The 72,089-nt window shown below is 36.7% G+C and overlaps 1 protein-coding gene across 1 annotated transcript; it reads left to right on the top strand.

Moving 5' to 3' along the window:
• Positions 1-43,485: 43,485 nt before the first annotated feature.
• On the top strand, positions 43,486-67,817 carry Zc3h15 (zinc finger CCCH-type containing 15). The gene is made up of 10 exons (XM_042688344.1): positions 43,486-43,750; positions 52,341-52,442; positions 55,807-55,918; positions 56,369-56,521; positions 56,941-57,032; positions 59,759-59,941; positions 64,414-64,560; positions 64,666-64,767; positions 65,285-65,408; positions 66,998-67,817. Exons 1-10 carry the CDS (start codon positions 43,676-43,678, stop codon positions 67,186-67,188), a joined length of 1,281 nt encoding a protein of 426 aa, XP_042544278.1. The 5' UTR covers positions 43,486-43,675; the 3' UTR covers positions 67,189-67,817.
• The last annotated feature ends 4,272 nt before the right edge of the window (positions 67,818-72,089 follow it).

Below are 72,089 nucleotides of genomic sequence, written 5' to 3'. Positions count from 1 at the left end.
ATTCATTCCTACCTCAGGGTAATATGATTTCACAGGTAATAAATTTATTTGGCCAGCCAATCAACAAATAAGCATGGAGTTCCTTACTTTGAGATAAATTGTTCTAAATGCTGGTAACAGTGCCAGAAAGAACATAAGATGAAAGCCCCTCTCCTCTAAGAACTATAATTCTTGCTTAAAATAACTGAAATTACAAATAAGTCAATGTAAGGCACTTTTTAAAGAAAAATTAAATAGAACAAAAAATTGCATTTGTTGAATAAAAAAGAAAGAAGTGTGTGTGTGTGTGTGTGTGTGTGTGTTTGGTTGGTTGGTTGGTTTTTGAGCCAATGTCTCACAATATAGTCAAAGCTACCCTGAAACTCCCTTTGTTGCATGGGCTGGTCTCAACTCTGTGATTCCAAATGTTGAGATAAGTATCATTTTATATGGTTATATGTATGTAGCTATTGAGCTATTTTGATCCTCAGTTAACTATCCTAAACATATACTAATTATTACAAATGAGGGAAACCATGGAGCCTGTGTTTCTTTAGGTATGACTTATTTCACTTAATATGATTTTTCCAAGTCTTTCCATTTCCTTACAAATGGGACAGTTATTCTTTCTGATGGAAGCATCAAATTCTATTGTGTGTATATTCCACATTTTCTTGATCCATTCATCTACTGAGGGGCATCTGGGTGGATTCCATATCTTAGCTATAGTAAATTATGTTGCAATGGACATAGTTGTACTGGTGGCACTAGTGTGGCCTTGTTTGTGTTCATTTGGGTAAATGCCTAGGGGTGAGATTGCTGGATCATAGGGTATATGCCAATATTCAACTGCTCCAGTCTTTTCTAAGAGTTCTAGACTTACTTGTCAAACTTTTCCAACATTTTCATTTGAGTTTCAAATAGACAAATTTTGTCTCAAGTGGAAACCCTTCATCTCAACCTTTTATTCCCAAAGTTCTCCTACCTCAGTAGTAGATTCACAATTATTGAAATTGAAAGAACATGAGATTCTGCTCTTGACTAGTTTGTAGGATATATTTTAGATCATGCACTCTTCCTCTGGCCTTACTATGTTGAGTACATTGATCTTCTTAACTATTTGTTAACATGCCAGACACACTCCTACCTGAAGGCCTTTGCACTTGCTTTCCCCATTCTCTTAGATGCGTTTCCTCAGACACATGACTCACCTTTCACTTCATCTAGGTCTTCAGAAAAGCATTTATGAGCTAGGCACAAAGGCACAAATCCCAACCCTTGGGAGAAAGAAGGAAGGAAGGAAGGAAGGAAAGCAGGCAGGCAAGCAGGCAGGCAGGCTTTGAAATAATACAATGCAAATCAAAGTCCTAGCACTGGACCAAATGACCTGGGGAATTAATGCAATTAGAGACGTAATATAGGAAATAAAGCTGCTACCAACAGGAATTTAAGCAAAGAAGACTGGGAAACTTTGAACAGAGGAAAAGGGAGAAGAGAAACAGGCAACAGGAGCCTAAGTCAAAGAAAGAGATTAATAATCAAAATATGATAATAACTTGAGTAAGGAAAAATAGGACAGAGAGTTGGATGCTGGTTTTGGAAGTTTCAAAGCAGTTAATTATCCCAACCAGAGTGATTCCAAAGTCATTGAAAGGAAAATCGCTTCGCAGTATATTTAATGGAAAGTCAAAGTGAGAAGTTGAAAGTGAGTAGATTCAGCCCCTCTTATAAGAAGTTACAGAGAAGTAAAAGCTGGGCATGTTTTCAATGTATTTGATTCTGGTGCCCTGCATCTTGTATATACATTTTTCTAATTTGGGGAGGGGAAGGGAAACATCAAAATGCTGAAATAAGGATTCAGGTTGACCCATTTTAGCAATGACATGTACAAGACACTATGTTGAAAACAAACTTTATAACTTCAGGCGTGGGAGGAGGAGTTGGGGAGGTAGGGAGGAAAGGGATGGTAGCGGAGAAACAAAGGAGGGGGTAACAATGCTTGATAGGAAATGGACTCATTACCTTGCTCATGTAACTGTAACTCCTCTGTACAGTATCTTTACAATAAAAATATATTTAATAATAAAATAAAATAAAAATGAAACAGATGGCAAGAAACAGATAGCCTGGTATATAGATAGGCCTGCCTCTAAAACTTTTAAATAATAATAAAGAAGACAAAGACAAAGGAGAAATAGATTAAGATAAAGAGGACAATCAAAATGAGAATGATTCCTAGAGATCTTTTGCCTGTGCAGATGTCATTTCTACCCATTACAACATTCATTGATTCTTCATTCTGCTAAATAGAGCCCACTCCCAAATCTTCTGGAAAGCCATACCTAAATATCTTGACCTGTGGTTCTCAAACTTCAGCATATAGCAGAATCACTTGGCCTGAATCTCATCCACAGAAACTTTCCTGGTCCTGGATAAATCTGGGGAAAGAGATTTTTAGCAACTCCCCAAGGATTTTAACATGTGTTCACAGTGGAGAACTACTTCCCTAAAGGATATGAAGGCTTGGGCTGGGAAGGTGGCTCAGTGGTAGAGCTCTTGCCTTGCATGCCAGAGGCCCTGGGTTCGATTCCTCAGCACCACATAAGCAAAAAGAAAAAAGCCGGAAGTGGCGCTGTGGCTCAAGTGGTAGAGCGCTAGCCTTGAGCTGAAGAGCTGAAGGACAGCACCCAGGCCCAGAGTTCAGGCCCCATGACCGGACCCAAAAAAAAAAAAAAAGGATATGAAGGCTCTTCTGTAACTCATTTCATTTCATTCATCATAATCAAAACTCCCTACATTGCACATTTAGTTATCTCAGGACCATTTTCTATTGGACTTTGCATCCTAGTGCAATAGAGGAAATCCCAGAAAATAGAAGACCATTCAACACAGTTTCAAGTGAATGAAGAAATAAAATTGTTCCTGTTTATAAATAAATGTTGTTGATGCTTAATAGGAAAGCCTGAAGCATCTTGAAAATATCACATAAATGGAGAAGAAAGGAAATAATATCTTTGGAGTTGGTCACAATGGCAATGGTGTAATATTTGAATCCAGGAAAAACTTGGAATGCTTCCTATGTTATGCACATATGGCCACTACCAAAAACTATCAGCAAATGTTTTACAAAAGTAATAAAACACAATCATCACAGTAACAGTTTTTTCCCCACTGTCCTCTGGTACCTGCTGTTCTTAACTGATAATTGGATAAGGTCACAGCACTTTTTACTTTACCTTTCCTGTTTAATCTCCAATCATGAAGATTTTGTTAAGTTGCCAAGATGTCCTTTATATTATTGATGCATTGGGACTCTACTCATGTTATTATCGAGATTTCATCTCCTCACTCAATTATAGGCAAACATAGAACAATAGAAGAAATAAACAAATATAATAAAAGAGCATAAGAAAGCTTGGTGATTCCTAAGAGGATGGATATAATACCCATATCACCAGGACACCCTGATAGGTAGCAGATAGGCTTCACTGACAAGAATACCCGAAGAAAAGTTAGAATGGAAAATTTTTCAAAGTCTTTATTCCTGGAGAATAAAAATACTTTCTTGTTCCAACACAAGATTTCATAGATCTTGTAATGAGTAGATAAGAATAAAGGAAAGTCAGAAGTAAAAAATGAATAGTTACTGGGTGCTAAAGTTTGCATATAATCTATGCTAGAATTATACATTAGTTCACTTAATCCTCACAATAAAGTTACAAAGTATATTTTATTAGCTTGAAGCCTACAGGATGGAACTGGAATCAATATATTAAGTAACTTACTCAGAACACCATTAATAAAGAATGTATTTAGAACTAGAAAACAGGTTTCCCTCTCTTCATCCAAAACCAGAGTTTGAGGCTTAAAGCCCAAACTCCTGGGATTCCACATGTCAGGTCTGATCACTTGTCCAGTACACCATATAAAAAGACAGTGACAATGACAAATATAGAGGAATTTTGTGTATCTATCTTCAGCCATCTTCAAGGTACCGACATGGGTTTTAGGTTTAAACAGATAACTTGGTTTAAATACATAACTTGGTTTAAATAGAACTTGAGTAAGAGGTGAAAGGTACGCATAGTAAAAGAGTTCTAGTTACAGATCTGGACTGATTGGTTATGGTGAAATTGGTTATTACTTCAATTCTGGTTCTCCTGGGTTCCAGTAGATCATTCCCATGAAATGATTACTCCTGCTTCAGGGTTCAGCTTCATCATTGTAGGTAATTCTTTTACTCTGAAGGATGGTCTTCCTTCAAGGCTCTGCTATTCCTTGGTGGTAGTTCCAGTCCCCTGTTATAAAGATGGTATTGGCTAAGCCTGTCCTTTTAGATTCAGAGTTTACTGAAAAGTGAGTGTCTTAGGACAACAAATACAAAAGTGGAGATGGTGATGCCAAGTTTTTCTTCTATTTTCTGTTAATTTGTGAGCTTAAGAGAGGATTCAATGCTCTTTAGCAAAAGCACTTTAAATACTTTTAGATATCCAGACTCTTTTTATATCTTAAACAAATCTGTCCTTAATGAGCAATTGTAATTTTCATGGTGATATTTGCATTTATTGAAAAGGTCCACACGTATACTCTGAACTTCACTGGACAGAAAAGCCCTCACTGGCATGGCATTACTTAATAATTACTTTGTAAAAACACAGAAGAGTGAAAGAATTCTACAGTATGTCAATAAAGTCCATTTTCAACTGCATTAAGAGAAAGCAAGCCAACTTTACTTTTTAAAAGTGCAAGATAATTTTACTGACGCAAATATCACAATTATACTTTCTTCTGGAAAATAACTAAGAGCAACATTTGGCATCACAGAACACTCAGTCATAAGAAATTTGCATTAAAACATTATTCTGGACAAGCAGAATTCGTCAATCACATCCAAATATCAAACATAGGAATAATCCTCAAATCAGTTAAATGCTACTGGCTTAAAAATAATCACACTATAGTGCCAATTCATAATAAGATCCCAGCATCATGGCAATTATGTCTGAAAGCATCTGGAAAACTCCCACTTCAATGTGGCTAAAAGCCTATTAATATTTTTATTACAGGATGGCATGACCCCAATCATTCAGTTAGCTTTATATGCAACTGTTGTGAAATGTCTCTAGAACAGCAGTTGGATTTCACACTTGCAAATAAATATATTTCAAATTTCTTTTATCATTTCTTTCTTACAATGACTCAATGTCCAAGAGATCTTCTGAAACAAGAATTTAGGAGCATGGAGGAGAAAATGATCTTCAAACAACTTTAACTAAATCTGTACCTTGAGGAAACAAAAGAAAAGGGAAAACTACAACACTTTCACCTGGATTTTTAAGTCAAAACCCCCTGCAAAATGAGTAGTTCAAATGCTTAAAACACATTCTTAAATGCATACACACTAAAAAGCCTACAATGATATTCTTAGCCAGCTCTTTGTCATGGGAATTTAGTCTTTGCACCAACTCAGACACTTAACCCAAAAGTATAATGGAGAAGTATCTCAAGCAAAAGATCAGAATAGCATGTATTTTTCCTTTTGGAAATGCCTGATATTTGGACAACACCTAAAATGAATATCTCTGTCATTGCCTTTTCCACTTTTGGCTAGGACTAGTAAGCTTTGCAGCAGTAACTGCAGCCAATCCCATTTTCCTTATTTACAAGTCCAGACAATTGCTGAATTAACTGTACCTTTCTCACTTGCTAGAAGTTCAAAAAGCATTTGTTACATGTGTGAGAATAAGCCAGTGAATTAAGAGTATTTGCTATTGTGAGGAGCAATTCCTATCTTTATGATAGAACCACAAAACTGACTCGTGAAGAAATAGAATGTCATTTTCACAATAAAGACATGGAATCAGGTTACATGATGGCCCCAATGACCCTTACTGCTGAAATTAACACCTCTATATATTCCACTGAACCATGGCATGAATATGGTAGAGAGCAAAGATGTGACTTCTGAGGGCTGGTCACATAAGTCTTCTTTCTCTCACATCACTTACTCTGGGGGAGCAAGCGTTTTACTCTGGGGAGCAAGTATTTTGGAGGAAACTCAGATAATCCTATGAAAAAGTTCTTATGAAGAGCTGAAGCCTCTGCTAGTTTCTGAGCCAATTTATCTGTTAAAAAAGGAACCACCGTAGTAGAGGATTCTTTAGTGCCAATCAAGTCATCAAATGACAGCAACCCTGGTTGAAACACAACTGCAACCTCAAGAGAAAACCCAAGTCAAACCCAACAGCTGAGTGGTTATTGAATTTCTTCCCCATAGAAAATTCATGGGGAAATAATGGATGGCTGTTTCATAAACGATTAAAGTTACAGTTGTTTATCCAGCAGTAGGTTACTACTTTCAATTGACTCAGATCTCAGGTCTTCTTCATTTCCCTATCATTTCGTGTTCCACCACCTAGCCTATACTATGGAATAATCTTCCTATTCTGCCTATTTTCCAGTCAAAATGTGAATTTGATCTAGTAATTCCTCTTTTTAGATATCTCTAATGATTATCAGTACCATAATAGATAAAATAAAACACTTTTTACAAAAGTTATCACATCCTACTCACAATAGCTTTTAAGTTTTTATTCCCTCAATGTATTATTTAAGTTCACTCATAGTACATTATTTCCTCTTTCATAATCATGACTCCCTTCCATACCTTTTACTTGTCTGTGTTAGATCCATTCCTCCAACTGTACTACATTCACCACACATCTCTCCCTGGAAAGATCATTTTTTAATTCTAGGGAGAAATGTTACATCTTCTTTGGAGTCTTCACAGATGCTTTCCTCAGTATAATTAGTTTTTCACTCATCTGTCTTTCCTCAGTACATTAAATACACCAGAGGTAGAGTATTAAACTATAATGTATTACATTGTGTTATAGTTAATTGAATGTGTTTTTACCTCCTCTATCAAACTGTGACCTTCCTAGGGAAAGGAATCTGGTCTTAGTCATCTTTTATTCTGAAAGTGTTGGCAAGCTAAATGAGATATAGTAGGAACTCAATGTTTTCTAAACCAATTGATTAAAATTTTAATGCCTCATCTCTTCTCTTTCTTATTCCTTTCCTCAACACTGAATAGAGGGAATTTATAGGTCTCAAGGTCCTGTTTATTTTTGTACCAAGGACCTATTTATTTTACTGTCAAGTTGTCTCCTAAAGCCATTCTTCCGCTCTCCCTCAACTTCTGTCCTTTTGCTTAAGCCCTGGGTACAAAGGAACACAAAACTGTACAATGATGTAATGGGAACAAGACATTCGAGATTGCCTACTATTAAATGAGAGGAAGCTGCTTGATGCCTTAGCACTGCTTCTCAGGTAGATTGAATACTGATTTGTCCAAACTATATGAAATTCATAAAATAATCGTTAGAATCTAAGACAGTATATTTCCATATAATAATCATACATATGTATGGTACAGTGTGATATCAATAAATGTGCACAATACATAATTATCAACTCAGAGTTTATTGTTTCTTTTTGTTAGGAAACTTAGAACTCCTCTCTTCAAGCTCTTCATAAAATACATTCGAATTACCATGAACTCCATGCAGCATCGTCCTGTGTCACAGGTTTATTCCTCTCCATAATTCTATTTTAGTACTTGTTATCCAGTTTCCTCATTTCCCCATCCTTCCTAACCTTTCCTGACCATTATTCTGCTATGCACTTCTGTGAAATCAACTGTCTTGTCTTAGCTCCTCCCAGTGACTAAAGGGAATAACTTATGGCCCAAAGTAAGTCTAGATTTTCTAAGAACTTGAAAAACAAGTATAGCTAATATTTCATCATCATTCTAATACATTAAAACTATCACGTCCTTAAAGAAGATTTAGAATCTTTGAAGTTTTAAATCAAACTTCAAATCAAGCAATTGATTTTCTACTTTAGACAACATATGCTTACATATGTTTATACAGCTGTGTGTCTCAAATGTATTATGTAATAATAGAAAATGAAATCATAAATAAGCAGGAGTAAATCCCAATAAACTACTGTTTAAAATTACAAAATTTTAAGTGATACATAAGAATGTCTAGTTTCATGGCGTCAAGCAATTGGATTATTCCTGTTGTAAGTCAGACAATTTTTTTCCAAGTACAGATTGTCTTATAAATATTGAAATTGATACATTTCTTAAATAATGGCTTGAATTCATGAGTGGTAAACAGAAGGAAAAGAAGAACATCTATGAAAAACAGATTTAAAATAGACTTTTAGTCAAAATATTGTGCTCATATCCAAAGATTTTAAAACAAGAAATACCTAAATTGAATTAATCAGTTGTGAATTTTAAAAAGAAACTATTCAATTGATTTAGTTTATCCAAATTATCAGCAAAATAAAACAAACCCTCGCTATGCAAAATAGTATTCATTTACCCTACCAAAAATTCCTTTTTGTATGTGTGCCAGTCCTGAGTCTTGAATTCAGGGCCCAGGAACCATCCCTGAAGAGTTTTTTTACTCAAAGCTAACACTTTACTACTTGACCCATGCTCCACTTCTGGCTTTTTAGTAGTTATTGGTGATAAGAGTCTCAAAGACTTTCCTGCCCAGGCTAATTTCAGGCCACGGTCCTCAGATATCAGTCTCCTGAGTAGCTAGGCTTACAGAAGTACCACCAGCACCCAGTTCATTTAATTTTTAAAAAAATATAAATAGTATTCTGTCTAGAATAGCATCTCCTATTTATATAATATTATATCCATATCATTCTAATCTCTATTTCTATATATAATGTACTATGAGGGCATTCACACTTCCCATATCATATTCTAAATCTGGAGTATAATTCTAGGTAAATTTCTAAGTAGAATTTGATTGCACTGATTTCTCATAACACTAGGTTAACAAAACTGCTATAAACAACTTTTAAACTAGACAAAACACAGCCCGCCGCTGCTGGCTCACACCTGTAGTCCTAGCTACTCAGATGCCTGAGATACAAGCAACATGGTTCGAAGCCAGTCTAGGCAAAAAAGCCCAAGAGATTCTGATTAACCAACTAAAAGCAAGAAGTGGAACTCTGACTCACCTGATAAAGCATTAGACTTGAGCTTAAAAGTTCAGGGACAGTGACCAAGCATTCAATTCAAACGCCAGGACTGGAACAAAAAAAAAAAAAAACCTCGACAAAGAATAGATGAAGTATCGAATGTTATATATTTGACAAGTAATCCAGAACTGAAATCCATGAAAGAATGGAAGCCTATAAGTGAATGCCACATCACCTGTGTGCTGATACAGAGACACCTGTCAAAGTGCTGCAGAAAGATATGAGGCCCAAGCAGATCACAGATATCTCCTTTTTATAAAAACTGATAAAGCACTTTGTATAATCTATATGAAAATGACGGAGGCTCAGGACACTAAAAATCTTGTAAAATAAGGACAAATTCGAGCATACACATTATTTAATTTCAAAATCTGTAAACATTACAACAATCACTGCATGCCAGTGGTTCATGCCTGAAATCCTAGCTACTCAGGAGGCTGAGATATGAGGATTGCAGTTCGAAGCCAGCCCAGGCAGAAAAGTCCATGAGACTATTATCTGCAATTAACCACCAGAAAGCCAGAAGTGGCACTGTGGCTTAAAGCCACAGTGAGCTTTTCGCTTAAGGCTAGTAACCAGACCCTGAGTTCAAACCCCACGACCAACCCCCCCCCCAAAAAGTTACAACAATCAAGACACTGTAGTTGTCTTGAAGAGAGTAAAACAGATCAATGGAATAAAATTGAAAATACAGAAATAGATACAGTTATGTGGCCAATTTTGACAGAGACACAAGTAATTCAATGGAGAAAGAAAAGCAATTCAACAAAAGTCATTGGAACAGCTGGACTTCCATGTGGGAATAAAGCCCAACTTGAAATATGTCCCTAACAATACTCAAAAATTAATTTTGAAAAGTATTATACACCTATACAGAAAATTGCTATTATAGTTTTAGGAATTCTTCAGATAATCGTATAAAGTCTTTGTATGAGTGTTATTTTGTTATGAGTTATATGTTCCACATCTATTTTTTCAAGTCTATGAATTTCCTTGAAAGGTCTTTTTGTGGAGGTTAATTTCTAATTTTATTTTTATATGAAAAATCATGTCTTTTTGATAAGCAGTTTTCAATTTCTGAGTTTAACTTGTTGCCACCTCCTTTCGAGTCTTTCTTTCTTCTTCTCCCTTCCTTCTTCTTCAGTCTTCTCCTTTTTCTTCCTTCCTCCTTCTTCCTTCTTCCACCTCCCTCCCCTCCCTCTCTCTATTCTCCCCCTCCTTCTCCTCCTCCTATGTTAGCATTCTCCTAGGCTGAATTCAAGGCCCATGATTGTGATCTCATGTGGCTATCTTGCTCACACTAGTGCTCTACAGAGGGTCCACTTGAGTCCAGAATTTAGGTGGTTTACATGCCTGGCCTGACTTTGAACCTCAATAATCAACTTTCAACCTCCTGAGTAGACAAAATTACTCAAATATAGAAATTTGCACGTAAGTGCCTTTTGTAGTAAATCACATTTTAAAATAAAGAACTTATGACAGGCTACTGAGAATGTTTAATCCATTTTTAGATCACAGTATATATGGAGGGGAACAAAAGGTCAATATAAAAAATTTAGCTACAAAAATGTCCATTTTTATGTTTTAAATTCTGACCCTTAAGATTGATCCAGAGGGCAAAATAATCCATGCCATGTCTTGTTCAGTTTCCTTATATATCATGAAAATAAGCAATATAGAATATAGAATAAAATAGCCTATTCCACACCTCATATTTACAGCTTCATTTTTGTAGTTCCAAAAGTACTAAGTTGATAATTTTTTTAAATCTGTAAATTTTAAATTATGCACCATTCTAAGTAGCATGATGAAATTTCACACCATCCTGCTCTGCCCTGCCAAGAACATGAATCATCATTTTCTTCTTGTTGAATATACTACCAATCCATTAGTCAGTCACCACATTGACTGTCCTGGTATCACAGGCTTTATGGTCAAGTTACCTTCATTTAATAATGGCACCAAGGTGTAAAAAATGGTGATGTTGACAGTTCAGATACATCAAAGAAAAGATGTAAAAAGCTTTTTTAAGTTTTTTTTAAGAAGAAACTCTCAAATTAAAAAGGAAAACACTATACTGAGATTGCCAAAATCTATACTAAGATATTTGAGAGAGATCACAATCACTTAACTTTTATTACAATATATTGTTATTAATATTTTTATTATTAATTTTTAATACAATTTTCTGGGTTTTTTTAATTTCTATTATTGCTAATCTCTTATTGTGCCTAATTCATGATTTAGATTTTACCATACGTATTACAAAGGGAAATATATATATATGTATATATATATATACACGGATCAGTGTTATCCTTGGATTCAAGCATGTGCTGGACAATGAGGATTTTTTTGGTCAGTCTTGGGGCTTGAACTCAGAGACTGGTCACTGTCCCTGAGCTCTTTTGCTCAAATCTAGCAATACCAACTGTAGGAGTATGAGTGGCTTAAAATCAGATGATTCAGTCTGTACTCAGGGAGTATGTGATCATACTCAAAAGAATCACATAAAATTTCATGATAAATGAAAAGACTTTTTTCCAAAGTAGAGAGACGAGCCAAGAGAGAAAAATAATTCTCCTTCAAATATTTAGAATTGCATGGGATCCTAGGAACACCTAGACATTAATTATACTTTAGAGGCAAATGACACAGGTTTAAAAGTGATCTGAGTTTGAGTAACAGTTAAAACAGCTGAGATTGCTGTGGAAAGCAATTTGGATGGAAGTAGATATAAAATTGAAAGTACAAGGAGAAAGGACCTATAGAAAAATAAGAGAAATTGCCAGTACAGTATAGAAAATAAACTAGAAAAGAATAGTATTGAAGAAGCTATGAAAACTTACCACAAAATCAAATCAAACAGATTTGGCAAGAAATCGGAGGCCTAAATCATTGTCTGGGATAAACAATACAAAAGTATTCTCAGTGGTATAATTTAGACAAAGCCTGGCTGAAGCAGGTTGGAAGTTAGAAGTTTAGCCAACAAGGGGAGAAGAGACCAAGGAAAGTGCTAGAAAAATGCTTACATAAATGTAAATGTCTATGTTATGAATTCCATGACAATTTTTCATACCATTCATTAACCCACGTATAAACTCAAATTCATAGAACCACTATAAATACTAATATTAGTTAATCCTATTTTTATTCAACATTTCTAAGACTTATTTATTTAAAAGAACTGTTTTCTCTTGATTTATTGATTTCTATCTGGCTGGTCATTCTAAACAAATGACTTTACCCATTGGAAATATCAAATACAAGTGTGTGCTTCCTTCTATATGTTAATCATTTAGTTTCTATGCTACTTCCATGCTGAAAATGAGAAGGCTTTTAATACAACTAGCTTCCTTCTGGAAGCTGAGAAATGCCTTTATTAATTTAGAATCTGTCAGGGTGTTACTGGTGGCTGCATGTGGATAAGTCACACTGGTATTAGTAGGATTACAGTAATGCAACAGAATAAGGGTTTATAGCCTTTTATTTTTAACCCAGTTCATAGCTCATAGCATACACTGCTTAAAATGGGAATTTAGAGAACTGTGTGCTAAGAGCAGCAGAAGCAGCATTTTCCCTGACCCATATTAGTATTTACATCAGCAGGGCTATCTAAGCACTCCAGAGCTCTATCCTCAACAACCAGGCAATGCCCTATGCTCAACTTCGAGACACAACCGTCAGGAAGATAAGCTGTTGTGCAATTTTTTTCAAACCACATCTTGAGAACAACTACAGATTTTTTCAGTCAATACCTTTTTTTTTTTTTTTTTTTTTTTTTGCCGGTCATGGGGTCTGAACTCTGGATCTGGGCGCTGTCCCTCAGCTCTTCAGCTCAAGGCTAGTGCTCTACCACTTGAGCCACAGCGCCACTTCCAGCTTTTTCTGTTTATGTGGTGCTGAGGAATCGAACCCAGGGCCTCATGCTTGCAAGGCATGAACTCTACCACTGAGCCACCTTCCTAGCCCCCAGTCAATACCTTTTAAAGATAGCAATATCTCTAAAGAAATGGAATAGGGAAGGAGTGGGTGGAAGGGGACGAATGTTCAAGAGATGACACCAATCAAGATGCATTCTATACATAAATTGCTTCATTAAGTGGCAAAAAAAATCAATACATAACCTAAAATTAAGAGAAGTGAGGGAAGGAGTGGGTAGCCTGGGTGGAGTGGGTAAGAATATTAGAAGGGGAAATGATCAAGAAGCACTATACTCATGAACTGCGCTGTTGAATGGCAATTCCTGTTGTACAACTACAAAAGAAAATAAAATTTAAAATACTCATACTCATCAAGAAAGAAAAAAGAAATGGAGTGAAATAAAGTACATTGCCTATAATAAATAAAATATTGCTTAGTGAAATTAAATTTTGTCTTATGCAAAACCCAAATGAACTCACGTATCATGGATTATATAGTCTATGCCGAGTTTAAAGAGTTTTAAAGTTACACTAGACTATTTCAGTCCAGGGTAGTAGTTGGTGAAGGTCAAGTGGAAGTGTTTGGTGATAGATGCACAGAGAACAATTCAAATTAATAACACAAGTAGTGTGAAAAAAGGATCTGAGTTGTGTAGAAGCTAAAATAAAAGCATTTAATCCAGCATGAAAAGACATAGGAAACCTGAAGAAAAAATGCAGATATCTACCTGTTATATATTGTATTGTTCAATAAATAAATTGTTAAAGTAATATGTAGAAATAATTTGGAGTAGTGCTCTTGGAAATATTTTAAGCTTTATAAAATTCTATGAAATAGTACTTAGATATTAAGACTTCACTGGCCAAAGTAACATGACAAAAAATCTCATAAAGGAAAAATTTACATAACTCTATCCTTAAGTTTTGTGTTCGAGAAGTCAGTTTTAATTACAAAAGATGTCTTAAAGAGGAAGATACGTTACTCACACTTGAATAGATTTCTAATTGGCCACTCTACTATTTGAGGCAGATCCACACTAACAAAGAAGAGGTGTAGATGCAAATTGCAACATTCAGATTTGAAACATTTGCATTAAGCCAAACACATGAACACACTTTTTTTTTGTTTGGTCTTGGGGCTTGAACTTAGGGCGTGGGCACTATTCCCTGAGCTGCTTTTGCTTTTGCTTAAGGCTAGCATTCTACCACTTGAGCCACAGCTCTACTTCTGGCTTTTTCTATTTATATGGTACTAAGGAATCAAACCAAGGGCTTCATGCATGCTAGGTAAGCACTCTACCACTAAGCCACATTCCCAGCCCAATACACCATGATTCTAACTTTGATCCTTTTATAGCATCCCGTAAGCCTTTAGGATATAGAATGATTCAGGCTTTAATAATCAAATGATGATTCCCAAGTCCATATTCAACTGTAGACTTGTATTTCCCAATACTGAGCAGCTCATTTTGGATTTACACAATATTTCACATTCAATATTTTCTTTTTTACATGTTTTTTATTGTAAAAATACTGTACAGAGGGGTTACAGTTACCTGAGTAAGGTAACAAGTACATTTCTTGTCAAACATTGTTACCCCTCCTTTGTTTTCTCCTACTATCACTTCTTTCTTTCCTTCTTTCTTTCTTTTTTTCTTTCTTTCTTTTTAACTGAGGGCCTGGGCGCTGTCCCTGAGCTTCTTTTGCTCAAGCCACAACTCCATTTCCAACTTTCTGGTGGTTAACTGGAAAGTCTCACAGACTTCCCTGCACAGGCTGGCTTCAAACTGCTATCTTCAGATCTAAGCTTCCTGAGTAGCTAGGATTACAAACATGAACCACTGGTGCCTGGCAGTTTTCATTTTCAACGGTCCTCAAAAGTTTCCTCCAGCTCTTTAAACACATATGCAAGGAACAATTTACAATATGATTCAGCCAGCCAAGGAGATGACTTAATTAAACTATTCTTTTATTTCTTTTCACCAATACTGAGATTCAGTTCTCTCTGTTATGTTGACTTCATAATATGAAGACTAGTTTCTTTTATTTGGTAAAATAGAAATAAAAAGCACATTGGATACTTGGGTTTTTCCCTAGTGCATATTAGCATATTATACCACCTACTCTAAACAGTAAAACTGTTTTGTTTTTTTACTTTTCCCTGTTCTTCTTACATTTACAGGCCCATATTACTCTTTTTCTTTGCTTTCTTCCATATCTTTGTGTTAGAGTGTATATGTGTCTGTGTGTCTGTGTATGTATACACGCTCCAATCTTGGGGTTTGAACTCAAGGCTTGAACCTTGTCCCTGAGCTTCTTTTTTATCAAGGCTAGCACTCTATCAATTAAGCCACAGCTTCACCCCTGGCTTTTTTGGCGCTTAATTAAAGATAAGAGTTTCACAGATTTTCCTACCTAGGCTGGCTTTGAACCACAATTCTCAGATCTCAGCCTCCTGAGTAGCTAGGATTATAGGCATGAGCCACCAGTACCAAGTCATATCTTTATTTTTTTATACAGAGACTTACATGTCTCCATTCAGTGTTTTATCCACACTGGTTTCTTTCATCATGGCTCTCTATGCATTGTCAGTAGCACACATTGCTCTTCTGCATTTTCTTTCAAACTTCCTGGTCTTTCTGAACATTTGCAGCCACTGTTTCTTGTCTCTTTTGTGCTGGAGTTTTTAAATTTTTCTAAACTCTACCGTATCTGATTATGCTCAACATTCAGAAAAAGTTTCTCTCAAGCTTTACATCAGTTCTACATCATCAATCAATTCTTTCTTTCTTACCTAGAATTAAGCACAGAATAGCAATCCTCCTTAGTCTTTCTTGACCTTTTGAAAAATGAAATTGTGAGCAAAGTGTGGTAGGAATTTATCTGAAAACTGATAAATCAAAAATTCAATTTCTTCTAGCTGTATAGTTGGCTGTGAGTAGTAGATCCAAAATAATTGTGAGATTAGACTCAGGGGCTTTAGCTAGTGCTATACAAAACACTAATTACATGATTTTAAAGAAATTTATTTAGCATAATGATCTTGTTTCCTTGGCATTAACATTAAGCTAAAATTCCTCTGAGAATTTTTATAAGGATCAAATAAAATTGGTATATTAATTTAATTGATATATGCTAGGTAACGCAATAGTGATAATACAAACTATAAAATATTCTGCTGAGTTATTATCAATTTACCCTTCAAATAACACTGATGAACATGGTATGTTACTTAAAGTTATAAAATAACTGAAAGACAAAATACATATTAGGTAGAAGAGAATAAATAGGAAGTGAGGAATGTCACAAGATAAATCTTGATTCTTCATAATAAAAAATCACTTGATAAAATCTAGAGTTGAGGGCCAGGTGCTAGTGGCTTGTGCCTGTGATCCTGGCTACTCAGGAGGCTGAGATCTGAGGATCATGGTTCAAAGCTAGCCTAAGCAAGATAGAACTTAGACTTATCTTCAGTTAAGCACCAAAAAAAGCCAAAAGTGGAGCTTGGCTCAAGTAATAGAACAGAGAACAGTAGCGCAGGAATAGTACTTAGACCTTGAGTCCAAGCCTTAGCATTGGCATAACAACACACACACACACACACACACACATAAAATAAACAAAAAAGTAGAGTTGATAAATGAAGAAATAATAAGATATTAGCATTATTTAGAGATAGAAGGAAAACTATTTTAAAAATAAGTCATTCTTTGTTTTTTCTTTTCTTTCTTTTTTATTATATGTATGTACACTCTAATTTTTAGAGTATAAATGTAAGTTTTTAGAATTTTCCAATACTTCATTCAATGTTTATGTTTACCAAAAGTTAACAAGTGTTTCCAAAATCAAAATGAAAACTAAGATTCAAGATAGCTAAAACCTTACAGTATGAAAAATATGGATTTATGACCATTTTGCAAAAAGTCAGCCATCAAAAAAGCAGTCAGAATAGTTTATGACATTTGTGGTAGCTACAACATATACATATGTGCACTCGCATGCACACACACACACACACACACACACACACACAAAATTACTTCAGTTCCCCAAATCTCCATGTATCCTATACCCATTCCTTTTGCAACATAATGTAACAGCAGTTTTCATCAAGTCAGTTTTCCCTCAACCTACAAAGCTTTGGCCAAATAGTATATGGCAGGTATGGGCAATGTTAACACACCAGTTCCAGACATAGGCTTCCAGAGTTCTTTTGTACTTCCATTCACCTTTTGTAAGCCTGTCTGCTATGAAAACAAGTCAGGACTAGGCTGCTGCAGGTCAACAGACCATGAGAAAGAAAGCTGAGTCATCCCAGACAAGGTCAAACAAAATGAACTAAACCCCATAAGATCTACCACTTACCACAGATCCATGTGTGAACACAGCTAGTATTAAATAGATCAAATCAGCCTATTTATATACTCATAAGCAAAAAAAAAATCAATGCATTTTTTATGTCACAGAGGCTTTGTGGTTGCTTCTTTCACAACTACCATAGTGACAGATAGCTAATTGAGAAATGTTCAGAAAAAAGAAAAACACCTGTGATTGGAGCCAGGTAAGGCATCTCATGACTGTAATTCAAGCCCTTTGGAAGATTATGAGTTCAAGACCAGCCTGGACTATATAGCCAAGTTCAAAGTCAGCTTAAGCTATATAGTAAGTCCCTTACTCCAAAAACCAGGGAATTGGAATGTATCTCAGTTTTAGAGTATTTGTCTTGTGTGCACAAGGTCCTGGCTTCAATCCCCAGTATTAATAAATGTCTCCAGGCATAGTACATTATGATTAGGGTCTTTGTGCCAGTTTGTCAGCCATCTGTACTGAGTTACAGCAATTGGAGAGATGTAGATCGGCATTTTCCTTATCTTGCTCTCCTATTAGAGAGAAGACATAGAAAAGAGAATGAAAGGAATTACATATGAATGTCTAGAAAGAAAATTTGGGCCGTGTGTGTGTCCCTAAGAGACTGGAGTCTGGGACAAGTTATTTTTCTTGGTCAGGTTTCCTCATATCTAGCTATTCCATAAAAGAGCTAGAGAAGTTTTTATGCTCTTCCTGCTGCTGGTCAACAGATCATGAGAAAGAAAGTTGAAATCACTGTAACTACAGTGATTTCAAGCTATGAAGTTTGTTTTCCTTTTTTGTACATCATCATAAAACTAACTTTAATGTAATAAGCTGTGTGCTTAAATTTTAGAATTCAATGTAGCCAAGTTTCCTAGATCCATTAAATTTATAATATGAATTGTTAGATTTTGTCGTTGTAAGGAAGCATTAAGATTAATAACTTCAGTGCGATTTGTTTTGACCCACCATTTCATAGGGTTCAATAAATAGTCACTTGGCCCCATTGCTTTGGGCCTCTGGTAATGAAGAAAGCAGAGATGGAACAAAGAAGCTCACCTCATGATGGTCACCAAAGAGACAGAGGAGAAGAGTAGGAGGGGAGGAAGAAGTGGTAAGGAGGGGAAGGAAGAAAAGGGAAAGAGGGAGAGAGGGAAAGAGAAGCCAAGAGTCCTATATCTCTATCAAATGTACTCCTGATGACCTAACTTTCTCCCACAGGTCCTATCCACTAATGGTTCTACCTCTTCCCAGCATTCTTTCTATCCATGACTTTTAAAACCCAAACTATAGCAATGGCTTAAAATAAGCTCCTCTTAATGAGTTTCTTTATCCTTTAATATTCCATACAAAGCAAATACATCTTATACAGAGTAATATATTCAGAGATTGATCATTCTCACCCTAAAGATGACCTGCTTTCAGTCTATTGAAAGTGTATTTCTTTCTTAATAAACTTCATTTTCACTTACCATTTATTCTACAAAAATAATATACTCAGAGGTTAAGATGTACCCTTATGACAAACCCATTAATAAGATTTTTACTCTGTTTAATATTCTTTTCTTCCACTGTGAAGAATCTCTTCTACTTGTCATAAAAGTGAATAATTTTTATTATAAGTCTAAGAAACAATAATAAAGCACAGTATTCAAAAATTCTCATCTTTCAGTTTTGGCATGCTTTCTAAATGATGTGTTCAATTTTTAATACCTCTAAAATATTCATTAATGCACAATTTATTTTTTAGCCCTATAGTTTCATAGGTAATTCTGTGTTCTTATTTTGGCAGAAATCACTGCTCCCAAGGCAGGAACTAAAAGGAAAAGAGAGAAACCTATTCAGTTTACTTGTAAAGTACTCTGAGCAACCTCTTTAAGATACTTATACAGAAACAGCCACATTTAGAATTTCACCAATTTTCATTCTTTTAATGATTGCTTCTGTGCTGTTGTTATTAAAATGAAGAAATCATCTAGAAGAATTACCATGATAAGGTAGCAGTGTAACTTGTTTTACAAAGGGTATTGGCTGCCATCTCTTGGACTGTTTGAGCATTGTGCTTTTTAAGAAGAACAAACAAATAAGACCTTCAAGCTATTCATTACTAAAATTTCTTCACAGAAAATAATAGGAAAAGTAGAAAATATTTGAGTAATAAGAGATACTATTTGCCTGTACTTCATTATTTCATGAGATATTTAGCATATGAAAAATTCATACATTATGTCTACATTTTCTTGGATGTATTAGGGAGAAAAAGGTTTAAGAAAGTAGAAGACAAAGAAAAAAAATATATATATATATATATATATTACCCTAATTTGAAACATCATGCTTTTATTTAAAATATTTGCATGTCTTTGCATAGTGATTCTTCTCTCTTCCTGTGTAATTATGTCTATGACAGTGGTCATTTCTTTCCTTAATGTATAAGTTCAAGCATTAACCACATTGTAGCTCTACTGAAGTTGATTTAGCAATTCATATGAATTCTTGAGAAATATTTATGATGTCTCATTAAAATCAAGTTTCATTTTATCTTGTGGACATCATGTATTAAAACTATTAGAACAAGCTGGGAGCTGATGGTTTGCACCTGCAATCCTAGCTACTCAGGAGGTTGAAATCTCAGGATCATAGTTCAAAACCTGCTCAGGCAAGAAAGTCTGAAACTCTTATCTCCAATTAACCACCATAGAACCAGGAATGGAACTGTGGTAGTAGAGCACTAGCCTTGAGAAGAAATGCTCAGACAGTGCCCAGGTCCTGAGTTCAAGCCCCACAACTGACAAAAAGTATTTTTTTTAAAAACCTAGTAGAACAAAAAGAAGACTTACAGGCTGGGAAGGTGGCTCAGTGGTAGAGTGCTTGCCTTGCATGCATGAGGCCTTGGGTTCGATTCTTCAGCACCACATAAGCAAAAAGAAAAAAGCCGGAAGTGGCGCTGTGGCTCAAGTGGTAGAGCACTAGCCTTGAGCTGAAGAGCTGAGGGACAGTGCCCAGGCCCAGAGTTCAGGCCCCACAACCAGACCCTCAAAAAAAAAAAAAAGAAGGCTTACTTGCTGGTGTAAAACTATGCTCAGATAAAACATACTCATTTTATGGAAGTTAATAAAACATTTAGATCTTCTCATTCATAATTGCTTTTACATATCATCTGTACATATTTTCTTACGATTTAGAAATTAGTGAAAGTATCTGAGAAAACCTAGTTCAAATATGAACATTTAGTTTTACTAGGAATTATTAAAGGCAAAATTTAAATCTTTACAAAAGCAGTTTCTCTCTCATTTAAAAAGGAATCTTTTAACAACCTGCAAATATAATGAAAATTCTTACATAATTCTGCTTTTCAAAGTAATAATAAGTGTGAACAAGCCCAAACATCATAATCCCATTGGGACTCACAGTGTATGTAAGTAGAAAGCTCTCTATTGCCAATTAGTAACTACAGTAATGTTAGGCAATTCTAGAAAAAAACATTTTGTCACTTTTAAGAACTCTGGATTCTATTTTTAATGTTCCATTGAATTATTTGAGAAAGTAAAAAGAACATCATTTAATTGCTTCTGGATGTGAAAATTCCCTGGATATTTGAGATTATATAACTTTAAAATAATTGTTATGTTGTTGAGTATGCCAGTAATTCACAATTATTTGGTCTCTCACCAGGCAGATCATCTAGGATGGAATTATAGAAAATATAAGAAATGATGGGTCTGGCACACAAGTAATTTTGCATTTGAACTTAGTTAAGTAGTAAAATCCACATTGCTGTGTTGCTTAAATAGGCAAAGACTGCAAGTCAAATTCCAAATTCATGAAAAGTAAAAATTATGCGAATACAAAGTAAGTAATTCTTGTTTCCAAGAGAGGTTTGTTGATACTGCTGGCTTAGAGTGGAAACCCCATTGTGACACTGGTGGGGAGTAATGGGAAAAAGCATTATGTTGTCCAAACCCTGTGGCTAAGGAACACAATGTCACTGCTCCAAATGGAAACGTAGTATCCAAAGACGAGGCTTAAAAACATGCATAATACCTCACTAATTATATTCTATATTGATTACCACTGGCATAATGATACTGTAGATAGGTTAGGTAAATAAAACATGTTAATTTCACCTGTTTCTGAAACAGTTTTTCCTACCCATCAAATAAAAATTTTAAAGTTTTATCCATGGTTCATATTCACAGTTTGAGTTATATTTCTATAGAATAATTCTGTGATAGCATCCAAGACTTAAATATTACAAAAGTATTACAAAGGCTCTCAGCTCATTTGTAAACATAAGAAACATACATGCTATTGAAAACTAACACATAATGGACAGATTTTTCTAAATAATTCCCAGTGATCCATACCCTTGCGTGGTCCCCTCCCTGTAAGTGTGGAAGGACCTGTGAAATGTGATGGGACATCAGTCTCCTCCTTCGGGTTAAATTCTATGGCAAAAGTGAAGGAATTTTGCAGGTCTGATTAAGATCTCTGATTAGTTCATGAAGAAGAATAACTTGGATGGAGCTGATCTGAGATCCAGAAGTAACATACACTCTTCTGTCAGCCTAGAGAGAGAGCCATGTGACAAGGAATGGCAGGCTGTCCCGAGAAACTGAAGGCTTCAATCCTTCACCTCTGAAACTCAAATTTGACCAAGTACATTGTAGCTTTATTCAAGAGCTTCACTGATGCCCATGAGACCTTGAGCAGAGACCCAGTGCCTAGACCTGAGAAAAAGCAATTTGTAATAATTTGCTTTATGTCAATAGAAAACTAATATATACAATGCCTTTCAGCATATTATAACTCTCCCTTTCTGTGTCATAATATCACTAATATTCACTGGGACTTATGTCCTTGTTCATAAAAGGCATATACATCCTAAGAAGTCAAAATCAGCAATGAAAACCATTTATGATGGCTATATATTCATATCCTTTTATTGTAGAATGCACTTTATCCTAAAATGTGCAATTTAAATAAAGTTTAGCTGCAGTATTTAATTATAATAGCTCCAACCCACAGCTCTTTTAAGTTTAAAGCAGTGGTGCATCTTTATTTTAAATTCTGATTTAAAATATTGACCTTAAATGCAAAAATAGCACAGAATGAGAAATGAATACAAGCCCTATCTCACACATACAAATATAAGTACATATATATACATATTTATATTTATGTGTGTGTTAAGGGGGTTGAACCAAAGGCCTCATGCATGTTAAGTAAGTGCTCTACCACAGAGCTACACTCCCAGCTCTAAAATCAGCAGACTTCTAATGCAGAAACCAGGGCAAGAAGAGAGATGTAATAAACCCATATTACCCCACAAACTGAATCTCAGCCCTATAAATAAAACTTCCAGAGAGTTCATTGGTATCAGAAACTTTTTACTCAGCTCTCTTGAATTTCCAAAGGTATAAAGTCTTTGCCTACTGTTCCTAAGGTTGAAGATTACTTCAAAGAAAATGGTATACAATGTGCTGTGCCATATTCTGAAAGTTGCTGCTTCTCTGCCTCCTCCAATAGATTTTTGATCAAACTTCTGATAATCTTGCTATGTTCTTGAGGCTTTGTATACGGTTCCTTTGGAAATTTTCCTTTACCAAAAGTTAACTTCTACGCACCTGTTTTCCTTTGTTGGCCTCTAATGTTATCTGGTGAGTTTTCCCAGTGAAAGGGTCCTATTCAATGGTGCTGACTAGGAGAAAAAATATGGTAATACAGTTCAGCAATTTCATCATTTATCTTCATTGGTTTTCCATGAGTCATTAGAGGATTGTAGGATTGTAGTGACTAAAAGCCTCTCAAGTGCACAGTCTCAGATATGTGTATTTATACAATAAGAAACAGAAACAAAACTCCTTCATTGCTTCCGTTGACCACTTCTCCTGGGATTGCATTTGACTTACTCCTAGGTTCCTCTCATCTGCGTAAAATTATAACAGAGGGAGTTCTGTTATGATGCCTCTCTGCTTGTGTTAGGCTGGTGGGAATGATTTTTAACTATCCTTACATTTTTTAAACCCTCTGCTTCTTAATTTCCTATTATTAAGTCTATATATTTTCAAAATACAGTAAGACCTATATCATATTTTCTTATGTTTCTTGTCACAGGCAGTGTTCATTGTTCCTGACTCTATCCATTCTAAGTACGTGGCAGACCTGTATTGCAGGACTTAGAATAACTGTTTCATATTCATCTTGCCATTAAACTGAGAAGAGCAGTCATACCTTATTCACTTCACATCCTAACTCTCTAGGTAATAAAAATAAAAACAAAATATTCTATCTAACTCACCCTAGTTAAAACCACACTGAGCTTAATCAAAACTTTTTAAATAATCTTTACACTACCACCAAGAGTAAACTTCCTCCCCTCTCCTATAAGTTCATTGTTGAGTAGCTGAAGTACTGTACGTCACCATTACAGTCATGAGGTAAGGGAAGAAGGAAAGGAAAGAAGAGTAGAAATATTTTTCTTAACACTGTTAAGTGCTTCAGAAATTAAGAAGCTTCTGAAAATATGAGGTAAATTTGATGTTGTAGATCGTGGAAGTAAAAGGAAGAAGAAGTAAAAACAACAATACAGCTCCTGGGGCAAAAAGAAAGAAAAAAGGAAACCATGTTCCTATTTTCTACACTGAAGGTCACGAATGTCCTTGGGATGTTTTTAATAATTTCATTTCTTACTGGTGATATTTATTTTGATAATTACAACATAGGAAGTTTTCTTAAGTTAATGTTTTCTGACTGAGTCATTATCTCTGTATGAGCTTAGATATTGTCTTAGCCTATCTAAACCAAGTTCATTGGTGATTTGAGTCTATTCGCCAACAATTTAAGCAGCACTCATTTTAAACTAAACTATACCCTGGTGCTCAAACACAGGATCATAAAGCCAAATCAATAGAATCATTCAAACCCCAGGTTAACTCTTATCTTGGAACCAAACACATTCCTAATGATTAAACTTTATTTTTGCCTTATTATGAAATAAAAGGACCTTGAGAGTGCTGTAAGAAAAGCAGCACCATAAATCATCCATTTATGCCTCTTTGAAATGTCAATTAATTCAGATCATTTTTCCCATTTCTTTCCAAGTATAATAAAGTGTGTTTGTACATTAAAATTATTTTTACTAGTGATAGAAGGTCTGCCAAATATCAGTAATTGTGTTTTCTGAAAATATTTGGAAAGCAAGAGAAATGGAAATGAATTAGATATACAGCACATGAAAAGTTATAACAGATTTCTGTAAGATCAGAAAAAAAAATAAAACGTATTTGGGTATTGATGGCTCAGACCGCTAGTCCTGCCTACTTAGGACACTGAGATCTGAGGATCAGTTGAAAGTCAGCCCAAGCATAAAACTCCATGAAACTCTTATCTCCATTTTTAGCCAGCTAAATGCCAAAAATAAAAATGTGGCTCACCTGTTAAGCATGCCAGTCATGAGTAAAAAAGCCGAGAACATAAGGCCCAGACTTCAGGCACCAGTACCTGCACACAAAAAAAATAAAGAAAGAAATGAGGGCTGGGAAGGTGGCTCAGTGGTAGAGCGCTTGCCTTGCATGCATGAGGCCCTGGGTTCAATTCCTCAGCACCACATAAGCAGAAAGAAAAAAGCTCAAGTGATAGAGCACTAGCCTTGAGCTGAAGAGCTGAAGGATAGTGCCCAGGCCCAGACTTCAGGCCCCATGACTGGACCAAAAATAATAATAATAATAATAATAAAATTTAAAAAATAAAGGAATGAATAATAATAAATAGTGTAAATGCTTGTTTCTTAGAATTAATTTGTTTAAGACTTTTTAACTTATAAAAATTACTAGAAAATAGTCAATATTTTATTCTCAAAATTTTGATACCTTTCATATTTTGTGATCACAAAAGGAGATGTACAGGCAATTTTTACTTTTTTATATTAATGGTGCTAGAACTCAGTTTTTCACTCTCCATGCAAACATTTTACTTCGTGAGTCTTGCCACCAATTCTAACAATTTTAAGACTAAAACGACCTTGCTCATGTAACTGTAACCCCTCTGTATGGTATTTTTACAGTAAAAAAAGTATTAAAATAATAAAAGATTCACAGAGGAAAAAATAAACATTTTTCTTGTCACTATTCTCTAAAGAAGGATGTGTATTGGTTGTATGTAGATATTATGCTATTTTACATAAAGGATTTAAGTATCTAAAGATTTTGGTATCCAATATGGCTCTAAAGACAGTCCTCTGGGATACTAAGATATAACTGTTTTCAGCTATGAATAATATACAAGAAATATCAAAATATTTTATTTCTCATAAACCAAATTAATTTCAACTCTAAGTTTCCATCACAAAGATTAGCAGGAAATTCACCTAAGGTCCTTCAGGTCTCAGACATCTTCCTCATCTTTGCAAGGCAAGCGCTCTACCACTGAACCACCTTCCCAGCCCTCCTCCTCATCTTTGACATGATTTCCTTTGACATTTTCTCTAAGACCACTTGGTCCCTTAAGGATAACAATTCTGCTTGCTCCATGACAAACCTGACTACAAGAATTTTGGTCAAAGCTGGGTGTCTTGCTGCCCTGTCTCTCAGAAGAACCACAGAACAAATTCACTCAAATGTCTTGCAATTCTGAGGGTATTGCCTGGAAACAAGTTATGGATGATATTTTGGGTAGTCTCAAGTCTTGGGAGTTTCCCTTCCTTCACTTATTCCCATTGAAGGAATTCAGTCCTCTACCTGGAATATTCTTCAAAAATTAAAAAAGGTGTTTGAAAGCAGTATCTACTTTTATGCAAATTTCTCTTAGGAAAAAAAAAAATGTCAAACTTTCTGATAATACCAGACAAAAGATAAAAATGTAAATATAAACCTCAAATCAAATGTTAAAAATCATCATACTCCTTTTCTGAAGAGGAAAGAAGGATGGCCAATAGACAAATGAAGAAATGCTCAACCTCCCTAGCCATAAAAGAAATGCAAATCAAAACAACATTGAGATACCACCTCACCACAGTTAGAATGGCCATCATCAAGAACTCTAATAACAACAGATGCTGGAGGGGATGTGGACAGAAGGGAACCTTACTGCATTGTTTGTGGGAGTGTAAACTTGTTCAACCACTTTGGAAAGTAGTATGGAGGTTCCTCAAAAGACTCCACATAGAGCTCTCCTATGACCCAGCAATCCCACTTTTGGGCATTAACCCAAATGTTTACAAACAAGACCACACTAAAGCTACCAGCACAACTATGTTTATTGCAGCATTATTTACTATAGCTAAGATCTGGAACCAACCCAGATGCCCCTCAGTAGATGAATGGATCAAGAAAATGTGGTATATATACACAATGGAATTCTATGCCTCCATCAGAAAGAATGACATTGCCCCATTTGTTAGGAAATGGAAAGGCTTGGAAAAAATTACATTAAGTGAAGTAAGCCAGGCCCAAAGAAACATAGGTCCCATTGTTTCCCTTATTTGCAATATCTAGTATATATCTGAGTCAAGCAGAAAAGGTCAGATAAATTGATGTTAGGGAAATGAACCCTAAGATATGTATTCAAATGATTTTTTTCTTTCATGTGATTGTTTCTACACATTTATAAGATTATTTCTTTGTTGCTTTGTATGTCCCTCCCCCACAGTATAACCCCTGCTTTCACTGTATTTGATGTTGGTATAATTTGTGGAGGGGAAGGGGAAAAACAAATCGTTTAAATAGGAATACAGGTGGACCCATTGCAACAGAGATATACAAGTCGTTATATTAAAAACGAACTCTACAACTTTGGTGGGGTGGGGGGGGAAGATTGGGTGAGGGGCGGGGAGAAGTTGGGAAGGGATGGGAAGGGGAAACAAAGGAAGAGGCTACAATGCTTGAGAAGAAATGTACTCATTATCTTGCCCATGTAATTGTAACCCCTCTCTACAGTATTTTCACAATAAAAAAATAAAAAAATCACGTAGTACATTAAAAACCACAAAAAAAAAAAAACACCATACTCTGGCTACAGAGGTTCAAGTGGTAGGGAAACAGACAAGCAAGCAAGCCAAGTGACCAAGACCCTGAGTTCGAACTCCAGTACCAAGAGGGAGGAGAAAAATCAATGTTGTATTGGTAAGTGTAGGCAGCAGAAGGTAAAAGAGCCCAATTTGCTGATTTCCATGTTGGAAATACTTCCATTGTGGTTCATTTCAAGCTCACCAAATAACATCACTGAACACATAGCTGGAAAGAGATGTTTCAAAGCCTATTATACAGTATTGCTACTATACAGATAGAATAGTTACAACCTCATAAACATGTGCTAAATATTTACTATGTTTTGAATAATTGTTTACAGCACTGGGATTTGAAATAAGGGACTTACATTTGCTTGATAGGCACTCAACACTTGAACTACAGTAGCCTTGTCTTTCTCTTTTTTATTTTTCTATCCAGAGCCATACTCAGACTGTATTCCTCCTCATTTCCATGTCTGCTGAGATCATAGATATGTATACCATGCCCAGATTATTTGGTAAGGATGAGTCTCACTAATTTGTTCCGATGCTGGCTGAATTACAGATGTGTATCACCATGCCTGGCCCACAATTTAGCTCTTAAGGATAGTATGTTTAATAACTGAAACACAAAATTTCTGCAAGTTGGTCAATCTACCTTTTGAATCAATAGTAGATGGGATGGATGTGAAAATCAAGTTGTTGCCTGTAGTACACCACCCTCCTGCAATGTGTTCAATGGCCCTTCAAGCCCCAATGAAGGTGGGTATCTTTTTAATATAATTTGAATGTTTGTGTTTCTTCTACCTTCAGGGAAGTGTGTAAGTTAGGATGGCTTCATGCTCATGAATGGAATATAAAAGAGGCTTCAGAAATCTGTATTTCTTAATATCACCATCTTGGCAGTAGAAAAGCATTTAGCTGTCATGAAGCTATGAAGTTCAAATTTCTCAAAATTTTACATTTTTCCCTTGAAAAACTGCATTTTAACAATGTCCATAAAAAAGTGCCAGTGACTGCCATGAAGTAATAATCTTACTAGATTCTTTCTCAACAAAATGCTTGCCAAATGCCAATATGTGAATATCCACCATTGTTCATGTTTTATTCTTTCAAGTAAGAATTCTGAGACAGAGTAATTCAGTTCTCAATTCAAACAGTGCTATGAGGAGTTTTTCTTGAGTCCACTGTTGTATATGGTAGAAGTATTATAAATACCATCTTGTCATAGAGAATGCTGCAGAGACATGAACTCTATGGTCAATTTTAATAAAATTACTGGTGTTTACTACTTTACCCAAGAGATTCTGAGGGAAATTTCACTTTTGTTCTGTGAAGAAAACAATGACACTGGTACTTAGTCCATTTGAGCTACTATAACAGAACACTATTACAGTGATCCCTCATGACTATCCTGGGAGTTACAGTCCAAACACCTCCAGGGATGGGTGAAAATCCACCAAATGGCACTGTTAGATAGTCATCCCTTGCTCTATCCTGCTTCACTTATTGATAATTCACAGATTTTCACCTATCACAGTGGTTTCTGGAACATAACTCCCATCATAGGTAAGGGATCACTATTTACTTTTTATTTTTTAAAAAATTCGTGATACAGTGAAGCCACAATAAGCAAACTGTTATATAGAGAGTATGACTGTATACAGTATGCCAGTCAAAGGATTACACTAAATTCTTTGCATTTTTACTTATGATTAATTGGTAAGAACAAACCACCCCATTGTTTAGTGGAAGGAAATGTGAGGCAGTCCACATATTAGCCTGTGAGCTTACTACATTTAAATTATTGAAGATTATATTATAACTACTTTCTAAGATGATCCTAATAATCTCAGCATTCCTGTCTCAATCTATTTCCCCTATGTGCTCCTCTCTCTTTGTTTTGCTTTTTAGTAAATACAATAATGACCAAAATATCAAGCCATCACTTCCAAGTGACCCTGGCTGTCTTCAAAAAAGGCCTCCATGTCCAACTTATTCTCCTTCTCTGCTGTTCCTGTTTTCTCTTGGATGTCAGTCAGCTGCCATGTGGTGGTTATTGTCTGTTGAGAATCCCACTCCATACTGATTTAAGGTCTCCACCCCAAGCATGTGGGAGATTCATTCATCCCAAATCCAATGATGGCCAGAATTTTATCAATAGCCATGTAGATGAGTTTTGAGTAGATTCCTCCCTTATTTGGGCCTTCAGATAAGATCCCAACACTGGCAATCCCTGGAATGCTACCAGAAGTTCCAGAGAGCAAAGTCCAGATCTCTGACAGAAAGAACTTATGAGATGATATTCCTTGTTTTAAGCTACTTGCTAACACTTGAAGTAATTCATTACATTGCCATTGGGAACTAATACAGAAGGAGAAGTTGCTCAACCTTCATTTATTCATTCAATGAACATTTCTCAAATGTCTTCATGCCAGTCACTCTAACAAGGAGAGAAGTAATGGGATGAGGTCTTGGGCCCCCTCAGCTCAGAATAAATTAGAATAAGGGAGATATATTAGCAAATGGAAGTATATATTATATACAATGGAGAGATAGGAAGATATTTTGTGGGTCTTTAAAAACTGAACTGTAGGAAGGTTTTACTGAGTGCCACTTGTACTATATCATAAAATCTGAGCACATTAAAATCTGGCAAGTGGAACTGATTTGGTCGGTGCTGCCATTTTCATGAATAAAACCAAAGAGTCTGCATATCATTATATAACTACCAACATGTAGCCATGAGAAAAATAAGGTATCTTCAGGGGGGAAAAAGAATATGAAGAAACCACACCAAAGACTCATGTAGGAAAAATATGAGAAGACAGTGTTTAGTTGATATGGTAAACAAATATGGAGTCATAATGTGTTTATCAGAAAGAACTTTAGGAAACAATCAGATAATTGATAAAAAGATTGTGAAGGAAGTAATAATGTTGGAATTGTTTATGTCATGTAATAAAGACATTTGATTCACCCAATTAAGAATGAAAACTCCTGACTGGGTGTTTTGGTACACACATATGATCCTAACATTTAGGAGGTAGAAGCAGAAGTATTACTAGCTCAATTCCAGCCTAGATAACACAGTTAGTTTAAGGCCAGCCCAGACTTCCAAAAAGGAAGTAATAAACAAACAGAGGGAGGCAGGGAGAGAAGGAAGGAGGAAGGGGTGAATGGAGGGATATGAAGGAAGATCTTCCTCAATCTGTTTGTTAAACAGTATATACAGTTTCTACATGGTGATTTTTCAATATTTAATATCTGAAAACAAATAGGCTACCAAATGGATATAGCATATAAAATCACTTTAATAAAAAATAAGCTTGAGGAAAAGACAAATATATAATTTCCTAAATTAAATTGAAACTATTTAAAGAAAAATTGAGTTCTAAATCACTGAAACCTCACTAAGGTAATAAAAGCACACTATCAAAAAACTTCTAAAACTGGTGGTTGAATTGAAAACCAAATACCAGCAAAATCTTCACTGCTGAATAACTTAAGGCTGGTCTTTGAAGTAAGAAGAGTGCCTTGACTTTATCTAATAAATGACTGCACAACAAATGTAAACTTCATTTTTTTCATTTCAAGAGTAGATATTACCCTAATTCCACCTTCAAAAACAGATAGCAGGTGAGGTCATATTACGTAAGAGAAGCAATGACAGCTGAGACCACTGTATAATTCTTGTTGCTATACAAGAAAGGCAGGTCCAACATGATCACTGAAATGTCACTTGGATTACAGCATTTTCAAAACTTCCTTTCCATTTAACTGACAGAAAAATGTAGGTGCCGATTTTCAGCCTTGAACAGCAGCAGCAGAACATAAAAACCTAATTGTATTTACACACATTAGAAAAACATTCATGATGTTTTTAATCATGAATCTGATTGGAGGGTTTATCTCATTTGGGGGATCTATCTCATTTCTATAAGAAATTATAACTTAATTGAAAATATCAGGTTTTCTCACTCTACCTTCTGTTGCACCATGTTTGTACTTCAGCCTTTCAGGTCAGGGTGGGCTACCTCTGCCTCACAGTACAAAAAGAAAATTTATTGGGGATACCATTTGCTGTGTGTAGGAATTGGTCTTATTTACCTGTGACATGTGAATTAATATATCCAAACTCTCCCTCCAATTTATTTGTAAATTTATTTTAAAAGGCTTAAAAAAAATCTTTACAGGGAAGTCAAATAATAAACTGATTTAGTAGGCCATTAATCTTCTGTGATAAATAGGAGTCAGAAAGTTGCATAGACAATTGGGCTGTAGCACTCAGAGTATTCAACAGGGAAGCAACCTGCCACTTCCTCCCTTATCCCATATGCCTCTACGAAGCACTGGGTATTTTCTTTTGCTAATGGAAATTAGGTAGAAAGGAAAATCTCCCCCAAGAAAGTACACTGAAAACAGCAATTGTCCAGCAGTACTTGAAATAGAGCAATCTGGTCTGGACAGTGCCATCTTGGCCACATGGTGGATGGTAGGGTCTGGCATCTTGTCTTCATGGTGGGGGAAGGTGAGGCCCCCACCTCCCACATGATAAGTGTGCCTGAATCCCTAGAGGCAGGGGCAGGTACTTGGATGATAGGTTACTAAACCTGTCAGTCCAATGCCTGTGCATGAGAATTTCCTGTGACCCTGCCCCCTGATCTGACCTTATTTAGGCCCAGACCAGCTCAGGCACTATTATACCATGCCATGTGTCTCTTTGTTGGTGTCCTGGCTCCTGGCTCCTGGCTCTCTCCGGTCACCATGGCATCCCAATTCAGCTCCCCATTGAAGCTGAATTTATGTTTTGTTTTTGTTTTGTTTTTTGTTGATGTTGTTGGGGGGGGGGGAGAGGGTTGGTATTGTTTTTGTTCTTTCTTCCCTGGCCTTCATGGCTCCGTTTCCTAAGTGTATTTGCTGGCTGCTGGTCTTTGAGACAGGAGTCCACCATGCAGTCGAGGGCCTTTTAATAAAGACTCCAAGATTTGACTTCTCAAAATGTAGTGTCTCTGTTTTCTTACCTTACAACATATTCAGTAGTAGATGATTAAGAAAAGTAAAAGGGTTGATGTAGATAAAGGCAGATCAAAAGGGTGCAGAGTGCTTTCTAATGAGGCTCTAAATGGTTTGCCTATCCATTTTGTTACCTTATTTTTAGTAAATTACCATTTGAAAGAGGCTGAGCACAGTGGCTTATACCTATAATCACTGCTCTAAAGATAGAAGCTGGAGAATAGAAGTTGGAGGTGAGCACAAGTAAAAAGTTAGCAAGACTCCTCATCAACAACTAATGCTCGGTGATTACCACATCCATACCTGGAATCCCATTATACAAGAAACACAGGTAGGAGGATTTCAGTCTAGGCGAGCCCAAATGAAAAACCTAACACTGTATCTGAAAAAAATAACAACTAAAGCAAAAGTCCTGGAGATATGGCTCAAGTACTAAAATGTCTGCTTATCAAGAGTAAAGCCCTTCATTCAAATGCTAATACTGCTGACCTCTCCTCCAAGTACCTATATGTGTCCATTCATACTTAATTTATCGGCACCCCTCTGTATGTTGTCTGTCAAATCCTCACTTCAATAATGCACTTTAAACCTATATGTAAGCTGACTTTTCACCTCTCTAAATATATTTAATTGTCTCTATCATTCGGAACATATCTTTCCTTATGACAGTCAGCCCCTCAATGTACTTTTGGTTACAATATCCTTGAGTGTTACTGTTTTTACTTTCTCATTTTCATTTTTTAAATTTAATTTTAAAGGTTATATACAGAAGGGTTACAGTTACATAAGTCAGGTAATGAGTACATTTCTTTTTGAACAATTGTGAAGCCTGAACAAAATATAGCAATTTTAGGTTTGGATTCCATTTTGTCCGGGAAGTGTGTCAGCAACTCCCCTTGATCCCCCTGAACCCAAATTTCAGGAACAACCCCCTTTACGGTAAATTGCACTAACTACAGCTAATCAGCAGATAACAGGAAAAACCCATTGTTCCAGATGTTCCTGCAAGTTAGAGACCACTTGGTTGTGACTCAGACCAACGGCTTTAGCCAATCATTTTGAAGAGAATCAACCCCATGAACCAGCCAATCCCTAGTTCCTGGTCGGTTCCCACCACTGGTTACACTAATCATCTTTTAGAATTATTTTATGATTTTCCCGCGGTGTGATAAGATTTGTTAAAAGTTGCAATGACTCATAGAAGTCCCTAGAAATCCTATAAAAACCCTGGTAGAGGAAGAGTAAGGGCTCTCAATTCTGACCCGATGCATCAGTGACAGTTGTGAGTCCAGGCTCGAGCTTGAAATAAATGACTCTGGTGTGCTTGCATCCAAATCTGCTCCTTGGTGGTCTTTGGGGATCCTTATCTGGGCACAAGACAATGTCCCTGCCTCCCTCATTCTCTCCCAGTTTTTCCCCTCCCAACTTCCCTCCCGGCCAAGTTGTATAGTTCACATGTCTAGTGGGTCACTGCTGAATGATTTACCCTTTCTCTTGACTATTCTACCATTACAATGTGGCCATTGCTACCAACTTGAATCAAATTGATCTTACTCTGCCAATGGATTTCTTGCCTATTTTGCATTCCTCCCAAACTCTTCTTTTTTTTCTTAAACATACTTGTTTTCCTTCTAATTCTCTGTGTTTTGTTCTTTAATTCCTTTGTATTAGATAAGCATTACTGTTTAACAAATTACCCTAAAGCCTAGAGAACTTAAACAGCAACTATTCATTATTTCAAAGTTTCTGTTGTTTATTTCAGAAACATCAGGGTGATCTGGCTCAGGTTTATGAAGTTGCAGTAAGGTATTGGTTAGGTCTAATCATCTGAAGGCTTGAATGGGAATGGGCGATCCATTTCCACAGTGGTTCACACTCAAGCTGTTGCCAGAAAGATGCCAAGTTCCTTCTAGCTTTTCCTTAATGCTTTTATAAATTAGCATATATTAGTTGTGAAAAAAGGAATTACAGTTTGACATTACCATACTTGCATACAATGTACCCTGATCAAATTTACTCCCCTTTGTCACTTTTCTTATCCTCTCTTACTTCTTAAAATAATTCCAATGGGATTTACCTATTTTCATACAGCCAAAAGAGCCTCATATCTAAAATACACTTAGAGCTCCCCAAAACAGAAATCTTTAAAGAAACAACGATCTTATATTAATAAACTGGCTAAAGACAAAGAGAATTCTCAAAAGAAGAAGTAAGAATAGCGAATAGACACATGAAGAAATGTTCATCATCTCTGGCCATAAAAGAAATGCAAATCAAAAAACATTGAGATACCAACTCACCCCAGTTAGAATGGCCACTATTAAGAAAATACCAATAACAAAGCTAGGCATCTATGGCTCACAGCTGTAATCCTAACTACTCAGGAGGCTGAGATCAAATGATCATGGTTCAAAGCCAGCCCCGGCAAGTAGGAAAGTCTGTGAGACTCTCATCTCCAATTAACCACCAGAAAACCAGAAGTAGCACTGTGGCTCAAGTGATAGAGTGCTAGTCTTGAGCTGAACAGCTGAGGGACAGTGCCCAGGCCCAGAGTTCAAGCCTTTAACAAAGAAAAAAGAAAAGAAAAGAAGAGGAGAGGAGAGGAGAGGAGATGAGGAGAAGATAACATACTAGCAGGGATGTAGCCAAAAGGGAACTCTATTGAACTGTTGGTAGGAATGTAAATTCGTTCAACCCCTATAAAAAGCAGTATGGCAGTTCCTCAAAAAACTAAACAATGCTTCCCTATGACCCAGCAATTCCACTCCTGGGCATTTATCCAGTAGACTATAAACAAAGCCACACTGAATCTACCAGCACAACCACGTTCATTGCAGAATTGTTTACCATATCCAAGAGATGGAATCAAACCAGATGCCCCTCACTGAATGAATGGATTAAGAATGGAATTCTACTCATCCATCAGGAAGAATGATATTGTACTATTCATAAAGAAATGGGAAGACTTGAAGAAAAGTAAGCCAGACCCAAAGAAACATATTCTTAGGAGAGGATCACAAAGGCACAATAGCTAAGGGCATATGATCATATAAAATAATATTTATTGAAATGAACTACAAGAAATGGAAACAAGGGTTTTTTTTTCCTTTGTTGCTGTTTTGATTTTCTTTTTGCATTGTTTGTTTGTTTATCTATCTTTAGAAGGGTAGGAGAGGCAAAGAAATGGAGGGACAAAGGGTGAACATAGGAACCAGTAGTACTCAATAGACACTATGTTGAAAATGAATTCTACCACTTATGGGTAGGGACAGATGGGGAAAACTGGGAGACAGTAAGGGAAGCAATGACACTGTTCAAAAAGAAATGTACTCGATACTGGATCTATGTAACTGTACATAAATAAATAAATACATACATACATACATACATTCATTCACACAAATAAATTACTTGGACCATATTCATCTTTATTGACCTTCATTTAGTCCTCCCGCTGGTACCAACCACAACCCTAGGATGTTTTACTTTTAAAAGATAGCTGAGGGGCTGGGAAGGTGGCTCAGTGGAAGAGTGCTTGTGCTTTGCACACATGAAGCCTTGGGTTTGATTCCTCAGCACCACATAAGAAGAAAACGCCAGAAATGGTACTATGGCTCAAGTGGTAGAGCACTAGCTTTGAGCTGAAAAGCTGAGGGACAAAGGCCAGGCCCAGAGTTCAGACCAAAAAAAAAAAAAAAAAAAAAAAGTCTGACAAGCAGAAAAGGTCAAAAGCTATCTACATATGACCATATAAGATGATGTTAAGCAAAATGAACCCCAAGATAGGGACACAAGTGTTTTTTTTTCTTTCTATTGTTTTTTTTTTATTTTATTTTATTTTATTTGAGAACATACTGTACAGAGGGGTTATAATTACATGGGCAGGATAATGCATACATTTCTTACCAAGCATTGCAGCCTCCTCCTTTGTTTACCCTTCACCTCCCTTCCCAGCCTCCCCCCTCCCCCCCACCCAATCATACCCCCCCTCCCCCCCACACCGACATTGTAAAGCTGGTTTTGACATGACATTTTGTACTTCTCATTGTTGCAACAGGTCCACCTGAATCCTTAAACGACTTGTTTGTCCCCATCTCCTCCACATGTTATACTGACATCAAATATAGTGAAAGCGGGGTTACACTGTGGGGGAGGGACATACAAAGCAACAAAGAACCTTATAAATGCGTTAGAAACACATGCATGAAAGAAACAAAAACATTAAAATACATATTTAAGGGTTCATTTTCCTAACATCACATTATCTGACCTTTTCCGCTTGACTCATACCTATACTAGATATTGCAAATAAGGGAAACCATGGGACCTATGTTTCTTTGGGCCTGGCTTACTTCACTTAATATAATTTTTTCCAAGCCTTTCCATTTCCTAACAAATGGGGAAATGTCATTCTTTCTGATGGAGGCATAGAATTCCATTGTGTATATATACCACATTTTCTTGATCCATTCATCTACTGAGGGGCATCTGGGTTGGTTCCATATCTTAGCTATGGTAAATAATGCTGCAATAAACATAGTTGTGCTGGTAGCTTTAGTGTGGTCTTTTTTGTAAACATTAGGGTAAATGCCCAAAAGTGGGATTGTTGGGTCATAGGGGAGTTCTATGTGAAGTCTTTTGAGGAACCTCCATACTGCTTTCCAAAGTGGTTGAACAAGTTTACATTCCCACCAACAATGAAGTAAGGTTCCTTTCTGTCCACATCCCCTCCAGCATCTGTTGTTGTTAGAGTTCTTGATTTTTGCTGTTCTAACTGGAGTGAGGTGATATCTCAATGTTGTTTTGATTTGCATTTCTTTTATGGCTAGGGATGTTGAACATTTCTTCATGTGTCTATTGGCCATCCTTCTTTCTTCTTCAGAGAAGCTTCTCTTTAAGTCTTTCGCCCACTTATTTATTGGGCAGTTGTTTCTTTGAGGATTTGTTGTTGGGTGGTTTAATTTTTTGAGTTCCAAGTATATTTTAGATATGAGACCCTTGTCCGTTGTATGGCTAGTAAAGATCTTCTCCCAATCCGTGGTCTTTCTATTGATCTTGCTATTGTTTTTAAGATATTTATAATGTACTATGTGATTTTTTTTGTTTCTCTGGTATGTTCCTTCCCCAAGGTATAACCCCTGTATTCACTGTATTTCACTCTGGTGCCTTGCATCCTGTATATACATTTTCCTAAATTGGGGAGGGAAAGGGAAAAACAAAATGCTTAAATAAGGATGCAAGTTGATCAATTGTAAAAATGAGATGTACAAAACACAATGTTGAAAACAAACTTTACAACTTCAGGTGTGTGGGGAGGAGGAGGGGGAGGAAGGAGTTGGGGAGGTGGAGAGGGAAGAGAGAGGAAGGGATAAACAAAGGAGGGGGGTAACAATGCTCAATAAGAAATGTACTCATTACCTTACACCTGTAACTGTAACCCCTTGGTACAGTATCTTTACCATAAACATAAACATAGATATATATATACATATATTTTTTAAAGATGTCTAAGCCAGGCGCTGGTGGCTCATGCCTGTAATCCTAGCTACTCATGAGGCTGAGATCAAGGATCACAGTTCAAAGCTAGCCCAGGCAGGAAAGTTCATGAGACTCCTATTTTCAATAAACCACCCAGAAGAGCAGAAGTGGCGCTGTGGCTCAAGTGGTAGAGTGCTATCCTTGAGCTGAATAGCTGAGGGACAGCACCCAGGCCCAGAGTTCAAGCCCCATGATCAACAACAACAACAACAACAACAACAACATCAAGATGTCTGAATTTCCCACTAGCTACTAGCAAAAAATCTCAGTTGATCACCATATGGGTTTCCTAATACACTGCAGGGAACTACAGTACATTTCATGCCCTTCTTCAAAGTAGAATCATGTTTGCTTTGAATTCCTTTGTTGGAAATAAACTAGCAACCCAACATTCACATATGAGAAAATTTATACACCACCTCTTGATGAGAATAAATTAATTTAGGAGCATATTTTACAATACCATAGACTTCTACTTTGTCTCTTACATGTTAGTGTTACTTATGGATCTGATCTTGGGATCTCTGATCTTGCTTTATTCACTCTTCCAGGATGACCTCACCTACTCTATTTTTCAATTGCAACTATTACTGCAGATGAATCTAAAATCATTATCTTTAGCCTTTCACCTGTCTATCCTACATCTCTACCTAGAAAGACAATACTGAATATCCTGTCCCCAACTAAATTCTTATTTTCGTCTCCCCTTGCTACTACCCAAGCATGAAATCATCTGCAATCCCTACATCCTATTCTCATTCCTCATGTCCTTTGATACTATTTATCCAGAGTATTTACCACTACTCAGTAACTCTCCATTTTTTCCTTATCTCTATCATTACTAATATGTACAGGCTTTCATCATTTCTCTTGGAGCTGACTGCAGAAGCATAACTGATTTCACTATGTCTAGCCACTCCCGCTCCTAATTTATCTCTTGTCAGATTTATCTTGGCAAAAATACAGATCCCAGATCATATATCTCTATAAAAACTTTGAATGGCTCAGTAATAACTTCACTTTAAAGCCCAAGTTATTTAAAAATTTATGTAAAGCCCTTTTAAATGTCTGATTCTAATATATTTTCAGCTTCATCTTTTGTCACTATCTCAACATTTCTTTACTCCATCATCATTGTCTGAAATGTCATGTACTTTTTCACATTCATATATTTGCAAATGTGATTTCCTCTGCCTGGAGTACCCACAATTCTCTGCTCTAGTTAGTAAATTCCTATTTCTACTGTTTAAATATCACCTCTTCTAAGAAGCTCTAACTTTGCTAGGTGAGAAGTCATTTCTCTACTGTGGTTCCACAGCATTTTACATATACTGTGGAATATATGTAAAATATATAAAATAGCATACATTAAACAAGGGAGAGTTTCATTGTGACATGTCTAGTTATGATACTTAGATGGAAGGTAGACAGTTTCTGTTTGGGATCCAATAGAAACCTCTAAAGCATGAGAGAGGAGTAGGTTGTGTGTGGAGATGAAGAATACGAAAACCTGACCTAAAATTAGTAGTATCAATTGAGTAAGATAAAAACCAGACATTGTGGCTAAGTGCAGAATTCTCTGTACTGAATTCAAACAGACATGGGAAAACAACAGAAAGCAATTACACTAGGGAAATGACATGATGGATGGGAATCATGAAAATGGTTTTAGCTTCATTGAAGCAAAAAAATATTTGGAAATTGTACTTCATGATTTCTTGACAAATGCCATAGTAACTATTATCATAATGGACCAAGAAATATTTGAAATAGAAACAGATAAGTCACTCACTTGGGAAAATCTGATGTCTGTTTAGGTTGAAGTGAAAGTTTATTGCATCAAAATTGAAACTGACAAGTTAAAAGAGATTTTACATGCTCTATGGGAACACTGTCAAGGCTTTTGTAATAGTTTGTTTTGGAGAGAAAAGTGACAAAGGAGATGACACACCAGAAGTATTTTTGAACTATTTACTATTTAAACCAAAATATGTTCCAGTATGTACCACCTCCATTCACAAAATTTATTATTTATGTGGAAAGTTAATCAGTCTTTTTCTTAATAAAATAATTTAGATAAACTAACAAGTCTTGCCTCAGCCAATAGCAACCCCTACAGGACCTGATCTTATATCAGTCTTTGACAGATTGCCAGGACTATCATAAAAAAGTACTACAGGCCTTGTGGCTTAAACAATACAAATTAATTTTCTCATAGTTGTGGAGATCAAGGTATTTGCAGGTTTGGTTTCTTCTACAGCTTCTCTCATTAGCTTGCAGATCACCACCTTCTGCCTGGTGGGGTTCTTCTTCTGTGCACATGAAGCCCCAGTGTGTGTCCAAATGTGCTTTTCTATAGTCCACCATTCACATGAGATTAGTCCTTCCCTAATAGCCCTATTTTAAACCTTTATCTCTAAATATAGTCACATTCTGAGGTAATAAGGGTCATTGCTTAAACATTAATTCTGAAAACATAATTCAGACTATATAACAGAGTTCTTGCTTGAAAACAATTAAAATCTAACTCACAAAGAAAAACAACAGTGAATGTTCTTCACAGAATCTATAAAAAGCCTAGAAAACCAGGCTTAGTAAACAAATGAAGCCATAGATAACAGTAAGAAAAGTAGAAATCAAGGTTTGGTATGGATTCTATTATTGGCCAATGATTTGTAATGCATGTATTCCACCAAAGTCTGTAAGAACTAACTCCTAAATTCTATTTGAGTCTTTGTCTCATTCTTTTGAGACAAAAAGAGGGAAAACTTCAGGGAGAATCTCCCTTCTCAGTCTTATATACCTAGCACTAACATTAGAATAAGGAAAAGAGAGAAATTCGTATGTTTGTTCTCAAAATGGAAACTGAACATAACTAGTAATTCCCATACACACACAAAACACACAGAAACTCACACGTACACACACACCAACACCCTGAGAGAGGGGGAGTGTTAAGATTTAAGTTGCTGGTTAGCAAACAGTAATTTCTATTTCAGTACCAAATTTTCTGCTAAGTAACTTAATTCCAAAATATATATTCTCATATATTTTAGATATAAAGAATCAGTAAGCATTAAAGCCACAGCTTATTTACTAAATCAAATAGATCAGGTCTGACACTATTTTCCTTTGAGCTCTTTTAGACTAAGGATTTACCTCAGGGTTTGCTCTCTCCCCACTATTCATGTTTTTCATTGATCCTAACACAAGTTTATAGCCTTGCTTTCTTCAATATCTGAATTTGTAACCATTGTACTATGCCCACAATTTATATTGTTGAATGAAGTTTTGATTAAAGTCAATAAAATAGTAGAGAGTATAAAATTCCCAATCCTGCTTCCCTTTCTTTTTGAGGACCACAAAAAAAAATGATTTTCTTATTTCAAAACAAAGATGAATTCAATGAGCAAGACTTTATTGATTTTTAGTGTAGGAAAGAAATACATATAGCTGAGAAAGGTGACATATTCCTGTAATTCCAGTGCTTAGGAAGTGGAGGCAGGAAGTTTATGACTTTGAGACCATCCGGGCTATATAGAGAACTTCTGGGGGTGAGGGGAGAAAATAAATATATGGAGAAGGCTATCAATTAACATACAGTATTTAGAAATGTATGCTTTCTCCTTGAGTCAAGGAAGCATCTTTTTTTCACTATCTGGATTACAACTTCAGGAAGGAAATAAAAGCAAAGGTCAAAAGGAGGCATTATAAGTTTAGATTCTAGATTCTTACAATTTCCCCTTATTTGTCATAGTTCATTAGTTGTACAATGATTGCCAGTAAAATTCTTCAAATCCTAAAGGTTATGCTGGTAGCTCATGCCTATAATCCTAGCTAATCCAGAGGCTGAGATTTGAGAATCACAGTTTGAAGCCAGCATGGGTAGCAAACGTCCTTGAGACTTCGGAAAATGGTATGGCTCTAGTGGTAGGGTGTTAGCCTTCTATGAAAAGGAAAGAGCATAAGGCTGACATCGTGTCCCTGTACTGGCACAAAAATTAAAAAAACAAAGGCTTACAGAGGACCTTTACAGGCAAGGGAAACAAGGTGTTAAGACAAGTACACTGTACCTCCACAAGAAATCCCAGAGGAGAGGATTTCCAAAGGAAAAAAAAAAAACATTAAAATTGTGTCATGTGGTGGATACAAAATGTTCCACAAAGGTCCCATGTGTTAAAGGCTTTGATGTGGAAGCCTGGAAGCCTACAAGAGATGGTGGAACTTGCAAGAGGTGAGGCTTAATGGAGGAATGTCAGGTAATGGAGGAAAGAGGTTGAAAGAGATATTAGGGCACCTGCCCATGTTTTGCTCCCAGCTTCCATGAAGTGAACAGGCCTACTCCACACTGCACTCCCATCAATGACTGTACTGTGCCATCATAGGCCCAAAGCAACAAGGCCAAAAGACCTTGGACTGAAATCTCTGAAAAGTAAATGAATCTTTCTTCCTTATAATTTGTTTCTCTCAAGTACTTTGTCAAAGTGATGTACCAAGTAAAGAAGAGCACAGGGTTCAATCCTCTCATCTACAACTACAAATAAAGCAAAAAAGAAAACAAAGTATTAAGTAAAAAGAGGAGTGCCTATCAGTCTGCATTAGGAGCCCAAGTGGAGTTCAGGCACACACATAAACAGGCATTTATAAACTAAACTGACATTATCTTACTTAGAACAATGTTACTAAGCAAATCATTCGCACTGGTTTCTACGTGATTTAAAAATCTTACCTAGAAAGATGCTTCTTGCCTCCACAATGCAGTTTAAGCAATATCATGCAACGCCAAGTAACAGCCAAGCTTTTGCACATTTTAATAAGATCGAACTTTGTTTTGTACAAATATTAACGGCCCTAATTCATTCATTTCTCAAAGACCTTTTCAAAGAAGACACACTTTTATAACGAAAGGTGATAAGCATGTACTTTGAAGACCAACTGCCACGGTTAGAATCACTGGCTCAGATCTTAACATAGCTTGGGACCTCTTCCTTCCTGTCTGTGCCATCTTTACAATGAGGACCACACCACTCCTTCCTTAGTGCAGCTGTGAAACTGAATGAATTTTTTTAAGTTTTGAACCAGCACGCTGTTACTTTAGCATTAGAGGGGTTTTTTGGTTTTGTTGGGGGATCATCGAGGCACTTTCCCAGAGCGGGACTCAATACACTACTCCAAAGGGAGTTTATCTCCAGTCGCTGGGAGACCCGTTCCTGAAGACCTCTTCAAAGGAACCTCCAGCCTCGACCCTCCGGGTGGCAAGAGAAAGAAAACCCGGCGTCGGGCTGACAGCATCCCCGAGCGGCCTGACGGACCACTCGGGATGGGCTGGTACACCCCACCGTATACTAACGTGAGCGCGGGCGCGACCCGCCCCGTCCCGCGAAGCCGGGGCCACAGGCCGCCCGCCCTCCGCAGACTCCTCCTCCTCCGACGCGCCGCCACTTAGGAATGGCCCAGCGGGGGCGCGCGACGTCACGTGCGACGCGGAATCACTTTCCCACGTCCCGCCCCTGCCCCCTCCTGGCCGGACTTAGCCGCTGCGCACGCTCACACCCACTTCCGGGCACCGTTCGTCGCTTCCCACAATGCTCTACGACGCCGGCCTGTCGCAAAGGCCGCGTTCCGGCGGCGAATGAGCGACTCGCTTTCCGTGTGCGGCTGCGGCGGCGGCGGCGGCCAGATCGTCTTCTCCTCCTCCTCCTCCCCCGGACCGGGTGCTTCATTTCACCCTCCGATTCCGACCGTATCCATCCGCGCCTAGGTCTGGCCGGTGCCATCGGTCTTCGCAATGCCCCCCAAGAAACAGGCTCAGGCCGGGGGCAGCAAAAAGGCGGAACAGAAGAAGAAGGAGAAGATTATCGAAGTGAGTGCCCTCCCCTCCCCCACGGCGCCGCGAGCCTCGGGGCGGCGGCCCGCGACCCCCGACCCCTGACCCCCGCGCGCGATTCCGGCGCCCCCCGCCCCCCCCCCCCCGCGCGCCTACCCCGGGGCCACGTGCTCCTCCCTCGCTCCTCCCTCGGCCCTCGGGGACCCGCGACCCCAGCTCCGGGCCGCGGGACGCCGCCGCCGCCCCCTGCGATAGTGACGCCGCGGGCGGCGGCCGACCAGCCGAGCCCGGGCTCCGCGCCTGCGCCCCCCGCGCCTGCCGGCCCCCACGCGGGGGCCAGGGGTGCCCGGGTCCCGGGGGCCGGTCCTGCGCTAAACCTCTCACCGACGCACACGTTCCCGGGGTGATGTGGAAAAGGAATCCGGCGGGACGGGCTTGGGTCGGGCTTTTCTGGAAGGCCTCCCTTCGGACAGGCCTTTCGTGCTGCCGTTTCCATCGTCCCGGGTTAGTCCTGCTAACTTCTTCGACCCCACAGCCGTCACCTGGTGTCGGTCTGTCTTTGGGGATCCACCCGTGAACTTTCCCGTAAAGAGCCGAGTTTTCTCCGAGGTCGGAGCTGCACTCGTGTACCTCGTCTGAACTAGGTTGGAGTAACGCTCCAAAAGCTGTGTGTCATTAGCTGTGATAAATGCTGTGCCCCATAAGCAGAGTGTGTGTGCATACACACACACGCTTACATATACACGTTTGCGCAGCGCCCTGAGCCTGAACCGCCTGGATGACGTTCCCAAGGGTTCTCACCTCTTCTGCAACGCCAGTATTAGTTTCCTTAAGATAGTGAGCCATGCTTGACGAAACCCCATAAACATTCTATAGCCCCTGATAAGGTATTTGTTCTCTCATTTTCTGCTATAAATCTTCATACATAAAGAGTATCTCATGAATTCTGCATGTAATTGGAAGCGACCATGACGATTTTGAAGCATAGGGTATATCTGAATAACATAACCTCTTAGGAAATAGGTACCTTTTCAAAATTCTTGACCAAAATCCTTGTTTTCAAATAAGATTTTTTAAAAAATACAACAGGTTTTTTCAACGTTTAGTCTTTAAAATTACAGTGGACGTTCTCTGTTTGGTTGTACATACCTCATAACTGTCAAATTACACATAATTTTTACGTTGCCTGGTTGGATTTAAATAAAATTGGCTTGTAAGAATTCATAATCTGCACTGCTTAAAACTATCAAGAAGTGCTACAGCCAGAAATTTGAGAAAGCAAATTGATTATCATCTACATTTACTGTCTTTTCTTTGTTAAAATCAAACTGTATTACTCACACTTAGGTGTATCTGTTGTCATTCATCTCAACCGATGAAGATACAAAGTAAAACGTGAAAACAAATGTTACCTGACAACCTAAAATACACTTGATACATTGTAGAGCATAGAGTTACATAGGAATTTAATTATTTTATTGTAAAGATGCTGTACAGAGGGTTTACAGTTACATGATTTAGGTAATGAGTACATTTCTTTTGAGCATTGTTATCCCCGCTGTTTTTCTCCTACTGTCTGGGAAGGGAAATTTTTAAAGGAATTTTGTATAAAGCTATTTATAGTAGGCGATCCACTATTTAACTATTATACATGTAGTGTGACTCCTTTAATCTTGCAACAACAAAAAAAATTGGAGCATGGGGGAAACAGTTGCTGGATATTGAACTCATGGTCCTTTGTTTTCAAAGCATGCATTTTGCCATTGAACTATTATTATGCATCCAATAAGCTTATCTTTAAGGTAAATAGAAAGCAGCTTCATTTTCATTAGTGAAAGTAACTCCAAAAAAGAATACATAAGAAGACAACTGCATTGTTTAACTGATTTTTTTTTAATTCCACTGGATACAGATAGCTCACTACTGTAATCCTAGCCACTCAGGAGGCTGAGATCTTAGGATTGTGGTTTGAAGTCAGCCTGGGTAGGAAAGTCCATGAGACTCTTATCTCCAGTTAACCACCAGAAAACTAGTAGTGGCACTGCGGCTCAAAGTAGTTGAGTGCTAGCCTTGAGCAAAAGAGCTCAGAGACAAGGCACAGGCAGGCACTGAGTTCAAGCCCCACAAACAAAAATAAATAAATATATAAAAAATATATATATTTTTGCATGGGGTTTCCTTGTGATTTTAACTTCCCCAGAGCCCCAGCTATATTTTGATGACTACTGTAAGGAGATAAGGAAATGCAGAGTAAGCTTAGTTCTCAGCTCCCCAGTCATACTTCATCTAGAGAGTTTTTAAAATCAATTTCTGTCAGATTTGTGAAGTTTCTGCTAGAAAAGGCTTTTGTTATCAACACATATAAGCTGAAGTAAAATTTATTTTATGATAGCCTCATAATGAACATAATCTAGTTCAAGCTATTGTTTTGAGTTTTTGTTTTAAGTTTCTGGAAAAATACCTCTGGTCTATTTCACATCTTAAAAACTAATACTTTGAGAGACCAACTTTGAACAACCTTATAGACATATGGCTTAACTCCTAAATCAATGAAAATTAATAAGTAAAATATGTACTTTTCAGCAGTTGTATTTATGAATCAAGCCTAGGGCATTGCTAAAACATGCAGGCTATCACTGAGCTACATCTTCAGTTCTTTAATCATTGCTTTTTAATAGATTTTTAAATAAGTGATTGTCTTTCCTATCTGTCCCACCTTCTGTACTTTTATTGGAAGGTGCTGCTATGGTTGCTTTTCACTGTGAAAAAGGAACAACATCCTACTTTTGAGAGCTTCAATTGAAAAGCAAAAAGTGCAGGCAGGAGAGGTAACACTGTGGTTTTGGTTCCTTAGTATCAAACCCAGGTCCTTGAACACACCAGTCTAGTCCTGTTCCATTTAGCTATATTCCTATGGGAGACAAGGGATATAGCAGAATTCATTAAAGGGAGCATCATCTTCAAAGTGTGTGGACTGGAGTTCAAGACCCCTATTGTAAAATAGACCTAATGTTTTCTATTATTCCAGAGCTATGAGTTAAGTAATGCATAACGTGCCTGCTGTGTGACATATATTCAATAGATGACAGCTTTTGTTAATATTATAAATGAAAACTAGTAGTTGGGCTCACACCTGTAATCTTAGCTACAGAGGAAGCTGAGGTCAGCGGATTATGGTTCAAAACTAGCCCAGGCCTGATGCTGGTGGCTCATGCCTGTCATCCTAGCTATTTAGGAGGCTAAGATCTGAGGATCTCAGTTTGAAGCCAGCCTGGGCAGGGAAGTCCATGAGACTCTTATTTATTTCCAGTAAACTAAATGAGAAAAGGCCGGAACTGGTGCTGTAGCTCAAGTGGTAGAGCACTAGCCTTGAGCAAAGAGAGTCTTAGGACAGGCCCCAGATGCAGAGTTCAAGCCCCAGCACCTGCAAAAAAAAAAAAAAAAATAGCCAGGCAGGAAAGTCCTTGAGACTCTATCTCCTATTACAACCAGAAAACCAGAAGTGGCGCTGTGGCTCAAAGTTGTAGAGCTCTAGTTTCATGAGTTATTTGTATGAACACTTTTTCTGAGATGAATATATAAGATGATTATAGTTCTAGTTGTATTAGTCACACGTTGGTCTCAAATGATATATACCATTTGTTTTCTTTCTTTTTTTTTTTTTTTGGTCGGTCATGGGGCTTGAACTCTGGGCTTGGGCGCTGTCCCTGCGCTCTTCAGCTCATGGAGAGCACTCTACCGCTTGAGCCACAGCACCACTTCCAGTTTTCTAGCGGTTTGTTGGAGATAAGAGTCTCATAGAGTTTCCTGCCCAGGCCGCTTTGAACCATGATCCTCAGATCTCAGACTCCTGAGTAGCTAGGATTATAGGCGTGAGCCACTGGTGCCCAGCTTACCATTTGTTTTCTTATGACTAAAATTTAGTTATAAAGTCAGCATTGAGCAATAAAAAATTGATTATGAAAGAGAGGTTTGTGGGTTTTGGGGGGATGAGGAGGTGTTGGTGGGCTGAGGAGCTTGAACTCAGCCTGGACACTGTCCCTCAGCTCTTCAGTTCAAGGCTAGTGCTCTACCACTTGAGCCACAGCACCGCTTCCAGTTTTCTGTGGTTAACTGGAGATAAGATTCTCACGGACTTTCTTGCCCAGGCTGGTTTGAACTGTGATCCTCAGATCTCAGCCTCCTGAGTAGCTAGGATTACAGGCATGAGCCACTGATGCCCCACAAGAGAGAAAATAATCTTTAAGGATACTCAAAGAATTTCCAGCTAAAGACTTGTAACAGCAAAGAAGTAGTGATAGAGACCTATGTAAATCAGAGCCAGGTGTGTTTAAAAATGATAGAGAAAATGTATTGATTGTCAATGTGTTTTAAATGATGTGAACTGTTGAATATTTGAAGCTAACTTAATCAGTTAGCTTAATGAACATGAAAATCCATTAGGACATGGACATGGGGAGAGCATTGGGGAAGGTGGGGTATAGGCAGGGGTGTATAAGGTAAAACTGTCACCTGCTTACCCCAGTGTCCAGTTGTCTTGGACAACTGTTTGCTCACTCATTTCACCTGATTCCTTAAGAGATGGAGGCTGGCTTGTATAGGAACAGGGTGTCCTGAGGGTGAGAACTGAGAGAATGAATTTTAAGTGAATTCTGGAATTCATTGTTCTTCAAGGCTCTTTGGTACTTTTTCTGGCTTGTTTTATTTTTAAGACAGGGTCTCACTCACCAAGTAGCCTAGGCTGGCTTCCAACTTTCAGTCCTCTTGCCTCAGCCTCCCAGCACTATTGACAGTTTACAGCATGCTTCCCAAACTGCCTTGTATTCAGTTTTTCAAATCTACTGTTCATTTCCCATAGCCTAATTTGGGGGATCTTAATCATACCTGAGAATTCACCAAAACCTACCTAATACCTCCATTCCCAAGTCTAGATCAGTCTTAAGGTAAGACTCTGTCCTCGGGAAATAACTTTATTGGAGGATCCCAAATTATGAACCATCCTACTGCCAACAGACACTTTGTTGAGCCAGGTGCCAATGACTCACACCTGTAATGCTAGCCACTCAGGAGGCTGAGATCTGAGGATCACCCAGACTGTAAAAGTCCAAGAGGCTCTTTAACCTCAAAAAGGCAGAAGTGGAACAATGGCCCAAATGGTAAAATGATAACCTTGAGCAGAAGAGCTCAGGGACAATGCCCAGGCCTCCAGTTCAAGCCCCAGGACCTGCATGAGGGAAAAAAAGACACTGTTGTTAATCCAGATCCACACTGCTTTTTAGAAAGTTTTTTGGGTACTGAACTGTTCTATAACTTAACCTGGCTTCTCTGTAAAGTACTTAGTTTTTCGTAGAGGAAAGAACTAAGTCTTCCTTTGCAGTCAAGTCAGTCATTTAATTAATACAGACAATTCTCAGTGTTTGGGAGGAAGAAAGAACAACTGAATAAAGGAAATAAATATATAGCTCCTCTAATTTTCTTAGAGTTAGATTTCTTTCTGGTTTTTTTTTTTTTTTTTTTTTTTTGGTCAGTCATGGTGCTTTACCTCTGGGCCTGGGTGCTGTCCCTGAGCTCTTCAGCTCTACCATTTGACCCACAGTGCCACTTCCAGTTTTTTGGTAGCTATTGGAGATAAGAGTCTCATAGACTTTCCTGCCAGGGCTGTCTTTAAACTGTGATCCTCAGATCTCAGCCCTCTGGGTAGCTAGGATTACAGGCGTGAGCCACTGCCCCCCAGTTAGAATTAGATTTCTTATTCTCTTTTTTTTACAGTTAAGAAAGTAGGCACAGAGATTAGTCAGAATTTGGCTCCTAAGTTCTTAATGACAGCCACTCTATTATACTGCCTCTCTGTTTTAAGTCTTTCAACTTTTAGAGGGTTAGAATGAGACCTATTTTCCAGTAAGTAAACTATAGCTCAGAGGGTAATTGACCCAACTCTAAGATTTGATGTAACATTCACTTTATATAGCTTTTAACCGCATAACTTCAAAAGAATTGTACATTCCTGAGTTTCTGTACTTTTAGGAATAAATAACACTCAAAGTATTAAGATTCAGAGTTTGTATTTAAGAGAATATATTTAGTGAATAATAGATATATCTATTCCCTTTCTCTGGGAAAAATATGTGAACTCTAGAGATGATCAAAATACAATTTATTCATTGTCTCTTTAGACTGGCTAATTATGTGCTATAGCAGTATAATTAACCTGATTTTTTTCCCCCTTTGGGGATCTGGAGTTTATACACCTCTATTAGAAACTGCTGTTGTTTTTACTTTATTTTCTATTTGGCCATGTTCCCTTAGAGACTATTTTCCCTAAGTCAGTAAATGTCACTATCTACCTTGCTATTTGGTCTTGTTTACACATATAGCTTGATTTCCTCTCTATAATTACATATGAGGCATGAGTTGAACCCCAGTTATATTCCTTTCTTGCAGTACATCTACAGAGGCTCTAAATGTTTCTTATGTAGTCTCTTCCCCCTCTCATGACAACCCATACTTTCTCTAAAGAAAGTATGCCATTTCACGCTTAGATGCTGTGTTGTGTGCATTTCTCTCTCAGTCATATTACCTTGACCATCTTACCTTTGAAGTGGATAGAATATTAAAGACGTCCCCCCTAAAACAAGGAATGTCATTTATTAAATGCTTGGTGCAGAAAATGTTGGTTCATATTGCTTCCTTTTTTCATATGCATAAACTGTAGAAAAGTTATGTCTAATTTTGTAGTACTTTGTTGGGTTATTTAAATATGGAAAAGCAAAGTGTATGAATGGACAATAGGTACTGTGAATAAAGTGGTATTTCCAATGAGAAATAGCCTTTTTTTAAACCCAAACCTTTTGAACCTTAAAATTAATAAAAATCTGTTTTACTGGGCTGGGATGGTGGCTCAGTGGTAGAGCGCTTGCCTTGCATGCCTGAGACCCTGGGTTCAACTCCCCAGCACCATATAAGCAAAAAGAAAAAAGCTGGAAGTGGCGCTTGGCTCAAGTGGTGGAGCGCTAGCCTTGAGCTGAAGAGCTGAGGGACAGCGCCCAGGCCCAGAGTTCAGGCCCCACAACCGGACCAAAAAAAAAAATCTGTTTTACTGGTTCTGAGATAGTCATAATTGTATTGTGGTTCATTTATATCTAAGAAGTAGTTGTACAAGAATTTCAGTTCAACATGTCATTTTATGTGTAATCATCACCCCTGGGTTTTCATCTGTTCCAATCACTGATCATCTATGATTCCTTTTTCTGTATAAGTTCATTGAATAGTATGTCTATATTCAACCATCCTTCCTCTCTCCATTTGTCTACTTCTTCCTCTTGAATTACCCGCCCCCACCCCAACACATATTCCATCTTCCTGGTAATTAGTCACTTTGTTAAACTTTCTCCTTTCTTAACTTTTTACCCCCTTGGGGCTTCTAGCTATCTTACCTCCATCCTCTTCATCTTTGTAGTACACTTTGTAGTTGTTTCCCTTGCTTCTTCATCAGTCAGGCATTTCTAGGGTCTCCTTATCCTCTTGCATGGATTTGGAGGTGGCTTTCTTGTTTAGTCACATGGGAGCTTCCTGGAAGATGTCTGGGCATAAGTTGGTTGTTAAAGGAGTAACACCATTGGAAACCTCTGCATTACTGTATGTTAGTTACTTTGTGTATATCTGCATATGACTTGGCATGTTTGTTTACATATTTATAATTTAGACCTGACTTCCACATATGAGAGCAAATATGCATCTTTTGTCTTTCTGACTTTATTTACTTAACATTTTTTTCCTCAATACTATTATTTCAGATAAATGCCTAGGAGAGGGCCTTGGAAAATTTTCCAATGTAATATAAAGACATTCTTACCTCTTCCTTCTTTCTGAAACCCTGCAGCTGCAGAATGAGAAAGAAAAATACAAATTCTATTTTGGAATCAGTTGACATCTATAGCATTGAGCTTTAGTATGTGAAGATTGTTAGTAGTTGAATGAGTTGAGAAAGCAGAGAAACTGGAACTGAATGACCACCGAAGAGTAAGCCATTGAAAATCAAGTGAATGTGCTCCCCAAAATTCTGAGGGGACTAGGTAGTGCAGAAGGCAAGAAGCTGAAAACTGGATTAGAAGCATTAGATATAGCTAGTTGTTCTATCCACAACCACTTGTGACTTCCTAACTACAACAAACAGGAGATATATTCTCAAGGGAGAAGAATCAGAGGTATTCTCTGTTTTAGGAACAACGTTAGGCATGGAGGCCCTGAGTTTTGATCCCCACAACAAAAATAAAAAAGACTTAAGAATACTTTTTAAATTTTTTCCCACACTGATTTGATTATAGGACTACTCATTTCCACACTGTGGAAAAAATGCAGCATACTAACATTTTTTATGGTGGTTTTTATTAGTTGTGCATACAGGTTCCTAATCATACAACCCACCAACAAATTCAATGTATTTTCCTCTCATTCATTAATATTGGGTGATGTTTTGAGGTTCTATATTGCCTTGGCTTGATGTTTTACTGTTTTAAATGTCTTCCTGTGGTGTAGGGAATTACTTCTTAATGAGTAAATGATTTTTAGATATCATTTGAAAAAATGGCTGTATAAATTGCTAAGATATTTTTATATTCTTATTTAGGACAAAACTTTTGGCCTAAAGAATAAGAAAGGAGCAAAACAACAGAAGTTTATCAAGGCTGTCACTCACCAAGTTAAATTTGGTCAACAAAATCCACGTCAGGTAAATAAATTTCCATATTTTCTTAGGATACATTATTATACAGTATCTGTGACATATAAAAGTATTTGATTTTGAGTGGTGCTGTGGCTCAAATGGTAGAGCGCTTACCTTGAGCTGAAGAGCGCAGGGACAGCACTCAAGCCCAGAGTTCAAGCCCCACAACCGACAAAAAAAGCGGGGGGGGGGGGGGGGGCTTAAAAGTATTTGATTTTGTCGTTGTATTTCAAAATAGAATCTTATTCTAAAATTTTTGCATATTAACCTGTGTTGATGCATCAGTACCTCTTGCCTATTCCTCCAAGCCATTTTGATATAGCTCTCATTCTCCTAGAGTAGAATGGCTGTTCTACAGGGTAGGTATATTTTATCTGTTAGCTGCTCATGAATGATTTGTTTTCAGCTTTATGACACCAAGAATATTTCTACAAGTGATAATCTCTTCTGTGTGTTCTTTAAGCATGTTCATTTATTTCTTGGCAGAAATTGTCTGCTAGTAGTCTTTATGTTTCTGGAGGAAGGGAATTAGATTTCTAATTTTAATAAATTCATGTGATTAGATTCCATAGGGCTGTAATACTTCAAATTTTCCGTTGCTATGCATGAGTAATAGTCTCTGAGGTTCTTTAGTATTTACCAGTATTATATGTGTATAAAGTGGTATTGCATTTTTGCATTGTTCCTCTGTACGAGGGAGTCTTTCACATGCTGTTAGATGTTTGAGTCTATACTTCTATGATTTGCCTGTTCAAATCCTTGTGAATTTTGTTTCTTTTTCTTTATTTTTTCCTTGTTACTTTTTCTTGTTACTTTGAGAGTGTACTTTGTACACATTGTAGATACTTTGTGATTTTTTTTTTTTTCAGACTAAACTAAGAACAATGGACTTTTAGTTTTTATTATGTCAGACGGGTCTAGGTTTGTGAAATACGGTTTAAAGGCTTTACTTTCCAAGGCACTGTTCATTAGATTTTTTTTCTACTCATTTTCATAAACTATAGTTTATATCAATACACACATACAAATACATTTTCATAAGTACTAGTTTTATAGGCTTGAGCCTTGTGTAAATGGGCTCTCTACAAACAGAGTACCTAACTACTATGTAACTTTTGAAAATGAGCAGCAGTTTTGCTGGATCTGAGCTACCTTGCCCTCAGCACTGTGTTATTGAGGATGTTCCCTACTCTTTTGTCTTCCCAAGACATTTTTTTTCCAGCAGGAAGGAGTCAATGAGAGTGAGAGGATGTGTCCATCCAGAGGTCCTCTACAATAATTTTGAACTTTACAGGACCTACGAATGAGGGCAGAACCTACATCCATACCATTTCCTCCCCAGCACCTTCTGCTTACCCTACACACAGCAAGATAAGATGAAACAAGGGGCAAAGAGAGGAAAAGGAGCCGTGGGCTGGCTACATTAGAACTGTGTTATTGCTGGATTTCATCGTAAAACTCTGTAGCATGAGCCTAAGCATTTTAAATTTGAACCTATTCTTACAGGTCATAAAATATAGCAAATAGGTATAAAACTCATTTTATTTGCTTATTATTAATTTATTATTTTCTTTTTTGAGATGAAGTCTGACTATATAGCCTAGGCTGCCCTCAACTTGTGATCCTCCTTCCTCAGACTTTTGAACACTGGCATTACATGCATAGGCTGCCACACTCAACTTGTAACTTCTAATATATTAAAAAGTTGTGTCTTTCCTTACATTCTTGTTGTAACCCTATACTGTTTGAAATGAACCTAATGAACAAAGGATAATTAAAAAGAGAGTGGCTTAATTATTTCTTTCTAAACACATAAACTCCACCATCTGGTCAGAGTAAGAATTTGGAAATTGTGTGACCCAGTTGTAGCATTTGACCATTCCTTCCCTAAAATTCCTCTTTCTTGAACATTCTGTTCTGATTGCTAATGTTTTTGACTTCTTTACTAAGTCATTCAGGTTCTGTTGACTTATTTAAGTTCTGTTGACTTATTTAATACATTGATAATCTTCAAGGAATTGTCTTCTGCTCTTGCAACTTTTTATTATTACTGTCCTTGAAATTTCACATATTCTCAAAATTTTTATCTGTAAACTTGTAAACAGTTATCTATAAACTGCTATTTTAAAATTCTCAGTCTCAGACCAGACTCTCTAGATTCAGTGAAGTGGGTCTATAACCAGTGCACCAGCCTTCTGAATAGCTCCACCCAGATCCTGTGTAAGCATTTTGTATTCAGTATGTCCAAAACAGAGTTGTCTCCACCTTCTGTCCTCTAACCTGTTCCTCCTGTATTTCCAGTCTTGTTTAACAACATTAATCATACATATGATAATCCTAGATTTTTCTTGCTCCTGTACACTGAACACTTCAGTCACTTGGTTTTATCCATTCTTCTCCTGGGCAGTCTTCTTATCCTTACTCTTAATGCCTGATCTAAGCTCTTGTGTTTTCTTGTCTATAGCAATTGCTCTAAGTTTTTCATCTGTATTCTTGGATTCCCAGTGTATCCACAGTACTGCCATCCTGATCTAGATAAAGTAGGATATAATCTTTGTTGCTTGCTTTCTGTACCCTCAAGTTGAACCCTGTCCCCTACTGACATAGTCCCAGTCCTCCCATTGATGTTGTTGATAGCTTTTTCCTCTCATCTCTGACCTGACACTGGCTAACACTTTCTGCGTTCTTTGCTTGTTCATCAGAACAATTTGTTTAGGCATATTGCACTCCTTTTTCTCAAAATACCATGATATTATATTTGTTGACCTATCTCTATTCCCACTAGACTCTGAGCTTTGTTAAACATCTTTGTATACCTGACCTAGGAGCTGATATATAAATGTTTGGATGAAATCTCTTAATTGTATTAGATAAGTATATAAATCATATACCTAAAGCTATGTTACACTTGTGTTTTATTTAATCTCTTACATTGACTTAGACTAGATGTTTTTCAACAATGATTCTCTAGTTTTTTGAGTGGAGCAGTCATGATTGTGTGATTGTATACTTGAGATACATCATCAAAATAGGCCATCCATTTCTGGAAGTGGTCGTTTTCATTGGAGAAATGCCTCAATTTAGAGCCATTTGATAAAAATGTTGGTCATGTATTAAATGTTTAATTGGCAACAATCCTTGTCAAAAGATTCTGAATGTGCTTTTAACCAGGTATGGTACTGATTATATACCAAAAGAGAATCCATCACAAGGTTTATCAGTTTCATTTAACAGTTTAATCACAATATTTAATATATACCATTAAAGGTAAAGACTAAATATTCATATACCTTTATTAGTGATTACTGTGTGGTAAAAACACTTTTTATAAGCAACCAAGTTTACATGTTAAACCTGGAAATATTTGTAGGTAGCACAAAGTGAAGCTGAAAAGAAATTGAAGAAGGATGATAAGAAGAAAGAATTACAAGAACTTAATGAGCTGTTCAAACCTGTTGTTGCTGCTCAAAAAATAAGTAAAGGTAAAATTTAAATAACAAAGGTATTTTTATCAGATGTAATTATTATTTTATCCCTTTCAGGTTTTCATGTTTGTTAGCTGTGTCATCGTACAATGCAACTCCAGCCATTAGCCTTACATTTAAGACAAAATTAGAAATTTCATTTATAATATTTGATCTTTTGCAATAGCTAAGATAAAGCTTTAGTTGTATAAACTCTTTGCTCTGGAATAACCTATGTGTTTGGTTTCCCTCCTTCTACGGTCTGTTTTAGTAAGTTTTTTAAAAAAAGAAACATACACAAACTGCTTCTATAGAAAGAACTTTTGGAAAGATCCTACCAATTTCTTGTAAGGGGTATTTTTCTCCCACATGAGTGAATAGAAGAAAAAGCAAGCTGTATCCCATAATCAAGCTGTACTTAATGGCATGGCAAATTGTAATACAAGTTCTGCATCCCATCTGATACAGGTGCGGATCCCAAGTCTGTGGTGTGTGCCTTCTTCAAGCAAGGGCAGTGTACTAAAGGAGATAAATGTAAGTTCTCTCATGACTTGACTTTGGAGAGAAAATGTGAAAAACGAAGTGTTTACATTGATGCAAGGGATGAAGAACTTGAAAAAGGTATTTCTTTTTAATAATCTTAAAAATAAATGCTTATTATTTTTTGTTAGTATAGTAGTAACTTGAAAAACGTAACAGTCCTAGTGGTATTGTTTGTAAAGAATTAAGTTGGTTTTACTAATTTTTTACAAAAGTTGAATTTCTCATATTATTGTCTTTGATTCTGTAAATAAGGATGCTTAAAATTACAGTGATTGATTTATTTTGAATTTGTTATTCTTTACTCTGGTACTACATTCTCATTTGCCCAAACCACTTGGAGGGTTTTGGTAAATAATTTTACAATCTTTTAGTGTTTCAGTGGTAAAAAAAATATTGTTTTGACCATGAGTTTTAAGAGAATTTTTGTCTGTTTAAAGAAGTGTATGTGGTAGGAACCAAAGATAGAAGTTAACATTTAGTCTTAATTTCTTATTTAGACACAATGGAAAATTGGGATGAGAAAAAGCTGGAAGAAGTAGTGAACAAGAAGCACGGTGAGGCGGAAAAGAAAAAACCAAAAACTCAAATAGTATGTCCTTTTCTTGAATTGAGTTGCTGTGACATTTATTATTAGGGAGATTTATATGGCAAGGTATCTGTTATTTTCTACTGGATTATTAAGTTGTTAGAAAATTTCATCAGTGTAAGTTACATCAAGCTTAATTAACAAGAAAATGAATTTCAAAAGGAGACTTTGAGATCAAGTATGGTAGGTAGCTCAAGCTAATAGTCTCGGGTATTTGAAAGTAAGAGAGTAGGAACATAATGGTCCAGGCAACTCAGGCAAAAAGTTATTTCATCTCAACCAGTCTTCTGGGCATGGTAGGGCACAGCTCTCAGGTATGGGAGAGGCATAATAGAAAATTGGCGTAGAAAAAAATGAGAGAGCCTGTCTAAAAAATAACTACAGCAGCACCAGGTGCCAGTGGTTTACTGTAATCCTAGCTTCTCAGGAAGCTGAGATCTGAGAGTCACTGAAGCCAGTCTCAGCAGGAAAGCCCAGAAAACTCTTATCTCCAATTAAATACCCAGAAAAAAAAAAAAAAAAAAAAACTAAACCAAACAAAAGTGACCAAAAAAAACAAAAAACAGAAATAGCATTGTGGCTCACAGTGGTAAAGCTCTAGCCTGAAGCACAAAAGCTCAGGGACTCCACCCAGGTCCCAAACTCAAGACTCAGGGGACACACACACAGCAAAAAGGGCTATTGGCTCAAGTGATAGAGGGTCTGCCTAATAAGCATAAGGCCCTGAGTTCATCCCAGTAATGTCCCCAGGAAAAAACATCTTTGGAAAATCAATGTGAATAAAGTCCTTTAAATGCATCATCATCTGGGATGGTTTAATTTGGATAATGTTGAAAAATTAAATCCAAGCCTGGCACAGTGGCATAAACTTGTCATTCTAGCTGTTGAGGTGACAGAGATCAGAGGATCACAGTTTGAAACCAGCACAAGTTTCAAATTTTAAAAGTTTGAGACTATCTTAATCCAAGACTGAGTGCAGTATTACACAACTGTCTCCCAATGGCAGGGAGACTTACAAATAGTATTTCTACCCAGACCAGACTAACTATAAAGCAGAGTCCTGTGAGCTTGAAAAGGTAACCTATTAGGAATTTATTCTTTGGAGGTTGGGAATGTGGCTTAGTGGTAAAGAGCTTGCCTAGCATGTATGAGGCTGCCCTGGGTTCGATTTTTCAGTACCACTTAAACAAAAACGGATAGCCGAGTGGCTGGGTACCAGTAGCTCATGCCTGTAATCCTAGCTACTTGGGAGGTTGAGATTTGAGAATCTCGTTCAAAGCCAGCCCAGGCAGGAAAGTCTGTGAGACTCTATGTCCAATTAACCACCAGAAAACTTGATGTAGCCTTGTGGCTCAAGTGGTAAAGCACTCAGCTTGAGCTGAAGAGCTTAGGGATAGTGCCCAGGCCCAAAGATCAAGCCCCACAACCAAGCAAAAAAAAAAAAAGCCTTGATTTTATAGAGAATTTTTTTTATTAAATTATTAAATTTAACCTATGAATTCCAAAATGAATTTTTGATAGGTAGATGCAGATGCTCTGGTATTGTAGGAAATCTACCTTTAAAAATAATTGATTTATTTCTCAGACCCTGAATTCTGTCTACATATTAAGTACAGTACAGTTGACAAGTTTGACAGTCCTATATGTTTAAGTGCTGGATTCACATACATGTATTAGTTTTTTGGGTTTAGTTTTTGAGGGTTTTTTTTATTTGTTCTTTAGGAAAGAACTGCCTGAGGCTTCAATATAACTGGACTCTTACATGTTTGAAAGGGCAGAATGTTCCCTCATGACTAAAACATGAAGTAGCTTATAGAGTAGAACCTTGGTATCTCCACAAGTATAGTTTCAGGACCATTCTTGAGAAATTTTGAATAGTCCATATACAGAGAGTACAGAGCTCTAAAAAAATTACTAAAATATACCTATATTATACATGTAGTGCATCTGAGCAGCCATAGTTTGAAACCACATAGGGTAGGCTGCATTACTAACACAAAAATTAATAGTATACATTAATACAGCATCATTATGCTGTATTACATTATGCTCTTTATCCTGAATACTATTGATGCTTGATTCAGAGAAATGCCTCTTAACAAATCTAAAATTTTCATTTTATCACTGAAATCACTTTATATGATCTGTCTTGGGAGGCTTACCATGAGTTTTGCTTTTTGGGAAACATTTTCACAAAAATTAAGAGTAGGGAAACACTCAGCAGATGTGCTGAGTGTAAACATGGCTGAAGATGGGGTACTGTCCTAGAGTGTGTCTACTTCAAGTGAGTTGCATAATGCACATGTAGTTTGGGGAAAAGATGAAAACAAAATCATCGTGGGTCTTTTTGTTTTGTTTTTATGCTGCAAAGATCCAAACCCAGAGCCTCATACATGCTAGGCAAGCATTACCATTAACCTCTCTCATGGACTTGTTTTGTTTTTTTAATACCCTTGTATACTTGCCAATTTATTTAGAAAACTTGAGGCGTACATTTACAAAGGCCTGAAGCAAGTGTAATCATATAGTTCAGAAATCAGAAAAGTTATATGAAATTTGCCACTGTATTAAATATTTTAGGATACTTTTTATATATATAAAGGTGCTTGCATATGTACATAAAGTTAGCACCAAGATGTGAACAAATGTACTTGTTCCATATATTTGAGTGTTTACCAGTAAAACAGACTACACTGAGCCAGTATTTCTGAATAATATTTTCTCTCTAGGTGTGCAAGCATTTCCTTGAAGCTATTGAAAATAACAAGTATGGCTGGTTTTGGGTATGTCCTGGAGGAGGTGATAATTGCATGTATCGTCATGCACTTCCTCCTGGATTTGTATTGAAAAAGGACAAAAAAAAAGAGGAGAAAGAAGATGAAATTTCATTGGAAGACCTGATTGAAAGAGAGGTAATTATTGTCTACTTCCTAATGTGATTACTAATATTTACCACTTGGGGGCAATAGCATGTTATGAAAAGTTAAAAAATGCAGTCTTTTCCTAAAATTGTGCTACTTTTTTTTCATATCTAAAATGTAAACTCTGATAAAATGTAAACTTTACCATGTACACTATCCAATCAGGACATTTGTTTCAGGATTATGTAACATTGCTAAATGCTAGCTACTGATTAGCAAATTGTTTTCCTGAGAATTAATTATTGAAAACGCTTGGTCAATCAGGTGCTGATGGCTTACATCAGTACTACTACTAGCAGTCAAAAGGCTGACATCTGAAGATTGTGGTTTGATGCCACCTGGAGCAGATAAGCCCATGAGACTATTTGCAACTAGCCGGTAAAAAGCTGGAAGTGGAAGAATGGCTCAAGTGGCATAGCATCAGCCTTAAGCAAAAAGCCAAGCAACAATGCCTAGCCCTGAGTTCAAACCCCAGGAGGAAAAAAAAAAAGGTTTAGTCAGTTTCCAGTTGGATTAAAATTTTAATTTTAGATCCTTTCCTTGCTATCAGTAATTACTGGAAGGAGAAAACTTCCTGTCTAGTATTTTTTGTATTTTTGTTTACATTTTAATTAGCATCCATCAGTTGTACAAGGAGATTTCATTTGTGCATGGTATGTAATTGATCATGTTCATCCCCTCCATCTCTCTTCCCAAACCCATCTCTTCATTGTAACATTTTCACACATGTGCATAAAACATTTTGACCATTCCCACTTCTTTCACCCTCCTCTGTTAGCCTCCCCCTGCCACCAGTACCCCATCCCAGAAGGACCTGTACTTGTTTTCTATTACTGTCCTTTTTTTATATTATATGCTAATTGCCCAAAGTGGTTTCACTTGGTTTTTTTCACATTTACATTCAATATTTTAATCATATTGACCCCCTCATTTGCTCTTCTCCTATGTCTACCACCTCCTATTCTTCAACAGCTTTCAGTGAGTTTCATTTTGCTATCTTCATTCACAGATGGAATTGGTAATGTACATCTGCTAACACTTTCCTACCACCTTGCACCATCAGCCTCAGTCTGTTCCACAGTTACAGGCATGTTCTTTCTTTCCTTGTATGTATGGATGTGTATGTAATCCCATGTATGTTATGTATATGTTATCTTTTAGATCTAGTATACACATATATTGTGTCATTGAACTCAAAGTACTGTTCCCCTCTGAGCAGTATGACAGAGGTTTTTTGAATACTCCTTTCTGGCTAAAAAGAAAAAAAAAAGAATTTTACTCTGTGAATTTAAACTATTTTCTGCTCAGCAAAAATGAATTTTACTCTGAGTTAACGTGACTTCAGAGAATGACTTGATAGATTACTGGAAATACTAAATTTAGCAGTGCATATTTTAAAGTATTCTTCATCTTTGGTAATCTAATATAATGTCTAATTGTGTATACTTGTTTATTTTTCACAGTTTTCCAGATACATTGCTTTGTTTCTGGCCCTAACTATAATCTGTGGATAGCTATGTCATATTTTAACTCATGTATATAGTGTATAATGATCAAGCCATGGTAATTGTCATATCTATGACTTCAGACACTTGCCATTTCTATATGTTGGAGACATTCAATACTATTTAGTATAGACATAGCCATCACCAAGTGAATTTTTATAAATTGGATGGAAAACTGTCTTCTTTTGGTAGGTTAAGCTGATCTTATATGCAGACAAGGAACAAATCTCTCAAGATCATTCCCAGAATATTTCTCTGCTTGCCTACTTTCTCGTGAAGGTTACAATATACAATTTAGAAAGAAACAGACACATAATATAGAAAAGGGTTCCTAAGAATGACAAATGGCTTTTAATTCTGGATTTGTCTCTGGAAAAGACAACATGTATTCAGGAATTCAGATACCTTTGGTGCTCTAGAGCCAATGCATTTTAGTGTATTGATTTTCCGCTCTTACCTGATAGCAATAAATGACTTCCAGAATGAAACATTGCTTAACTCTCCAGTTCACATCAAACAGTGGAGTAGGTCTTCTCATTGATTCTAAGGTTTATAGACTACTGTGTATAGCCTTGATGTTTGTTGTTTCCACACAGGATTTCCCAAAGTGAACAGCTAGATGATAATTTCAAATTTCATCCACAGTTAAAACTTCCTAGGACCCCAGAAAAGCAGGGGTATGACAGGGGAAAGGGAAGAAAAATGTCACTGAGTACTGCAAAATGGACAAGGTGTACATAAATGACACAGACTTCAAACTGTTGAACCTAGACACTTAGGATAATGACTAGCTGGCAAATATGAAAACTCAAGCTGTAAATAAAAGGCTGGAGAGTTCATATGCACTTAACCAAAGGAGAACTTTCTTCCTAGAGGTGGATGTTGCTGAATTGTCCCCTCCATTGTTTTTGTTTATTAAGTTTGGTTTTTGAGCAGAAGAGTAGCCCAGGCATACAAGTAGGGCATGGCACACCCTAATAGTCTCGTCCTTGGTTCCAAGATGGAGCTGCCTTGGGCCCTTGGCTTGTTTCCCAGCTCCAATCTAGCTCCCTTGAAATCTTAAAGGGGGTAAGCACCAAAATTCAGGTAAAGAGATGATGAAACTGTTCATTTTCAAACTGACTTTTTTAAATGCTAGGCCAGGGCTCCCCGACACCATGGTTGAATTCTTAAATATCTGTGTCTGTAGCATAGGACTCTGTGGGACCAAATTGCACTTCAAGATGTGCTGCCTAGAAGTACCTGTAGACTCCAGGGAGAGCCTATATTAGTGTGATCTAGAGTAGGATGAGAAGTGATATTCCAAAAGTGAGATGGTAATCACATTTCTTCCCCCACTCCATGCCTTCTCTCTCCAGAAAAAGCCATCCTCAAATTCAGTGTAGCAATTTAAAGGATCGCAGCACTGTAAAGGAAGTCAACTCACTAAAGGGACAGTCTAGTTTGAAATGGCACCCTCACGTAGCTGCAGTCAATCCTAGGGAAAGATACTGATGGCGCACAGTAGAGCCCCCACCTATTGTAGAAAAGACCCAATGCACCAGGCATTACCTATTGGTTTTCAGTTCAAGATAGGTTTTGAAACCTGGCTCCAGTTGTAATTTCACCACAATTCATGTAATAATCAGCTGCTTTACCACTTTCTAGTGACATTACTCATTAACCCTTCTGTGTCTTAGTTTCATTGCAACTACTTAATTGGAAAGGATAATAATCACAGCCACTTGCCAAATATCAATAGATTTTATGAAACAGAATGGCTGTCAGGTTTCTATTGTATCCTCTTAACATCTGTACAAATTGCACTACTCTTCTGTTCCAGACACCCCCTATTTAATTGAACTAATGTCAGCTCATAACACCTTCATGCCTCACTCCCCAAGTTGTGCATTTTAACAAGTATGGAAATGCCCAACTAAATAGTCTAAAGAAAGGTCAAGTTACCAATGCAGACATTTGGTTACCAATGGAGAATTAAGTATCACCTCTCACCCCTTCGGTCACCCTTTTATAGATGCAGATAGATTCAGAAATTGAAAGGCTCCTCAGCTTGGAGACACCAGAGCAGGACAGCATCTCTGAGCATGAGAGAACCTTTTGTAGTCAGCATAGATTTAACCAAGCAGCAAGTTTTCCTAGAGAATTAAAGAAGCTCTCTTTGTACCTCAACATTCCTCAATCAACTAACTGCAAAAAAATAAAAAAACAAATTCTAGAGGCCCTTATTTGGGAGTAGATTGACTATATCACCAGAGACTTATGGAAATTCCTGCTAAGGAGGATGCAGAACTTGATACACAGTCATCACTGCCACCATGTAGGTTTAGGCAAATAAAGCTAACCACATTTGTGTACATTAGTTGGTTTGTGGCACAAGATACAACATAGTATAATAAAAAATAAAGACTTTAGAGTCAGATGTGTGGGGATTTTTTTGTATCTTGTTTTGCCATCAGGTAGCTATTAATGTTTGAAAAATACCCTGTCGTCCTTGCTTTTGTGTTAACATCTATGTATTTTTTAACACTGAATACTTGTCAGGTATTTACCAAATACTATTACTATATATTTATTACCTAATTGTTACCCCGAGGAGCTGATGTGGTTTTTTGTTGTTGTGTTTACTTTTTGTTTCTCCTCTGATGAGCAATGGATATCGTTTTGATACTTTTTTATATTTATTGTTTTTATAAATTCCCTTGTGTTAAAATAATTTTCTTGATAAATTTTACTACTCATATTTAATATTAAAAGAAGATTATCTAGATCAACGTAACACATACTATCCTGAGCACCAGTGTTTGTGGGTGCTCATCTTGCTTTTTGCCATATAAGGTAAAAGTCCATTAATTTAGTTCATATTTTGTCTTGAGTATGATAGTCAAGGAGATAATTACCTTGAGAGAATGCTTCTATTAAATTTTACTCTGGTAACCTTAACTCTCTCTGTCTTTGCAGCGCTCTGCCCTAGGTCCAAATGTTACCAAAATCACTCTAGAATCTTTTCTTGCATGGAAGAAAAGGAAAAGACAAGAAAAGATTGATAAACTTGAACAAGATATGGAAAGAAGAAAAGCAGACTTCAAAGCAGGGAAGGCACTGGTGGTATGTCCTGAGCTCACACAAACTGATTGATAATAGTGGCAGGATTCTGTCTTTATTTAATCATGCATTTGTTTAAAATTAATAAATACGTTTGTGTCTGAATAGATCAGTGGTCGTGAAGTGTTTGAATTTCGTCCTGAACTTGTCAATGATGATGATGAAGAAGCAGATGACACCCGTTACATTCAGGGAACAGGAGGTGATGAGGTAAGAGGAAAATTTCCATTTGCCTGTGTTCATTGGAAAACAAAACATAGTAGACTAAAGTAGCATGTGAAAAACCATAGTCCTGGAACCAGACTTCCTCCATTCATTCCTTATTCCATCAGTTGGAATTGCTTATTGTGGAATTCCACCCCGATCTGCAATATGAATATAATGGTAATCTCTACATCGTATAGTCCATACTGCTTTAAAAAGTACAAAGTAAGAGATATGAGTAGTCATGTGGCTGTGAGCAATTTTAATAGTAATCAATAATGTACTATTCATTTTTTATAGCCATTACAAAATTGTAAGTTGGATATAATACTCTAAATATATGATGTAGAGGGAAAAGCACCAAACATGACACAAGAGAAATTTAGAAAACGAAATTAATTTTGGCAGTAGTTTGATCATTTGTTTTTACTTGACATTAGTGGTATTATGTTAAATGTTAGAAGTAAAAGAATTTGTGAAAATTGTTCTCTTATGTAACAACTTTTCTTGTTCTGTGTTAAAGGTTGATGAGTCCATGAGTGTAAATGACATAGATTTAAGTCTGTACGTCCCTAGAGCTGTGGATGAGACAGGTATTACGGTAGCCAGTCTTGAAAGATTCAACACATATGCTTTGGATAAAGATGGTAAGTAGTTTAATTTTGAAGAATTCTAAGAACTAGGATGCTATCTAAAGATCAAGCCAGGTTTGGCAAATTTAATATGTGCAGGTATTAGACCAATAACATAAATACATAGTTTGACCATATATAAAAGTAGTAGTGAATAATGGAACTGTGTAGAATTAATTGAGTGGATATTAAAACCATTAACTAAAACTAGAAGGGGAGCAAAAACAAGTTTATAGATAGTTCAGTTGGTATCCTTTTTGAATTTGAGGGTTGTTTGTTTCCTTTCTTACCAAAAAAGTGGTATTATCTAGGATACTGTGTAATCATTTGCAGAAGAACAAAGTTTTGAAAGTCATCTCCATTGATGTCTGAATAAATGAGCTCTCCGGCACAGGCCATAGATAACATATGGTACATACGGACACTGATGCAGTGTTTTATGATAGGCAAAAGAGGAAAGGGTCCCAGTGTTCACTACAGTGATAGGAGAATGAAGAGGATAACATGAATACAGACTGCCCACACTTAATGTGAGAAGGAGGCATGATCATGGGAAGAAGGGAAGCTTTTTAAGACATGGAAAACTGAAATGTGTACTTAGATCAGAGAAAAGGATCTAATAGAAGAGGAAAAGATTTTTAAAAAGGGAAAGCAAGACCTGGAAATAAAAATGATGAATAAGTGTCAAAATAGGGAGAAGGCAGAACTATTTTTGGAGACAATGGTTGTATTGTTTATATCATTTTATGCTTGGAGTGAGGGATGGGTTTGAAAACAGGAGTAAAAGATTGGCATGCTTAGTGTGGAAAGGAATACTAATTAAGGACAAAACTGAGATAAAAATGGCAAAACTATTTTTGCAATAAAAGTATACAAGTTATAATGTAAAAGTAGCATCTGAGAATTCTGACACTCTTATCTTCCCCAATATACCAACTGGTAGGCTTAATTTTTTAAGTAGGGCTTTGGTGACCCTAGGCACAATTGCAAATATTTTAGAAGCTATGATTCCCAAGACTTCGTTATCATCTTTTTTGTTTTTCCAGTCTCTTATGCCTATAAGGAAAAGGTACAAGGCACTAGAGTCTTGTCTGTATGTAGAGTGGGGGGTAGCACACTGGAAGGGAGGAAATATGGTCGTGCAGAAGTTTATCCAGCTCACTATAGCACTGACCTTCATCCTCAGTCCCAATAGTCATTTTTCATGTCAAAACATTAGAACCAGTGCAATTTAGCTACTATTTGCAAAGTACATTTTGGTCAATAACCTTTTATTCAAGCAAAGCATTACTTGGAAGTTGACTATAAAGTTAAATCACTAGGTTATTGTAAGGAACAGATGTAGATATTTCATCTTGCCTTCAGATGTATAAACCATAAATCTGTCAAGTATCTACAATGAAAATCAAGATGCTGCAGTAAATATAGACACTTAGTATAAATGAGCTCAGGAAAAGAAAAACCAGTTCTTGCTTCTGTAATCCCAGGAAATGCTTTCATGAAAAATGAGAAAAATTAAAGGGATAATTACTCTTTGCATTCAATTGTTAATGCAGTAGTGTTTTCTGTTTGAGTGCCTTATTGATTTCAGTTTTTATTTGTAGAAAACAAATTAAGCGAAGCATCTGGAGGTAGGGCAGAAAATGGTGAAAGAAGTGATTTGGAAGAGGACAACGAAGGGGAGGGACAGGAAAATGGAGCCATCGATGCTGTTCCTGTTGATGAAAATCTTTTTACTGGAGAAGATTTGGATGAATTAGAAGAAGAATTAAACACACTTGATTTAGAAGAATGACACTGAACAAGTTGATAAAAAGTTAAGTCAGCTCATCATGAGTTGAAATTGACTGCATTAATTTTTTTTTCACCTAGAAACAACAGGATGTTTATTTCCCATGGTTCTGGAGGGCTTACTCTCCTCTAAAAAAGGAATATTCTCCCTACATCTTTTCTTCTGACTTTGGCTACATCTCATAGTAAGTTCAGAGTAGTTCATGATAAATTAAAAATATAATGGTCGTTGCAGAAAATAATTGGTTGTTGTAACTGTTCCTAGGAAGTTCAATTGCTTGCCTAGCTTTTGATTTTCATTGCATATATGTAATTACTAGGAGCAACATGAATTTATATTTAAAGTACCCTACATTTGATGCAGTTTTTAATGAATGATTTTTTCTTTCCTCTGTATTTATGTGTCTTAAAGACTGCCTAAAATGTGAGCACTGTACTTGATAAAGGAAACTGCATATGCAGATTCAGTATTGTATATCTGTGGACAATTAGATGGAGAGTTGAAATAGAACTTCTTTGATCAGATAGGATCAGCTATAATGTCGTGTGTTAAACTGTCTTAAGAGTTTTTCTTCTTTTTTGCCAATAAAATTGTAAATAAAGACCATCATACATTAAAATCCAAATATGGGCCTTTGTTTTAAGTTTTTCTGTAAAAATGTACTTAACATTTATAGCATGAGGATTTTAGCTAAATATCTGGTATGTATCACTTAAGGCAAAGACACATTGTGTTTCCTTATGCTTATTACAGAACTGACAGTACTAACAATGGGCTTAATAAATCTTAAGTTTCCAAAAGATACCCTACGTACTATTATATGGAAGGGTAATTACTGAATTGACAGATTATCAACCTAATCAAAGATTGCCTACAATTGAACTAAATTATACTTGAGAATCAATATTGAGATCCATACATTCTAAAATTTGCTCTATTTTTTTGCAAAAGTAAACACATTTACTAGGAAATTTGGGGCTGAAAATGTTCACCATTGAGAATCTTTTGAGAAAAATAAGGTTCGTAACACATTTTATTTTGACTTAATTTGTTAATAACATGCTTGCTACATAAAGATTACCATCATTACATTGTCTCATTGATTGTCTAAAGACCACATAGGCTTTATTTGCAACTATCAATGAATTTTTAAGGTAACTTGATTCTAAGATGAATTATTCAATTTTAAAATTTAAACATAATGATTATAAGTCTTGTCAAATAATATCAACATCTTTCCAATAGTAGCAATAAAATTGACATTTTTTAAGATAGAGAATATCCTGAGCCAAGATCATTTCCATCTTTTAAATGTTTTTTTTAAAGCCAGGCACTGGTGGCTGTTGCTTGTAATTCTAACTACTTAGGAGGCTGAGATCTGAGAATCAAGGTTCAAAGCCAGCCCAGGCAGGAAAACCTGTGAGACTCCTATTTCCCATTGCCCACTAGAAAGCCAAACAGTGCTAGCCCTAAGCAGAAAAGCTCAGGGACAGTGCCCAGGCCCTGAGTTCAAGCACATGACCAACAAAAGAAAAAGGGTTTTAAGTTAAAGCATTAATTAAAAATACAAATAAGTCATGTTGAGATGTCAAAGAAAAAATGTTTCTGAATGAAAGTAGTCACTAGTTCTTGGATGGCCTTCATCTAAGTCTTTTCGATCATAAAGACTGCACACTTACTAGACAAAGCAGAAGCATTTATTCTGAGAAAATCAAAATGGAAAGTTAAATGTGCTTCTAAAATAGTTATGCCAGCAACTAATATTAATAACTTAAATTGCTAAAGTTACACTCCAAATTAGTAGTTAATTGCTACTAATCCATTTGTATATAACCTAAATTTCAAGTAGTTTTTCTTCCAAATTTCTCTTACATAATTCCCACTGTTAGCATAAGCTATCTATATAATCTATATTCAGTGATGTGGCTTAGGTTTATTTTTAAATGATTATAGTTTAGAAAAACAAAAACTTAAAATATTTTCTTTCTACCACAAAGGAAATGGGACTTTGTGCTTCTTTACCTATGTGCTTTAAAAGACAATTTTGCATGTATGAGAAAATTTTTTGTCCTCAATATCTATAAGGTTTCATTGGCATAATCCTGCTCCAGAGTACTGTTACACTCAGTAGCTATTCTGGTCCATAGTTATTTATTCTGTGTTTGCCAGAACCTTTATACTAAAAAATAACTTAAATTGTGACCGTTACTTTATATTGCACAGATAGCTTTTCAGCTATTGCTTGTCCTCCAGTACATGGACTAATGTAAATTGTATAATTGAACATTGTGTTTTGATTTCGAAGTAATCAACGTGACTGTTAGAATGTGATAGTAATGAAACAACAGGATGGAACGTTTAGATGTAGTAAATCATAAGAAAGCATTGTAGGGGCTGGGAAGGTGGCTCAGTGGTAGAGTGCTTGCCTTGCCTACATGAGGCCTTGAGTTCGATTCATTAGCACCATATAAGCAGAAAAAGCCAGAAGTGGTGCTGTGGCTCAGTGATAGAACACTAGCCTTGAGCTGAAGAGCTGAGGGACTGCACTCAGGCCCAGAGTTCAGGCCCATGACTGACAAAAAAGAAAGCATTGTATGCCCTGGTCTTAACTCACAAAGAGTTTGTGACAGTGCTTCATAGACAACGTTCATGGTATTATAAGTTCTATTCTTTTTCAAAGTAATGAACTTTGTATTTTCCATATATCACATACAGAAATGATTCTGATATAAATACTATTACATGAATGCTTCCAGGAATTTAATACACTGTACTGTTCATATCCTACAAACTCAACTATATATAAGACCAAAATCTTCTGTTTGGGGGTTTTTATCCTTTTTAAAGTTATATATTCTAATTATAGTGTTTTCTGGAAAATAGAACTTGTCCATTACTTAAAAGTACTAGAAGTTAATCTAATTACAGTAAAATTGGCAACAGTGATATATTAAACCACACTTCATATTCGCTTTGGAAACAAAATACATTTCCATATTATTCTTTTTTAATGCTATACATCCCTTTTGTTTATTTGAAAATGATTTTGATCAATTAATACATGTTTGTGTATTTTCAAACGTAGTACTTATTTTAGACACTATAGATAATATGAACTATAGGTTGTAATTTTAGACATGATTGTCCCTGATAATAAGTATATATTTTAGAAGGGAGATGCAACTTTAAATTAGTACCTAGCCATTAAGAGGGATACCTTCAGACTACAGACAAGCTCAGTGATTTTGTGTTCATACATCAATTTTTTTAAGTATAAATGTCTTCATGAAAATACTGTGATGGCCATTTTTCAGGCAAAGGTGGTTATTTTGTGCTGCGACATACATTTATGTGCAACTGATCTGCTTTTTAAACAGATGTAGATAAAATTAAACTGGTCCTTATGGGACTTATGCACCAGGTTAGTTTCCTTAGTCTTGTTTAGTTAGCCTTATTAATCCAAAAGAAAGTGGAGGGCTGGGAAGGTGCTGAGTAGTAGAGTGTCTGCCTAGCATTAAGGTTCTAGGTTTGATTACTGTAATACTGTTTGTACACCCAGATACATACCAGTGAGTACGTATCAGTGTTTTTGCCAATTCATCTCCAAATTATACCAGTATTTTCAAAGGACCAATATATCAGTTTCTTCCCAAATGTGCAACTGTGTTACATGTGAATCCTTTCTATTTTTGTCTGTACTTGGAAACTGTTTTAATGACAAAGGCTATCCTATGCCTCTTACTACTGTACATTTAAAGAACTTGGTGTGTTACCATATTTAATTTGTAGTTATTTATTCTGAGTAATCTTGTTTACAACTTTACAGCATGTATAGAAATGTAGTGTCAAAGACGTGTAATTCAAAAGTATTTAACTGAAACCTCTCAAGTCAAAATATATAGTATATAATAATGTAATTGTGTAGCTTATTTTGAATTTGTGCACTAGTGTATATATTGTATATATTTGCTTTTATAAGGGTTCAATGTGGGAGAAATAGAATTCACTGTATTAGGGAGATGTTCATCTTTGAATACTTATGCAGAATTCAATAGGCAGTGAAAGTAATTAAATCATTTTGGTAATATATAAATTAACATTTGATTGGAAAAGGGAGTAATTTATGGAGATATGTAGTTATTAGTTATGTACATGCTAATTAACCACATTGATTCACTCCATGGACCATTTTCTTCTTATGTATCAAGACTTATTAAATGTTACTATTTCTTGCACTGATTACCCATGTTAAAGGAAAAAGTAAAAACTGAATTTTTTAAATTCATTTTTAGTTGAAAAATAGTCATGTATGTTTATGATTACTAACATTTTCTACTGCACAAAAAAGTGAGTGATACTTTAAGCCATTTTCTTGATGAAAAGATACAAGTAAAGAAGAATCACATAATCAAGTTGAGCTAATTGCAAATTTTTAGTTACTTAATTGGTCTTTTTTGTATTTCAGAGCAGTGATTACTTACAAGGGAAAAGGTTAGATATGTAACATGAAGTTGTGGTTGGGGGGAGAAGGGTGTTGTCAGTCAAGGGGTTTGAACTCAGGACCTAGGTGCTGTGTCAAGAGTTTTTGTGCTCAAGGCTAGCACTGTACCACTCTGAGCCACAGTGTCATCTCCAGTTTTCTGGTGGTTAATTGGAGATAAGAGTCTGAAAGATTTTCCTGCCTGAGGGGACATGAAACCATGATCCTCATATCTCAGCCTCCAGAGTAGTTAGAATCATAGGTATGAACCACCAACCAGCTAACATGTTTGTACGAACCTATGTTAAGTACAGGAGATCCTAGGCCTATCTTAACACATACTCTGCCCCTCTTCTTCCCCACAAAGGTTTGTGGTAACAAAGAATTATTGAAACAGCCTTGCTATGTATCCTAGAGAGGTTTC

Source organism: Dipodomys spectabilis, unplaced genomic scaffold (assembly GCF_019054845.1).
Source record: "Dipodomys spectabilis isolate Male_0828 unplaced genomic scaffold, ASM1905484v1 ptg000115l, whole genome shotgun sequence".
In the NCBI taxonomy this organism is placed as follows: domain Eukaryota; kingdom Metazoa; phylum Chordata; class Mammalia; order Rodentia; family Heteromyidae; genus Dipodomys; species Dipodomys spectabilis.
This window is presented reverse-complemented; position numbering and strand designations above follow the sequence as displayed.

Coding starts and splice junctions, on each gene's coding strand:
- Zc3h15 (XM_042688344.1), top strand. CDS start 43,676: ATGCCCCCCAAGAAACAGGCTCAGGCCGGGGGCAGCAAAAAGGCGGAA. Junction 52,443..55,806: donor GTCAACAAAATCCACGTCAG/GTAAATAAATTT, acceptor AAATATTTGTAG/GTAGCACAAAGTGAAGCTGA. Junction 56,522..56,940: donor GGATGAAGAACTTGAAAAAG/GTATTTCTTTTT, acceptor TTTCTTATTTAG/ACACAATGGAAAATTGGGAT.